Raw genomic sequence first — 72,089 nt, 5'->3', positions numbered from 1 at the left:
TGTGTGGCTTTTAGGGTACTCTGGTTACCCCAACCTGTCATGGCTATTGACCCCAGTGAGGAATCTCAGGACCAGGGCAGAGGAACGCTACAATGAGGCCCATGGATGGACTAGGAGGGTGATCGAACGCACCTTCGGCCTCCTTAAGGCCAGGTTCAGGTGCCTCCATATGACAGGTGGTTCCCTATTCTACTGACCAAGGAAGGTGTGCCAGATCATCATCGCCTGCTCGATGCTTCACAATCTTGCTTTGCGACGCCGCCAGGTGCCTTTTCTGCAGGAGGATGGTCCAGATGACGGTGTTGTGGCAGCTGTGGAGCCTGTGGAAAGTGATGAGGAGGAAGCAGAGAAAGAAGACATTGATAACAGGGACTCTGTCATACAGCAATATTTCCAGTGACACACAGGTGAGAACAATTTTTTTACTATTACATTCACTTTCACACTTCTACCTCTATCCTGTCTGTCAATTTGAAGAAGTATCTGCTAACTGAGTGATACATTTCCATTACAGTTTCACAGGTGTGGTTACCGACGTGTGTCATCTGCTTGCATCCTTCATGGACTTGTGATGTGTGACATAGGTATGGTGACATTGCTATTGAGAACGGATTTTGTCACTGTCATAGTTAATACACATTTTCAAAATCACAGGCTGACTCCAGATTGTTTTGTGGTTCAAGGGTGTTTATTGAAGTGCTAATTATTGGAGGGGTGGCAAAATGGTCATGGCTGATGGTGGAGGAATGTCCATGGCAGAGTCCAGTCTATTAGTCTCACAGGTGCATTGCCCATATGGGCATAGGAAGTGGAGCTGGGGCAGTTCCAATATGGACAGAGTTACAAAGTGGGACAGTGGGAGGACAATCAGTGTTGTCTCATTTCCTGGCAGGGGTCTTGCCATCTTGCTCTGTCCTGTTCCTGGAACTCAGGGACCGCTTTTGGGGTGGTTCTCCGTCTGCAGGGGGTGGGGTGCTGGTGTGGTGGTCCTGTGGCAGGGCGTCCTGTCCACTAGCGCCGGCGGAGGTGGTGGGCAGTTCATCATCCATGCTAGTGTCAGGGGCCCCTTCGAGTGCCACGGTGTCCCTCATGGTCTTTTGGATGTCCTTCAGCACCCCTACAATGGTGCCCAGGGCGGAGCTGATGGTTCTGAGCTCCTCCCTGAACCCCCAAATACTTTTCGTCTTGCATGCGCTGGGTCTCCTGAAACTTGGCCAGGACCGTTGCCATCGTCTCCTGGGAGTGGTGGTATGCTCTCATGATGGAGGAGAGGGCTTCATGGAGAGTGGGTTCCTTTGGCCTGTCCACCCCCTGTCGCACGGCAGTCCTCCCAGTTCCCCTGTGTTCCTGTGCCTCCGTCCCTTGGACCGTGTTCCCACTACCACTGCCTCCAGGTCCCTGTTGTTGTTGGGGTGGTGGGTTATCCTGGGTTCCCTGTAGTGGTGGACACACAGCTGACTGACGTGTCCTGGGCACGGAGGTATGGGCCCGCTGGGTGGGTTCTGTGCTGGTGTTACCAGAGGGTGGAAGGTCAGTGTTGGGCTGTGCCTGTGCGAGGGGAACTGACTGTCCCGAGGCCCACAATGGTCTGGGCTGGTCATCTGAATCCAGTGGGCCAGAGCTGCTGTCATCACTGTGGGCCTCTTCTGGTGGTGGAGTGGAGAAGTCTGGACCCTCCTGTCTGGTGACGTTAGGTAGTGGTCCTGCAGGGATATAAAAGCATGATTATTGCATCTGTGTGTGTCATGGTGTGCAATGGGTGGGTGTGCGTGTACCCCAGTGCTTGCATTCCTGTGTGGGGGCTTGTGTGATGATGGTTCGGGGGTGTTATGGGTATGTGCAGTGGGCATGCTTTAGTGATGGGTGTCTATGCTTAGTTGTGTCATGCAGGGTTTGGTGTTGGGACGGGTGGTTTGTGTTATAAGTACATTAGTGAAGAGTTGGAATGATAGGGGAGGGGGTGAGGGTGGGTGTGTGCGATAGCATGCAGGTAGGGTGGGGGATATGATAGTTAAGATTAGACTTACCAGTGTCCATTCCTCCACCGACTCCTCCGAGGCCCTCAGGATGCATAATGGTCAAGACCTGGTCCTCCCATGTTGTTAGTTGTGGGGGAGGAGGTGGGGGTCCGCCGCCAGTCTGCTGAATCGCGATGTTGTGCCTTTAGACCACTGAACGCACCTTCCCCCGTAGGTCGTTCCACCTCTTCCTGATGTCCTCCCGATTTCTTGGGTGCTGTCCCACTGCATTTACCCTGTCGACGATTCTTCGTCATAGCTCCATCTTCCTGGCTATAGAGGTGTGCTGCACCTGTGATCCAAATAGCTGTGGCTCTACCCTTACGATTTCCTCCACCATGACCCTGAGCTCCTCCTCGGAAAACCTGGGGTGTCTTTGGCGTGCCATGGGGTGGTGTAGGTGATGTGTGGGGTGGTGTATGTGGTGATGAGTGTGGTGATGTGCAGTGGTGTGTGGAATTTTGTGCGTGGATGTTGTGTGGGTGTGCCTCTGTGTGGTGGTGTTCTCTATTGCTGTGCTCTCTCTCTGTCGCCTTCGTCTCTGATTTTTGGTCGTAGGGGTTTGTGGATGATGTGGGTGTGTGTTTTATATTGTGTTGGGTGTGTGGGAGTGTTGTTTGTATGTGTCTCAGGTGTGTGTATTTGGAATTGTCCAATTTGGCGGTGTTTTGGAGATGTGTGTGTATTTTGAGCGCGGCGGTGTGTACGCCAATGGAATACCACGGTTGAAAGACCGCTGCGTGGATTTGTGGGTCGTAATAGCATGGGCTTGTTTCTGTTGGCTTGACGGTGGAGGTTTTGTTTTCGCCAGTTTATCACTGACCTTTGGTGTGGCGGACTTGTGTGGGTGTCTGAATTTCGGCGGATTCCGAGATGTGGGTCATAATAGCCGTGGCGGATTTCCGCGGCCGCGGCGGTGTATTGGTGGTCTTCTGCACGACGGTAAGCAGCTTTTACCGCCAATGTTGTAATGACCCCCTAAAAGCCTGGGCAGCAGGTTTATACAATTGAGTGCATATACTAGAGTACATATCTCTAAGAACAGTATCAGTTATCACAACAGTACAGACATCTAGTGGGTAGAGAAACAGCATATTTTGGGAAATACGCCATAGCTAGAAAACAGGGAATGAGTGAGTGAACGGGAAAAACCCTCACCTACTTATTAATGGGGAAATAGGTAGTGCACTCACACAGTACAGCTGCAAACTGAGAAGAACGACACCTTAATGAGTTGCAAAGATATATTTCAAGCGTTGGAGAGCTGCTATCAAAAATTGTACCTCACACACAACACATAACAGAGATGCAAGAAAAGAACACCTAGAAGAAATTGCACTGGAGTGGTTGGACAACAGCTGTTGTAAATGGCCCCTTCTGCAGGTTCAGCCTAGATTTGTTTGTCTTTTAAATCCACTTTTTGCTGAATTCATTTTTGTTGGCTCTTGGGCTCTGGGCACTTTATCACTGCTAACCAGTGCTAAAGTACATGTGCTATCTGCTTAAAACATGGTAACTTTGGCTTATTCACAATTGGCCCATTTAATTTACATGTAAGTCCCTAGGAAAGTGCATTATAGGTGCTCAGGGCCTGTAAATTAAATGCTACCAGTGGACCTGCAGTGCTGATTGTGGCACCCATCACAGTAGCACTTTAAACATGTCTAAGGCCTGCTACTGCAGAGCCTGTACATGCAGTTCTCAACTGCCATATCGACCTTGCAAGTGCAACTACTTGCAAGACCCAAACCTTCCTTTTTATTTCATGTAAGTCAACTCCAAGGTAGGCCCTAGGTAGCCCAAGGCAGAGTGCAGTGTATTTATATTGTTGGATATGTACTTTTAAGTTTAACATGTCCAGATAGTGAACAACTCTAAAATTAATTTTTCACTATTGCAAGGACCATCTCTCCCATAGGCTATCATTGGGGTTGCCTTACAGCATCTTTTTAAGTATAATTTCCAATTGGTATAAAATGGAAGTATGGAGCTTGGTGTCTCTAGACTCACAATTTAAAAATACATTCTTTGGCAAAGGCGATTTTTAAAATGCAGGTCTGAAAAGGCCACTTTTAGAAAGTTGGCGTTTTCTTACTTTAACCATTCTGTGCATTAGCCTGTATCTGAATATACGTCTAGGTTTAGGTAACAGCTACATTTGTGCGTTCTCTCCAGATGTGTGACAGGAGATACATCTTCATTCATCTGCATGCAGATAGGCATCCTGGGCAGGGAGATGGAGAGGCAGTTCACACATCTGAATAGGCTGTGTCGTGCCCTCTCACAAAGGGCTGATTACCCCCTCCTGGTAGTCTGGAACCAAGGCTGGGTTGAAAGGGATCCTTGTGCACTTCAGAGAATTCTTTTGAAGTCACCCCTACATCTAAGGCTTTTTGGGTATAGCTACTGAGCCTCTGACACCATATACTCAGAAAACCTCTGGACTGAAGACATTCTACCAGGAAGGACTGCTGTGCTGCCAGGAGGGAAAGCCACTTTGGTGTTTGCTTTGCTATGTTGGCTTGCTGTCTGCTGTTACTTGCCTGTGAGTGAGAGGACTGGACTAAACTCTCTAAACGTGCAATCTAAAGTTTCTCTAAGTGCCTGACTGAGCTTGCTTCCTGTTTCTAAAGTCTCAGGGATATCAAAGACTTCACCTGCATCTTGCTACCAGCACCTAGGCTCCTCTGCTGTGAGTCCTGCTCTGCCAAGTGGTGCCAAACCCAGTCCTGGGCCCTTGGACGTCAGTGTGGTACTGCAACACAAGAACCTATGCAACAACACTGATGTGTCACTTGAAACAGACTTATTCCGCTGCAGAAACAAAGCTTTGCCTCTGCCTGCACCGAAGCTGTGGACACTGCTCGCCGACTGTGCCTACACAACGAAGCCAACTTACAACCCAGCCCTGGCTTGTTCAACCCAGCACTGATGCATTGGAACTGGTACCCATCACTTCTGGATATCGACGCATCAACGACAATGCCCAATCAGTAAATGAAGCATTGCCTGCAAGCGCAACGCATCCCTTCCTTGGATCAATGCATCGTCACCGTGCATCAATGCAATCAAGTTACTGTCAGCAAGTTTGCATGACTCCTATACCCGGCCCGCACTCTATCATTGTCAAACTGAACTTTCGGATTTGTCCCAGTCCAGCGCGACCAGATGGCCTCCATTGTAGCTATTAACTTCGAAGCACTGCATTTTTTAATTCAATCTTTAAAAATTCATAACTTGACTTGCGTATGTTGGAACAAGACTCTCTTTTACTGGAGCAATTAATATTCTCTATTCAATCCAGGTTTGTGCCCTATAGATCAACAGGAATTAATCTTCGTACAATTTTTCAACCCTGAACCAGATGACTTCCAGCCTGAAGGCAGTGATTGCCTTGTTGGATGCCGAAAAGGCATTTGAATCCTTGGAGTGGTGGTTTCTGCTCAAGGAACTGCACAAACTCGCTATGCCTGTGGAGTTCATCAAACTGATACAGCTACTTTACTCACAGCCTGTGGCTCAGATCAGAGTGAATGACTTGACCTCAGACAACTTACCTATAGGGAGAGGTACAAGACAGGTTTGTCCCTGGTCACCATTGCTATTTATCCTGGCCATGGATCCACTGAAGAGGCTTCTGCAAGAAAAATTTATAAATATGGATAATAACTTCCATACTGGTCGACTGTTACTTTAAATGTATAGCGATGATACATTGCTATTCATGAGAGAACCTGCTTATAATTTCCCTCCCTTAATATGAGAGATCATTAGTTCTGGACAATACTCTAGTTAATCCGTTAACTGGGTAAAGACTGAACTCTTCACACTCAAAGACTGCACGATTAAATCTGATCTGGAACTTCCTGTCCAGCAGGCTCAGATGTCAGTGAAATATCTGGGGATTATACTTCATAGAGATAAGAATCAGTGATATAGTTGAACAATGGCCCAGTGATTCACATACTGCCAGCTCAGGTAGAGAGTTCAGTTAAACTCTAAAGATGATTGTCCTCCCTAAACTACTTTATTTATTCATTATTATGCCTAATCCACTCACTAAGAGTTTTTTTCTCTACCTTGAAAAGCTTATTCATAAAATGTATTTGGAAGATAAAATCACACATCACACACTCCACCACATTACCTAGCACACCCTCACCAACACACATCACACAACACCCATGGCACCACAAAGGCACCCCCGTTTCACTGAGGAGGAGTTAAGGGTCATGGTAGAGGAACAGCTGTTTGGAGCACAGGTACAGCAGGTATCCATTGCCAGGAAGATGGATCTATGGCAGAGAATTGTGGACAGGAATAACACCATGGGACAGCACCCAAGAACAAGGGACGACATCAGAAAGAGGTGGAACGACCTACGGGGGGAAGGTGTGTTCCGTAGCAGCAGGGTACCAGCTCACCATACAGAGGAGTGGGGGTGGACCCCCACCTTCTCCCCCACAGCTCACAGCATGGGAGGAGCAATTCTTGGCAATACCGTATCCTGAAGGACTCGCTGGAGTAGCCAGAGGACTGGACACTGGTAAGTCAACATTTACAAATCATCAGCCCCCCTAAAACCTGCATGCCCTCTCACACCCACACCCTCACTCCCATCACTCCACTCCAATCCACACGCTGCACCTACACATCTCACTAACCCCAATGTAAAGCCCTGCATGCCATACCAATGCATGGGCACTCCTCCCAGCCCTGCATGGACACCCATAACTAAAGCATGCACAGCATAGGGAAACTAACAATCCCACAATATATCACAATACACAAGCAAAAGCTGGCAGGGCAACACCAACCACAGAAGGGAAGCTAGGGATGTACAAATGTCATACACTTGAAGCATAATACATCACTTATATCCCCACAGGTACCCCAGCCAATGTCAGTGGATAGGAGCTGCCACCACTATCCAGTCCCCCAACAGAAGAGGCCCCCAGTGATGACAGTAACTCTGGACTTCTGGATCTGGAGGACCTACCTGGCCTATCAGGGACCACTGGACATCCGGTCACCCAAGCACAATCACAGGCTACCACAGAGCATCCCCCATCAGGATCCAATACCACAGCACCCACCCAGCACACCCAAACCTCTGTCCCCAGGACACATCAATCAGCAGTGTGCCCACCTGTATAGGGACCCCGGGCCACACCTCACACCCAAGACAATCAGGGACCTGGGGTCAGTGCCAGTGGGCACACCGTTCAGGGGACAGGGGCACACGCTAACAGAAACACTGGGAGGACTGCTGTGCACAAGGGGGAGGACTAGACCAGGGAACCGACTCTCTAGGAGGCACTCTCGGTGATCCTGGGAGCCTACCAACATTCCCAGGAAATGATGGGCCAGATCCTAGACAATGTGCAGGAAAACAGGCAGCTGCTGGAGGGACAGTATCAGAGGATCAGGGAGGACTTGCAGGCCATTAACACCACCCTGATCTCCATAGCAGGGGTGCTGGCAGACATGGCCAACATCATGAGGGAGGCAACAGCACACCAGCGGGCCCCTCCCACTAGCCAGTCCATTGACCAGCCCCCCACTTCCGCTGCCGCTAGTGGGCAGGACGCCACACCACAGGACCCAGAGGCCACCAGCACCCGCCCCCTTCAGAAGGTGAACCACTCCTCAAACATTCCCTGTGACCCAGAGAGAAGCTAGAGACACTTGTCAAGACCACTGCCAGGAAATGAGACTCTCCTGATTGTCCCCCTTGTGTCCCACTCAGTCACCTTGTCCACTGAACTGTCATTGCTCATCTTCCTATGGCCCCTTGGACACTACACTTGTGCTACTAACAGACTGGAACTATACCCTGGACTTTCCTCCATCATCACCCGATTCCATTGCACTTTCCCCTCAATTTCTTAGCACTACAATTAACACTCTTAGAAAAAACTCAACTACTAGTATTTCATGTCTTGAAAATATGTATTGATGGAAACAGCCACATCCATTGCCAATGAACTGTACATAGTGAGAGCATAGAAAGAATGACCTGTAGCTGGCTGTAGTGATCACATCAGGACATTGTTGTCATATCACCAACATCTGTAAAATGATAATCCATAGGTGACAGTAAGTAGAGGTAAAAAGTGGGTGATGCCATCATGCCACAGCCACACAGAACACAACAATAGGCATAGAAATGTTAAGTTGCACTGTCTCACCTGTGTGTCATTGGAAGTACTGACGGATAACTGATGTTCCTTTGTTCACATTCTCTGCCTCCTCATCTCACTATACACAGGGTCCACTGCTGCCACAGGGGCATCTCCAGTCTCCTCCTCCTGCAGAAAAGGTACATGGTGTCCAAGGGCCAGACTGTGCAACATGCAGCAAGTCACTACTATCTGGCAGACCTTCTTGGGTGAGTAGCACAGGGATCCACCTGTCATATAGAGGTACCTGAACCTGGCCCTCAGGAGGCCGAAGGTCCTCTCAATGATCCTTCTGGTTCGCCGATGTGCCTCATTATAACGTTCTTCAGCCCTTGTCCTGGCATTCCTCACAGGGGTCAGCAGCCACAATAGGTTTGGGTAGCCAGAGTCACCTGCAGGTATTGAGGGACAACATTTAGCCACACACTATCCTATTAGGTTAACATCAGAGGCATACACTAACATACACCGGGTGGGGACCAAGGCTCACCTATAAGCCACACCATGTTCTTCTGTAGTTGGCCCATCACATTCGGGATACTGCTATTCCTCAGTACAAGGGCATCATTCACCGACCCAGGATATTTAGCATTGACGTGGGAGATGTACTGGTCCACCAGGCACACCATCTGCACATTAATGGAGTGGAAACTTTTACGATTCCTGTACACCTGTTCATTCTGGCAGTAGGGGGGACAAACGCAATATGCGTCCCGTAAATCGCACCAATAATAATGGGGATATGTCCCATTGCATTGAATCCAGCCTTCACTGTGGCCAAATCTTCCACCTGGGGGAAAGCAATGTAGCCGCACATGCGTTTTACCGGGGCAGACAAGTCTCTTGCCAGCACGATTGAGAACATTGGCTGTGACATTCCTGCTGCCAAGCCCACTGTCACTTGGAAATAACCAGTTGCCAGGAAATGGAGCACTGAGAGAACTTGCACAAGAGGGGGGATCCCAGTTTGATGATGGATAGCTGATAACAGCTCAGGCTCCAACTGGGCACACAGCTCTGGGATTATGGCCCTGTCCAGTTTATAGGTGAGTATAATGTGCCTGTCCTCGAGTGTAGCTAAATCAACCAGGGGTCTGTACATGAGGATATATCTCCATCTCCTATTTATCTGCAGCAGTAGGTTTCTAAGGGACACAAGAGTGAGTAGGCTGTCACAATTTGAACAACAAAACCACAACAACAGTCCACATCGTGCAATTACGTATTGGGACAGTGTAAATATGTATTTGCTTACTTAACCTGTGACGCAACAATTATCGATAGGCCTGTTCACCCCCCCTGAAATGGCAACCGCCTGTCCTGTGTGGAAGGACAGGTGGAAATGAAGTAATTCCGCCGACGTTGGGTGTCGTGGTGGTAGGTGGTCCTGAACTGCTGTGTAATTCCTCATTGGATAATATTGGGCCCCATGGAGTATAGTGGCAAATGGGGATATACGCCGGCGGTGATGGTGTACACCGCCGTAGATGTGACCGCCATTTTCTAAATCATTCCTCACTTGTTTCCTGACCTTCAACAGGAGAAGACCTACACTGCATGTGCTGCTTTGACCTGTGTCTGGAATCTACCATGGCCTGTGTGACCGGAGAAAGGGCCCCAGCCTTCACTTTGAAGGAGTTGGAGGGACTGGTGGATGGGGCCCTACCCCAGTACGGACTGCTGTATGGGCCTCCAGACCAACAGGTGAGTACAGTATGAGCACGATGCATGTGGCATGGATGCATGGAGATGTGTGTGAGGGCACTGTGTAAGGGGGATTATCTGTTGGTGGTGTACATGTTGTGCGCTGGCCAATGTGTGTGCCATTGGTGATGGAAACAAGTATGGTAGGCCATGTGTGTGACAGGCTGGACTGTTAGTTTAATGGTGTTCTCCTGTCTGTATTGTCTCTGCAGGTCAGCGCCCATCAAAAGAAGGGAATATGGCATGCCTTCGCCAAGGAGGTACGGACCCTGTGGGTCTATGGCAGATGGAGCACCCACTGTTGGACATCGTGGGAGGACCTGAGATGCTGGGCACGGAAGACTGCGGAGGCCCAGCTGGGGATGGCCTCCCAACAAGGAAGGGGTGCCCGTCGAACCCTCCACATCCCTCCCAGTCACGCCCACACCCACACCTGCATGCACTACATCTACATCAAGCAGGACACACACCTCACTAGCAGACACCTCCACAACAACCATGCACACGTCCCCTGTGTCCTCTCCCACCGTGTCTGTCCCCCTCCTATGGGTCACAAACGCAAGCATTCACACACCCAACAGCCACCCACGTCACTTCAGCATACAGCCCATCCACCTGCACCCAAGTCCAGCAGACATACACCTCCAACAGCCACTCCCTCATCTTCCACTCCCATTACTCCTCCTTCCTCCCGCCCCAACGTCCCTAAAAAGCTTTTCCTTTTCCAAATTGACCTCTTCTCTACCCTCCCCCCCATCCTGCATGTATGGGCAGGGTACCAAGGACACAGCACAGCACCTCAGCCAAACAGTCCACGGGGACAGTGGTAGCACCACCTACTCGTGGTGGTAAGGATACCAGACCTACAACACAAAAGGGGAAGGAGCCAGCACCACCAGGGAAGAAGGGTAAGGGGCCTTCACCACCATGGAAGAGTGTGAAGAGTCCTGCACCACCAGGGAAGAGTGTGAAGAGTCCTGTACTGCCAGGGAAGAGTGTGAAGGTGCCTGCACCAGCTGTGAAGAAGGGGAAGGGGCCTGCACCAACTGTGAAGAAGGAGAAGGAGCCTGCATCACCAGGCAGAGAGGGGAAGGGCCCATCTACCCCTGCCAGGAAGGGTAAGGGATCCACAAACCACAGACAGGAGGAGATGAGGCACTCTATGCCAGCAGAAGCTGTCAGACTAACATCGCCACCACCACAAAGCTGTCATGGGGCCCTTACCGCCAGCTGTGGAAGTGCAGCCATCAGGGAGTGCAGGTGCTGCCCAGGAGGCTCCTCCAACAACCACCACAATGCAGCTATCGGACAGTGCAGGGGCTGCCCAGCAGGATCCTCCAACCACCACCATAATGCAGCCATCGGACAGTGCAGTGGCTGCCCAGGAGGCTCCTCCAACCACCACCAAAATGCAGCCATCAGACAGTGCAGGGGCTGCCCAGGAGGCTCCTCCAACTACCACTACAGTGCAGCTGTCACCACCAGCAGACGCCATGTAGACCACACTCCAGGGGCTGCTGTGTGAGTTGGCCCCATCCAGAACCAGCAGGCAAGTCACCCACCTGAGAGACTGTGGCCTTGCACTCTCCAGAACAAAGCAATGGGCATGTTGCCCCCTCCAGAACCAGTGGGCAAGTCACCTACTTGAGAGACTGTGGCTTTGCACTCCCCAGGGCAAAGCAATGGGCATGTTGCCCCCTCCAGAACCAGTGGGCCAGTCACCCACCTGTGAGACTGAGGCCTTGAACTCCCCATGACAAACCAATGGGCATGTTGCCCCCTCCAGAACAAGTGGGCGAGACACCTACTTGAGAAACTGTGGCCTTGCACTCCCCAGGACAAAGCAATGGGCATGTTGCACCCTCCAGAACCAGTGGGGACGTTTCCATATTCGCCTGAGGTGCCCCTCGTCTCCCTGAGGTGCGTTTCCAGTTGCAAAATGATGCCCCTGCAGTGTTCTCACCGGCTGTGTCAGGAAACAGGTTGGGCCTTATGTGCCCTCATGACTTTGGAATATTGATTTGTATATATATGGTTTGTGTGGTGGATTTTGCTATGCTGGTACATTGTCGTTACTCCAGCATTGTGTTTTGTGTTTTATGACGTGTGTCGTGTGCCATTGTTTTACGTGTGCAGCTGGTTGTTTGTATGGTGTGTGTGTGTCGGGTGTGTGTTGGGCGTGTGTGTGTCACTGTAGTTTTCCTCCAACCCTCACTTATGTGCTATGCGGCTGTACTCACCGTTGTCGTCTTCGTCAGCGTTGGTGTTCGAGGTGGAGCATGATGTAGAAGATCATCGGGAAGACTTGCAGTTCGGGTTTCCTGGTGGCGTGGTTCTTCCCTGTGTCTCCAATAGTGAGTCCTCTCACTTCTGAGCTCTGTATCCACCAGGCTTTTGTTGGCATTGGTACCACCCCGAAATGTTGGCGGTTTCCTGTGTCTTAATATGGTGGGCGGTACATTTTCTCCTGCCTGGCTGTAGGTGGCTACTGCCGTGGTGACTGTTGTTTCTGCCGTCACGGTTGGTGTGGTACATTGGGTGTCTATGGGAGTTATCACCGCCATGGTCATAATTTGGCGGTACTTACTGCCAGCCTTTTGGCGGTATTACTGCCACTTTATCACTCACTGCCAGGGTCGTAATGAGGGCCTTTGTATCCATTACGTTAATTTATATACACCAGACTCAAACACACAGTGCACTGACAGATACCCAAGTGTCCAAAAGAATCCAGGGACTTCACTTAATATGTCTCATTCATCAATAGAATCTACGGACTGTGATTCTATATTGAGTGTTCTGAGCTTAGGGAATGCTGATCCACATGGGGAAACATCACTAACAACGCAGTCAATGCAACGCTATGCATTGACCGTGCTGCCATTACCACGCTTATGCGTTTACTACGCATGTTTTTAGCACGCATGCCTTTACCACACAGATGGGTGGTCCGGGCTGAACAGGAAGGAGCAGCGACCAGAGGAGAGAGAGGCAAGTGGGTCTGGGTCTGGTGGGGGAGGTTGGGGTAGTTTTCAGTACACGGTAGGCTTTTGGGTTTAGGGTGGGGTGGGGGTAGTTTTTAGGACAGGGTGGGGTAATGTTTAGGAGAGGACAGGGTAGCTTTTTGGGTTTAGGGTGGGGGCGGGGTTGTTTTTAGAACAGGGCAGTATAGAGTTCAGGGTTTAGGGCAGGGTTGGGGTCAGGGTAGTTTTTAGGACGGGGTAGGTTTTAGGACAAGGAAGGTTTTAGGGTGGGGACAGGGGTCGAGGTAGTTTTTAGGAAAGGGTGTGGTAGGTTTTAGGATAGGGCAGTTTTTAGGGTTTAGGGCAAAGGCAGGGGGTCAGTGTAGTTTTTATGACAGGGTGGAGTAGGTTTTAAGATGCAGGGTGGGGGCAGGGGTCAGGGTAACTTCCAGGACAGTCTGGGATAGTTTTTAGGGTGGGGTTGGGGTAGTTTTAAGGACAGGGCAGGGTAGGTTTTAGGACAGGGCAGAATAGATTTTAGAGTTTTGGGTGGGGGTTGGAGTCGGATAATGTTTAGGACAGGAAAGGGTAGGTTTTAGGGTTTAGGGAGGGGGGTCAGGGTAGTTTTTAGGACAGGACAGGGTAGGTTTTAGGAGAGGACAGGGTTGTTTTTAGAGTTTAGGGTGAAGATGGGGGGGTAGTGGTAAGTTTTTAGGACAGGGTAGGGTGAGTTTTAGGGTTCAGAGTGGGGGTGGATGGTCGGGGTAATTTTTAGGACAGGGTGGGGTAGGTTTTAGGACAAGGTAGATTTTAGGGTTTATGGTGGGGTGGGGGTAGTTTCTAGGGCAGGGTGGGGTAGGATTTAGGGCAGGGAAGGTTTTAGGGTTTAGGGTGGGGACATGGGTTGAGGTCGTTTTTAGGACAGGGCATGGTAGGTTTTAGGACAGGGCAGCTTTTAGGGTTTAAGGTGAAGGCAGGGGGTCAGGATAGTTTTTAAAACAGTAGAACAGGGTGGGGTAGGTTTTAAGATTCAGGGTGGGGGCTGTGGTCAGGGTAGCTTCTAGGACATGGTGGGTTAGATTTTAGGACAGGGTGGGTTTTAGGGCAGGAGCTGGTGGGTAGTGACGTTTTTAGGGTAGGGTGGGGTAGGTTTTAGGACACAGCACACTAGTTTTTATGGTTTAGGGCGGGGTAGGGTTACTTTTTAGGACAGTGCGGGTAGGTTTTAGAGTTCATGGTGGGGGGGTCAGGATACTTTTTAGGACAGTGAGGGGTAGTGTTTAGGACAGGTGGGGGTCGGGTAGTTTTAAGACAGTGCGGGGTAGCTTTTAGGGTTTAGGATGGGGAAGGTGTAGTTTTTTAGGACAGGGAAGGGTAAGATTTAGACTTTAGGTCAGGGCGGGGGGCTTGGGATAGCTTGTAGGACAAGATGGGGGAGGTTTTAGGAGAGGGTAGATTTTAGGGTTAAGGGCAGGGTCTCGGGGTCGTTTTTAGAAGAGGGTGGGGTAGTTTTTAGGACAGGGTAGGTTTTAGGCTTTAAGGTGGCGGTTGGGTAGTTTATAGGTCAGGGCAGGTAGGTTTTAGGACAGGGCAGGGTAGCTTTAAGGGTTTAGGGCAGGGGTCGGGTAGTTTTTTTGCCAGGGTGCAATACCGGGGTGGGGTAGGTTTTAAGTTTCAGGGCGGGGGATGGGGTAGTTTTTAGGATAGGGTAGGTTTTACTGTTTAGGGCGGGGGTCAGGGTAGTTTTTAGGACAGGGTATCGTACATTTTAGGGTGCAGGGTAGTTTTTAGTACAGGGTGAAATAGATTTTAGGATAGGGTATGTTTTCAGGTTTAGGGCTGGGTGGGGGGTCGGGGTAGTTTTAAGGGGGGGTTTAGGGCTCAGGGCAGGGTTTGGGAGGGTGGAGTATGGTGTCGGGGGCAGGGCGGGAGAGAATTTACCACGCATGTCCCTTTACCAAGCATGCTTTTACAATGAAATTTATTGTAAAGGCATGCGTGGTAAAGATGCGGTTGTTGTAGAAACCGCGTTGAAAAGGAATGCGTGATATACGTAAACGTTGGTATATCATACATCCAACCACATGCACTAGAATGGTGTGGCGTGCAGGTCTGGTTATAACTATTACAGTTGAGCAGTGAACATATTGCTGCACACAGACCAAACTGGTTTAGATGAACCGCAGACATAAGCTACTGCATTTACAACATGCATACTCTCCACCAGATAAACAAGCACACATAGATAATACCAGATCGCACCACTGCGTTGGATGTCATCAAGGTTATGCGTCTTTTTGATATATTTGTCACCACAACTTTTTTGGCATGAAGTCTTTACAGTGGTGATAGAAACAATTGGAAGTAGACTACAAATGCAGCCACTGATATTATTGATTGGATATGTTATAAATATTCCATTTGGAACAGCGATAGCCAATCTACTAGTCAATAGAAGGATTCCCATGAACTGATGTGGGAAAAGCATCCTGTGCAAAACAAATTGGCTCACGGACTTAACGTTATGCAATGGCATTTGTGAGAAATTTTCCACTTCCAACTACCAGACCCAGAAATAGTTGGGCCCCGTTACGGGTGTAGTTAGCCAAAATGGAAGATGACGGTGACGCACAGTCTATAGATACGCCATGGTGAGTAGATAACATATCAATCTTTATTGTTTTACACTGATCAGTTTGAAAGTGGTGATACCCTATTTATCAACTAAATGCTAACCAAAGACATGTCATTGGATTAATGTTTACGAACTCTTTAGTGTATATACGTTTCTCGTTTTCAACTATTCTGGACATTGTGAGTTGGTCCGGCTGAAGCGGTCTCATGATTAATCCGTAAATGGAGGAAAATGAAATCTCTCCCTTTTGTTTTCATTTGGTCATATCCTCGTATTGTGCTTGGTATGCTATGATATGTGTATTTCTAAATAAACTTTTAAATAAAAAAAATAATAAAACATACGATGAGTATTATTATTCATGATAATAATGTGGTTGTTATTTTCACATTAAACACTGTTCCACCAAGTCGCATTAATGATAAACACTATTGAAATAGTAAAAAAGAGTAATCCAAGTAAAATCTCAAGAAATTGGACTTTGGGGGACAGTTGACCACAGGGAGGTCTGCCGCCCCTTTGATATTGGAATGATGGCACAGTCCAGGGATTGCCATCTTGTTTGGGCTATATGAGAGTCCTTGTTGGTCGCCCAAGAGTTATAAATAGGCTGTTTTGGCCTACTGGCCACCATTTTAGAACCAGATGACCTGGTGACTCGTGGCAGGGTGTCTTAGCTGTAATCTTTTTGCAGTTCTTCGTTTATCTTTTGATATTTGTGTTTATTGTGTGGACTGTAGTGCTAGTTTAATAGAGACTGTAGGGTGACAGATGCACGGGCTAAGGTGGTTGAGGCGATGAGGTTCCTCTGTGAGTCAGGAAACCTTGATTTATGGGCTTGGTCACTGCCTCGAAAAACATAAGCTCTGTCAGTGGCAGAAGGAAAGGTGAGCGAGAGGGGCCGCTTCGCAACACATTACGCAGCATTGCGAGGCGGGAGAAGGGCTTTGGGAGCAGAGCAGGTTTGACAGCAAAGCCCACTCGCAGCATCTCATACTTCAAAATGGGACCAGGGCAGCGAAGTGTGGTAGTTGAACTGAGAGTGTGGGGCAGGAGGACCATCTGGGGTGGAGGGAGCACATAATGGAGGCAGCGAGGCAGCGACCCGACCGCGCGGTATGCGCATGTACTGGACCGCTTCCAGAGGCTATGAGAAAGCACAGGTGGCCATTGTGGAGCCACGTGTTGGCTGTATGCCAGATGAGAAGAAAGGAACAAGTAAGGTGGGCTAAGAAGCAAATATGGAGGGCCGCAAGGTTATGGGGCTGTAATAAACAGAAAGAAGGGGGCTGCAATGTAGGGGGAGGCATATTTGCTTCAGGAACCCTAGCTGGATTGTAGCCACAAATTTCAGTGGAGCAGGATGGAAGAAGAAGAGGGTGAGGGGCGGGTAGGTGGAGTGCCTAGTTGCGAGGTGGGACAACAGTGTGCAGGCAAAGAGGGTGACAGTTGGTACTCAGGGGGGCACACGTGAAGGAGCCGAGCAGGGTAGATGGTTGTGAGTTCTTTAAGGAGGAGGTGGATGAGGCTCAAAGGGCACATGGAGTAAGTTCACCAGTCCTGCTGTTTTTTGTAGGTCCCGGAGAGCAGCAGGTTCACGGACATGGGGGAGCTTGGTGTGGCTCACATGCCCAGAGGAGACGCAATAACAGGGCCCAAGGGCGTTCACCAGGACTCGGCTGGGAACCACTCCACTGCCGGCAGAAGAAGGTTCAGTGCCCCCTTGTTGTTGCGACCAGTGGGAAGACCTAGGGTTGCCTCTGGCTCTTGCGGCAAGATGAACAGATGGGTGGCGTCGGCTGAGAGGTATGGTGAGGTTGGTACATCCCTCCTGACACAGTCAGGCTATATGGGAACATGACCAGTGGTGAGTGCAGGCCCAAGCTGGGAAAGGGTGGAAGGCCCTCTGGGTGAAACAATGGTGGATTACGATAACGGCAGTCAGCCTGGATAAAGGCAAGGAGCAGGATGATGAAGCTCCCGAAAGGGCTGTGGAAGGACAAGTGGCGGGGACTCTGCTAAGGTGTTCATGCCTAGTGTGTTTCAGAATAGTGGTGAGGCACAGAAGAATTCAGAGTTGGAGACACGGATGTCACTGTTGAAGTGGCAAGCATTTGTATGGGCACCAACCTTGGAGCCAGGTAAGAGCCAGGTAGCTGGCCTGGGTCCGGTGATGGTGACCACCGGTGAGGCAGCAAGCACCTCAAAGGGCACCAACCTTGGAGCCAGGTGAGGGCCAGATAGCCAGCATGGGTCCACAGCTGAGACATGGCAGAGTACAGTGTGGGAGGCACAGAGGCCACTGGCGAGGCGGCAAGCATATGTACGGGCACCGACCTTGGAGCCAGATAAAGGCCAGGTAGCCAGCGTGGGTTCAGTGAGGGTGTCCACAGATGTGGACACAGGGGGTGCAAAATGGGAGCTGAGAGAATGGCTGCGGCAGTGTTGCTGTGTCAAGAGGAACAGATGACAAAGTGCATTGTGAAGTCAGCCTTTTGGCTGCTACCAGGCATCCAAAGGATTTTCAACTCTTGTGCATCCATTTCGAGTGCCAGTGGCACATGAGCAGGGCCTTGCCTTTGAGATGCTCAATGTCATTTGCGTTGGTGGAATGTTTCAGTTCATACCTGCAGTGGCTTTTCTCGTGGAGCACAGGCCAGGAGCTGGTGACACACTGCTTGGATGATTTTTTCTTTGGGGGTACGCCCTGCTCTGCGGACTGCCAGTGGATGCTGGTAAGTTTTCAAGAGTTCATGGGTGACTTGGATATTCCTTCAGCACCAGAAAAGACAGTGGGGCCATGTTAGGTGTTGTCCTTCTTGTGGATGGACATTGATTCTCAACGGATGAGAGTGAGCTTGCTGCATGAAACAACAGGGATAATGCAGGCATTGTTGGGGGCATGCTGGCAAAAGAAAGGTGAGGGGGATTAAGGTGTTGCTGAGGCAACAAGACTTTGCATGCAGAGTGGTCAGGGTAGGGAGAGCATTTTGTAGGAGACTGGGTTGAACTTTTCGGGTTTTTCTTTGCCACACCATAACGTGGGACTCTCAGCAGGAATGAATGAGGATCTCAGGTTGTGGAGTTCTTTTTAATTTCTTTAATGAGATTCCATTGGATATGCAGGATGATCTGGATTGGGATATGCAGATATTCTCAGATGTGGTGGGAGGTTTGGGTTTTTGACTTGCATTGCCAGGGATGTTGGTGTATGGTAGGCTGGCCAGCGAAGTAGAAAGTGGGGGGTAAGAGCATTGCATTCTTGGTATTTTCTCAGGGTACGGCATGTTCTGGGATAGATTCCATGGAGTGGCCAAGGGGGCAGACAGATGCAAGAAGCCCAGGTTGTAGGAGTTGTGGACAGTAGGAACCACAGGATGGGTGCAATTGCTGGTAGTGTCTTTTGCTGAGTTGATGCAGAGAGCATAGAGCCAGCCCTGGGTAGAATACTTGGCATCCGGGGCACAGTGCAGGGCTGTAGGGTGGCATAGGATGACGGACATGGTTCAGTTTAGTTGGGAGTTGACAGAGAAGAGTCTGTCTCAAGAGGCTATTGGGGGGAATCTTGTGGGTATCGCCTTTATGGGAAAATTGAGAGGTTTACCTCCTGTCAGTGTTGTAATTGGGGCTGTGGATGCTTAAGGGTTGATCAAGACAACAGGGACATTTGGAGACACTTAGGGGGGCTCTAATGTGACAGTTATTTTGCAGGGTTCCTCAAAGTTTGCCAGAATTTTTGCCGAGGGGCTGGTGAGGCATGCTTGTTTTCCACCATTAGGTCATGTTTGTTATGTGGGGCATTACGTATACCAGACTTGTTGGGGTGCAGAGGTGGGGAAGTGTGCGGTGGGAGGATGTCACGAGAGAGGAGGACAGGTTGGTGATATTGCTGTGTAGCTCTAAAACTGATCAGAGAGAAAAGGGTAGGAATGTGGTTCTTCAGGCTTTACCGGCACCCAACCAATGCTAGCGGCACAGCGCGACCTGCAGGAACACGGTGTGAGATGCTAAGTGGCATATTTTTTTAGCAAAGAGCACAAGGCACATGTTACAGCTTTCCAGTGCTGCTCAGTTTTGTGAAAATGCATAGGGCTTTAGGGGTCCTACCAATTAAGTTTGAAACCCTACTTTTCCATATTGGTGAAGGAACTGAGGCTGGCAATAAGGGCTGAGCATGTGAGCTCATGATTGGGCTGGGGCGATGGACATCAGACTGCTTGCAGAGGTAATTGCATACTTCTGGGTTGGAAGGTGGAGCTGCAGGTCATGCTGTGTGAATATTTAACTGCTATTTTCTGTTTCAGGTTTTGTTCCTGGCCGAGCAACGATGATGTGGCTATTTGGGTGGCGAGCCACTCATTTTATCAAGTGGGGAGAGCAGTGCAGAGGGCATTTGGTGCTAATCTGGGTTTTGACTGTGGATTGTTTCCTTTCACCTGGCAAGGAAAAGAGAATATGAGGTGGCGTGAGTTGCTTCAGTGTTTTAATGGCATGATGGCAGTGGAAAGATGCCCGGACATTTTGATTCTCAATTTGGGGAGAGACAACCTTGTTCTACAGAAAGGTTAGTGCTGTTGATGGCTTGAAGAAGGACGTATTGGAGATATAAGCTCAGTGGTCAAGTTGCTTTGTACCATGGATGATGTTTATCCAGAAGAGTAATTGGAGGGGGGGCAAATTGGAGGGGCGCAAGAAATCCTCAGTGATTGATAGGGTGTGCGGGAAGGTCAATAGGGAGATGGGTAGGTTTGTAGGAAAGTTGGTTTCTGGTGCTTTATTTACTCAGATATTTGGTATGAAAGTAATGAGTTTTACAGGGGAGATGGTGGGCTTCTATCAAGGATTGGCATATAATTCTACTTGTTGGAGCTGAGAGAGGTGTTGGTGAAGACTTTAGGCATTCAGAGATCGAGGGGACTGCTAGGTGTGAGTAGGAGCAGAAAAAGTCAGCAGGCAGGCTTTTTCTGGGTGGTGGTGGCCTGGAAAGTTTTGAATAAGTTAACAGAAGTTTGCTTGGCATCGCCATTGGTGAACCATGTGGAAAGGGAGGATGTGAACAACCTCTCACCTGGACTAGGCAGGAAGTTCAAGGTTTAGTATAAGAGGTTTAGTTGCTTAGATGTTAAAATATGCAGTCATAAGTTGTAGGGTAAAGTTATGGTTGCAAACTGTTGAAATGCAGTCCAATGGGAAGGAGGTGGTTGCCTGGTGGTGTATGTGGGTGGGACAGTAGGGGTTTGGGTAGGGATTTAGGACAGTCATTTGATGTATAGCAAGGCTTTAGTATTGTAAGGCGGATTGCCCAGGAAAATATTGTAATGTGCTACTGTTTCAATAAAGCAGACTTTTGGACACAATTGAAGTGATCAGAGGTCTGTGCTGTGACCCTCTCTCTCAGTGGGGCTTTGAGGAACAGCCAACCACTGGGATGTCTGCCTCACCCCACACACACACACTCGGGGATATTGAGAGGGTGGTGAAGCCCAGTGACTGCCATCTAATTGGGCTATAGGAAAATATTGTAGTGTGCACCTGTTTCAATAAAGTGCCCTTTTTTACGCAATGCAAGTGGTCAGAAGTCTGTGCTGTGCCCCTCTCTCCTAATGTTTCACTCCATTTTTAGAGGATTGTCTGGGTATTGCAATGTCTTTGAAGATCTTGTGACTGTTTAGCAAAAGGGAAGTAAACATGAACTTAATTTGTTAGGGCATACTTGCGCTTTTCAACAAGTTTTAAATATTAGATGACTCTAGGTACTTTGCAGGAATAACTTAAATGCATCTACTAACATCTCTCTGTTAGTAAGCAAATTAATTTAATGTTGTTTAAATACATTCAGAAGCACGACGACTAAGGCACCAGTTGGCAGATAAACAAAGCATTGGATTTATAGGAGTAATTTAGTGCCAGAGCTGCAGGCACTTTTAAGCACTAATTTGCAATTAACGAATTGCTCTCTGCTAAAACAAAATTATGGTGTTTTCTGATGAATCGTTTAAGAGGTTATTTATGTTGAAAGTACATAGGATAAACTAAGAAATATAGGCCAGGAGATAACATTGAGGTTTAGCCTTTCCAAGACAACTAAAATCACAGTGCTTTTAACCAAGCAAAGCATTAAAAACGTAATTAGTTTCATATGAGATTTGTAACATGAGGGTTTTTGTGCAGGAAAATATGTGGGAAGGCATTTGTTATCCTATTATTATCCTACACCAGTGCTCAATGTACTTGTAAATTAAATAGTGACACCCGGTAAGTGGACGCTCTGCTAATGGGACAGGTACCATAGTGCAATTATCTTCTCTGCTTCACCTCTAAATCCATGGTCAAACTACCCATGTGGAGAATTGCATAAAATAAAATATCAGTAAATAGTGTTGGATGTAAATGTGTGAGTCAAGCTGAACCACTAGTAATTACTCTGGGTGCATTCTAAATCATCATTCTGGCTCATATCAGCATTACGGATAGGGTTGTACTGTATGGAAATTAGAGGTGGGTGATAAACTCCGCTCTGCCAATGAAGTTTGAAGAGTTTTGGTCACTCAGTGTTACGCATGAGTTCTTTCTCGAGCGTGGCCTGCCAATGGTAAGTTGGCAAAGAGAATTTGCGCCCTCCTAGCTAGATTTGCAGGTGTTAGAAAGGCACCTGGTGAGATTTTCCCACTCAGTGCTCCACTTGGGGGGGAGGAGTTCAGCAAAAACTCCACCACCACTGCGCAGTGGAGTTTACCAGACTAGCAGTGCCCACCCACCACCTTTAAAGAATTAAAGGCTGACTACCAAGGGCACTGTCCTAATGTGCGGAAGGGATGCAAGATGATCTGAACTGGAGAGTGTATGTAGGTTTCTTGAAGAGGGTGTTTAGACTGCTGTTTCTCTAGATAAAACATAAAACCCCAAATTCAACCAGTTCTTAATGGAAATTATACTGGCACATCAAAAAAAGTGAAAAGTCTACCAGCAGTCCAGCCCGCTTCAGGAGTGCTGGGAGAGTCAATCAAGCCGGCCTACACATACATGAAACCTGATGTGTAAATCCTATTCTGTTTGACAAAGGTAAACAGTGTGCACAAAATATAATCCAAATGAAAATAATACTGATAAGAAGAACCAGAGCATAATCTGAGTGCTTTCTAGCATGTATCTCCCACAAAGTCCTGCGTCGAATACCTGCCTCGTCCACCTCCATTCTACCGCTACTGTTAGCAGTCATGCCTGGAGCAGGAAACTTAGGAAATAAAATTTAAAAACATAGAAATTCACTTAAAAAAACAAAAGTTACAGGGTTATCTTTAGGTTCTCGATTTACTTCTACAAAAACATAAAAATTCACTGGTTATAGTTATAGTTATCTCAAGTAACTATAACTCATGCCCTAACTCGTGCCCACGTCGTGCACAGTTTTTTGGTCAACAAGTTTACTGCAAATATTACATATATATATTATCAATGATGTTATCAAAGATGTCATGAGTGCAGTAATTTGTGGGGTAATTAGCAGTGCATGGTGAGGCAATTTAAAAAAATGCTTTTTAGCTCTGTAGGTACTCCTTTGTGCCCCCAGCTACCCTGGCCCTTTCTGTTTTTTATTATGTTTTTTCTGAAACCGAGTCCCAACATGGCTGCCAAACACTTCCTTGTTGAAGTGTTGGCAGCCAATTAGATCTCAGCATGGCATGAGATCAGGAGCGTTTTGCAAAGCCTTCGTGTCCCTTTATGTATGAATTTTGATTTTGACTAATTTCTCAAAAACTACTGAGTGGATTTATACCAAATAACAAAAAAGACTTTTATGGACCACAAGAACCTATATATTTATAAGTGTATATACAGGCCCAGCCTATTAGTTTTAGACTCTAACTCCTGCCCTAGCCCAGTCGTTTTACACACTGTTCATCTTCCCCCATATAACCTGGTAACTCCGTAATGCTCCGATTCGCTGGGCATACAGCTTTTTTTCGCAAGTATTGCCTCCATCCTTGCCTCCCAAATCGCACACGTGGGGGGTGTTGGGGATTTTCACACCTGAAGAATCAGTGATTTAGCTATCGAGGTGCCCACAAATACTATTTGTCTAGTGATAATAGACAGATCTGTGTTTTGTGTGATACCCTATAGTGCTGCTAATGGACTAGGAGCTAGGTCGTGCAGTATCATGACACTTATCCTATGGAAGATCTTATCCCAATACCCTGCCAAATGCTTGCATGAGAAGCACATATGGAGCCAATCCCCCAGTATCGTTTGAGAATGCGGGCACATCCCCGATGCCTCTGGGTACATTTCCTTTATCCTGGCGGGGGTATAATATAGCATCCATTTAGATTCGCCCCTCTAAGTGCTTTTTGTGACACTGCGTTATGCTTTTGCCATTGTTGTATTCCTATTTTACTCCCGGTAATATCTTCGATTCTGACCAATAGTTGGGATATCGCCTTCATTAGGCACCCTCCCTGGAGTAATTTATACCATCTACCAATGCCTAATTGGTTACTGTAAAAGGCCTGAAAGATATCTTAATTGGAGCCATCTATTACTTTTTACACTGATTGCAAAAAATGCTGATTTTAGCAGTAGAAGAATTTTGAACTCTCTGAAATATAATTTTTCTCCATTACGCACTGGGTCCATGGTTTGATACGATCTCCTATAAAAAGTCCTCTAGGTTACTAAAAACTGGATCTTCCCACCTTTGAACATTTCTTTCACTTATTTCTGGACCTGTCATTCATGAATCACCAAGTCTTAATGATGGTTGAATCTTAAAAAACATATATTTTGCCAGTATTAAAGATAAACTAGTCTGTAGCTTTAGTGGTACCTTATATCTTACCCTTTTTGGGAGGAGGGGATAATTAAGAAATCGTGGAAGCTGCATATTCATTTCTGCCAACATTTGATTGAGAGAAAAATTAAGATTTGGCTTTAGCACCGCTCTTGACTCCCAATCCAGAATAGTGACTTCATAATAAGTTTGAGCATTGGGAAGTGCCAGTCCCCCATCTTCCGCTGGAGAAGTTAGCTTCTCTAACGATAGCCGAGGCTCCTTATGATTCCATATGAATTGTCTAATTAATGAATCCAGCTCTTGAAAAATCTTTTTCGGTATTCTCCAAACTATGCTGGAGAGCACAAATAGCAACAAAGAGAGAATCATCATTTTGACCAGTGCCGTCCATCCTATAATCGTCATGGTTGATTCCTGCCATTTCAATAATAATCCCTGAATCTTTTTCAGAACCCACATGAAGTTCAACTGAAATACGTCTGCCGGATTTTTAGACACATATATCCCTAGGTACCTGATGAGGCTAGCGGATGAAGATACCACCCAAATCTCTTTTGGCAATACTGATATTTCCTCATTATACAAAAGAGCTTCTGATTTGAACCAATTGAGTTTATGACCTGGTAGATCCGAAAAAGCCTTGATCTTTAATAAAGCTTTATTGATATTTTGTAAATCTGCACGGAGGTATAAAATCATATCATCTGCAAATAATTTCACTTTAGGCGCTTAGGGGAGCGGAGCCTGCATTATTGGTCCTGCCGAATTGCAGCAGCCAGTGGTTCGATAAAGAGCGCAAACAGCAATGGGGATAGAGGACAACCCTGCCGCGTGCCTCGTGATATCTATACCACTCTTGCTTTTTGGGTGTTTACTGAAACCTTGGCTTGGGCCCCTACATATAGCCTTAGCAACGTCTGTATAAATTTCCCTGGGAAACCGAACTTGCCCAGGACCATAAACAATGCTTCCCATTAACTAGATCAAATGCTTTTTCCGCATCAAGCATTATATTCTCTGCTGAATAATGATTATGAGAAAAATAGTCCATTGCCTGTATCAAAAACTTGGTATTGGTGGACAATAGCCTTCCCGTGAGAAACCCACATTGATCTTCATGGATCAGTCCTTGCACCACCTGGGCCGTCCAGACCACGAGTATCTTGGTAAATAATTTATAATCCTGATTTAGGAGGCTGATCGGACGATATGAGCCCGGGCATTCCGGTGGTTTATCTGTTTTGGCAAAGCTAACCACTATAGCCCTGGAAAATTCTGAAGTGACCTCAGCTCCTGCTATTATTTCATTAAATAGATCAACTAATATTTTGGCAATTTAAGCCTCTAGTATTTTATAAACCTCCACAGGAAGTCCACCTTCTCCTGGCGCTTTTCCATTTGGAGCGCCCCTTATTACCTCTACTACTTCATTAAGAGTGATGGCGGACACTGATATAGTTTGTGCCCTGGGTCTAAGCTTGAGAGTATCACTGAATCTAAATACTGTTTAATCCGTAAACGATTCGCTTCCATTGTCTCTGTGTACAGCTTGCGATAGTGCGAGAGAAATACCTTTTCCATCTCTTTAGGCTTACTAACCTTTCTGCCCAGCTCTTCATCAAATATTGTTTTTATTACATTAGAGTTGGATCTCCTTTTAACTGACCAGGCCAGAAACCTGCCTGCATGCTTGCTTTCTTCGTATTGCTTCTGGAAGCTTGTATATCTATTAAGAATCTCGCAGGATAGCTAGAAGTCCCTTAGTTTGACCTGAGCTACTTTCAATGTTATTTCCATCTCTGGACTGGGTGATAATTGATTTCTTTTTAATGCACACTCTAGTTCCCACTGAAGCAAATTGCTTTGATCACGCACTAATTTCCCTAGGTCAGCCTTTAAGGAAATTGCCTCTCCGCGTATATAAGCTTTAGTGGTGCCCCAAATGCTAAAAAGAGAGGCTGTATTCTCATGAACCGCTAGAAATTCTGTAACTGAAGCTTTGAGCTTTGCTACCCAACCTTCCTCTGCTAAGAGGGATCTATCCAATCGCCACTGCGGTCGGCACTGCGGATTTCCTAACTCACTAATATTAACCCATGAAACAGAATGATCTGAAAATGAATTTGCAAGTATTCCTGACCCCTGCCACTGCAGTGCAGATGAGATTGGAATATAATCAATTCTTGATGCCGATTTAAACCTTTTTGAGTAGCATGTAAATTCTTTCCCCTGGGGATGGTCCGCTCGCCACACGTCTACTAAGGCTAAATCTGAGATCGGTCTGAGAAGCATTTGAGAGGCTCTTGGTTTATTTTGCACTTTATTTCTGCGTGTTGTGTCCCATTTGATGTTGGGAATTATATTAAAATCCCCTCCAATTATGAAATAGCCTGACAGAGAAGAAAAATATATATACAAAGCCTGCATTGACGTCACGTCATCCTCTATTGGGTCATAAAAACGTACAAAGTGGATCTCGTTTATTGCCAACATAGCTGTAACTACTATTCATCTTGCCTGTGGAACTCTAAAAACTCTCTCTATTCTCCCTACTAATTTTCTTAAAAACAAAACAGCCACACCTCATACCATACCGCTGCGTTAGATGAGGCAAAGTAGGAATGGGCGATATACGCAGGGAGTTTAGGTGGCTTGCTATTAGCCTTCCAGTGGGTTTCCTGTAGAAGGATGACTTGCACTTGGGATGTTTCAAGCCAATTAAGGGCCCCTTGAAGTTTAACCTTATTATTTGCTCCGTTTAGATTGCACGAAGCTACTCTTAACTTGTAGTCTATCTCTCCTTCATAAGCCACCCCTTCGTCACACTGGCCGATTGTATTTCAACAATATGTTTGATTATGCTTAATTGCACTTCCCTCTTAAATCTCATGCTGAAATAGAGGATATACCTGCCTGACCTTCATCTACATTTTTGCCCTGACACCTACCTTGTGCCCCCCCCATTCCCTCCTCATCAAGGGCCTCACCCGTCCTGGCCCCTTCCTCCTTCTCCCTTAGTCTACCTGTGCCCGCCCCCCATTCACCATAGCCCTGTCTCCGCACCCCGAAAGAGAGTGCACTGACATGGCACTTCTGAAGCTTGACCTCATACGATCAACAAGACCGACGGTCGGAGGAATCCATGGAGAGAAACACTTAATGCATAAACTAAAAAAAAAAAAATTATCCATAAGACATCCAATTTCTTTCCTGCTCTTCCCTCCTCCTCCTCCCACTTGCCCCTACTTGCTACTTGTCTTGTTGCGTCTTCTCCCCCCTTTTACATTGTCTCCTCTCTCCATCCACCCCCCTTCTCCTGTACTAATCACAATATCATTGCTTTAAAGTACCTAGAAAGTTCTTTGCATCCTGTACACGCTGAAAGAAGTGTGCTTGTCCTTTATGAAGCACTTTGAGTTTGGATAATTGTACAATACCAGCCGGAGCTCCCAGCCCTTTAAATCGTCTATCAGTCCAACAAGGAGCCGAGGTGACTGACATATCTGAAAACACATGAAAGCTGAAGGCATCTCCAAATTTAAAAATTTTCTTTTTGATTGCCTGTGAAAAAATCTGCTCCTTAATCCTATAGTCGGTAAAATTAACTAGTATAGTACGCTGATATTTTAAGTTTGCAGAGCGTGTTAATGGTACACTATGTGCTCTCATTATTGAAAGATCCACTGCAGTTTTTGCAGATTCTGGAAGAATGCAGTCACTGATGAGATCGGAGATCACCTTGGTTACGGATGAGGCTGCCTCCATCTCTTCTGGTACTCCTACGAACCTAAGGTTTGAGCGCCAAGATCTGTTTTCCATATCAAAATTGGAGATCTTCTAATTCTGATTGGATCTGGGGTATTGTTGATTCCACCTGACATCCTGTGTCCTCTAAATCCGAGACTTTCTGTTCTACTTGCGTTAATCTTGTAGAGACATGGCTTAAATTAGTATTTAGTTGGCTAAACTGGTCTTTGGTCTCTTTATGAGCCACCTCTTGAGATAGCTTTATTGCTCGCAGCTCCGCTAATACCTGCCTCATCCATTCCTCCGTTGAGAAGATGCCCGGCACCTTGCATGTTGAACTGTGATTTATAGGCCTGGGGCTAGGGGCACGAGGAAATGCACCAACATATTTGTTAGTGCTGGCAATCGGTGATATCAAGTCAAACATAGCTGGAGAGGAGCTCTCTACTACAGGATCTAGCGTCATATTATGGATTGTAACATCCTCTGTAGCCCTGGTCTGTCTGTCGATATTACTTCCTCTCGATCTTCTTCTTTATCCTCTCCCCTTTCTGGGGCTTTCAGTGTCACCTTTGCGTTGTTACCAGAGGTTGAGAAAAGGGGGTAAGTTGACATCTCCTTATGTTGCAGCCTTGAGATGGGTTGTTAGAAGCGGCAATGACTGATAGAGAGACTGTCAAGGGGGGATGCGCTGATTCCTTTGCTGATTGTGCTGGCCTTGATGCTGATGGCTCATTATCTTCTACTGAACCGGGTGTTGATAGCGCAGATAGCACAGATAATGCTGGTGAAAGAGGAGGTACATGCTGCAGTGATCCCCGTGCCCCATTAAAAGTAGTCGGCACCCCCCGAAGGCATATGCTCAGAGCTATATCTCTGTCTACCCGCAGCAGGAGTCAGAGTCTTGGTTTTAGGGCCCTTAAAATATTTGCCCATTGTCCGTACCTTGCCGCATGTGTCTCGAGTCATCCGTTTCATTAAAAAAAAAAAAAAAAGAGTCAAGGGTGGTCATTCCAACCTCGGCGGAAAAGGCACTTACCGCATGCAGAAGACCGCCATAACACCGCCGCGGTAAACCGCCACGGTCATTCTGACCCACAACAGGCAAACCGCCAAAATACAGACATCCACAAAAGTCCGCCACACCAAAGGGCAGCGAGAAACTGGCGATGACCAAACCTCCACCGTCACGCCAACAGAAATACGCCCACACTATCACGACACACGAATCCACGCGGCGGTCTTTCAACCGCGGTATTCCATTGGCGGTACACACCGCCGCGCTCAAAATACACACACTCTTACAAAACACAGCCACATTGGACAATTCGAAATACACACACCTGATACACATACACACACCACTCCCACACACGCAATACAATATAAAACACACACCCACATCACCCACAAACCCCTACTCCTAGAGATTCGTGAACACGCACAGAGATAAGAGACCCAAGCACACAGACGCGCAATTCACTGTCACCCAGCTATACTACCACGCACGTCAAACTACACACCAATACACATCACCACACTTAGCACCACACAATCCACCCCACACATCACCCAAACCACCCCATGGCACCGCAAGACACCCCAGGTTTTCTGACGCTGAACTCAGGGTCATGGTGGAGGAAATTGTACGGGTAGAGCCACAGCTCTTCGGGACACAGGTGCAGCACACCACCATTGCCAGGAAGATGGAGCTATGGAGCAGAATAGTGTACAGGGTCAACGCTGTGGGACAGCACCCAAGAAATCAGGACGACATCAGGAAGCGGTGGAACGACCTACGGGGGAAGGTGCATTCCATGGTATCCAGGCACAACATCGCGGTGCAGCGGACTGGCGGCGGACCCCCACCTCCTCCCCCAGAATTTACAACATGGGAGGAGCAGGTCTTGGCGATCCTGCATCCTGAGGGCCTCGCAGGAGTAGGCGGAGGAATGGACTCTGGTAAGTCATATCTTAATTACTACATCCCCCCAACCCCACCAGCATGCCAACTCATACCCCCACCCTCACCCCCACCCCCATCACACGTACTCCTTGCAAATTTCTCACCCTCACAACCCACCCATCCCAACACCAAGCCCTGCATGTGACCACTAAGCATGGACACCCATCACCTAAGCATGCCCACTGCACATACCCATCCCCCCCAACCACCCTCACAAAAGCCCCCACACAGGAATACAAGCACAGGGGTACACGGGCACCCACCCATTGCACGCTATGGCACACACAGAAGCAATAATCATACTATTATACCCCTGCAGGACCCGAATGCCACGTCACCGCGCAGGAGGGTCCACAAATGTCCACTCCACCCCCAGAAGAGGCCCACAGTGAGGACAGCACCTCTGTCTCCCTGGATCTAGATGACCAGCCCGGCCCATCGGGGACCTCTGGACAGTCGGTTCCCCCAGACAGTCACAGGCCACAGCAAACCTTCCCCCCTCTGGGAACACCAGCACAGCACCCACCCAGTGGGCCCATATCTCTGTCCCCAGGACACGTCAATCAGCGGTGTGTCCACCACTACAGGGCACCCAGGTTAACCCACCACCCCAACAACAACAGGGACCTGGGGGCAGTGGTAGTGGGCACACGGTCCAGGGGACAGAGGCACAGGGAAACCGGGGAACTGGGAGGGCTGCTGTGTGATGGGGGGGGACAGTCCCAGGGAACCCACCCTCCACGAGGCCCTCTCCTCCATCATGGGAGCATACCACCACTCCCAGGAGACGATGGCAACGGTCCTGGCCAGGTTTCAGGAGATCCAGCTTCTGCAGGAGCAACAGTATATGGGGTTCAGGGAAGAACTCAGAAACATCAGTACCGCCATGGGCACCATCGTAGTGGCTCTGAATGAGCTAGTCACCACATTGCGGGACACTGTTGCACCACAAAGGGCCCCTGACACTAGCATGGACCAAGAACTGCCTACCACCTCCGCCGGCGCTAGTGGACAGGAGGCCCCGACACAAGACCAACAGGCCACCAGAACCCCACCCCCTGCAGAAGGTGAACCACCCCGCAAGCGGGCCCTGAGATCCAGGAAGAAGACAGAGTAAGATGCCAAGACCCCCGCCAGCAAAGGACACCTCCCTGATTGTCATCCAACTGTCCCACATTGACACCCTGTCCATTCTTACACTGCCCCTGCTCCACTTTCCACAGGCATCTGGACAATGCACCTGTGATACTGATAGTCTGGACTCTGCCATGGACAATCCTCCACCATCACACCTCAACGATTTGCAACCACCCACCAATTTAGAGCACTGTAATAAACACACTTATTGCATAAAAGAATCTGGAGTCTGGCTGTGATTATGTACAAATGTATTAGACATTACCGTGCCAAATGGCATATTCACATTGTGATGACAACATACCAATGTCACACAGCTGTAGTCCATGGGGAAATAAAGCAGATGTCATGCAGTGGGGCCCACATCTCTGAAATTGAAAGGGAAAGTCACAACTCAGTTACCATACACTGGGGGAAAAGGACAGACAATAGAGAGGTAGTAGGGGTTAAGTATATGTAATATGCCGGTGTGGATTCTTACCTGTGTGTCATTGAAAATACTGCTGTATTACAGTGTTCCTGTTCTCTATGTCGTCCTCTTCGCCTTCCTCGTCTTCACTCTCCACAGGCTCCACAGCTGCTACAACACCACCATCTGGACCATCCTCCTGCAGAAAAGGTACCTGGCGTCGCAAAGCCAGGTTGTGAAGCATACAGCAGGCCACGATGATCTGGCACACCTTCTTTGGTGAGTACATTAGGGATCCACCAGTCATATGGAGGCACCTAAACCTGGCCTTCAGGAGGCCGAAGGTCCGCTCGATCCTCCTAGTTCTCCCATGGGCCTCATTGTAGCGTTCCTCTGCCCTTGTCCTGGGATTCCTCACTGGGGTCAGTAGCCATGACAGGTTGGGGTAACCAGAGTCTCCTAATAGCCACACACGGTGCCTCTGGAGTTGACCCATCACGTAAGGGATGCTGCTATTCTGCAGGATGTACGCGTCATGCACTGACCCAGGGAACTTGGCATTAACATGGGAGATGTACTGGTCAGCCAAACACACCATCTGGACATTCATGGAATGATAACTTTTCCTGTTCCTGTACACCTGTTCACTCCTGCTGGGGGGGACCAAAGCAACATGTGTCCCATCAATGGCACCAATGATGCTGGGGATATGTCCAAGGGAATAGAAATCAGCCTTCACTGTAGACAAAATCCCCCATCTCAGGGAAGACGATGTAGCTCCGCATATGTTTCAGCAGGGCAGACAACACTCTGGACAACACCTTGGAAAACATGGGCTGGGACATCCCTGATGATATGGCCACTGTTGTTTGAAATGACCCACTTGCAAGGAAATGGAGTACTGACAGCACCTGCACTAGAGGGGGGATCCCTGTGGGTTGGCGGATTGGTGACATCAGGTCTGGCTCCAACTGGGTACACAGTTCCTGTATAGTGGCTCGGTCAAGCCTGTATGTCAGTATGACATGTCTTTCCTCCATTGTCGACAGGTCCACCAGCGGTCTGTACACAGGAAGATTTCTCCATCTCCTCGCATGTCCCAGTGGACGGTGCCTATGAAGGACAACAGCGAGCACAGAGCCAATCAACCCACAGGTACATAACCACAGCTTGCACATAACACGATTCCAAATGCATTGAATGGCTTGTATGAGTGTCGATGCAAGGCCTAGGTATGTGTGACACAGTAGAAAATAAGGGATGTGGGCCCTTGAAATGGCGGCTGCCTGACCTATGAAGTGCGACAATGGGATGTGAGGTCAATGCGCTGGCGTGGGACACCGTGGCGGTAGGCGCTCGAAGACCGCGGCGCAAAGCTGCATTGGTTAACATTGAACCCTATGGGTCTCAGGAGCCAATGACGATGTGCGCCGGCGGTCGCGGTACGCACCGCCGCGGTATTCACCGCCGCGGGCGTGACCGCCATTTTCTATCAGCTTAATCACTCGATACCTGATCTTCCACAGGAGAGGACCTACACTGCAAGTGCAAGTGCTGCTGTGACCACGGTCTGGAAGAGACAATGGCTCATGCGACTGGGGAAAGGGCCCCTGCCTTCACTGCTCAGGAGTTGGAGAAACTCGTGGATGGGGTCCTCCCCCAGTATGCGCTACTCTACGGTCCTCCAGACCAACAGGTAAGTACACTGGGACCATGCTTTGTGGGCAATGGCTGTGTTGAGTCGGGTGGATGAAAGATGGTTGGGAGGGGAGCGATTGAGGCATGCATCAAACGACAGATGAGAGCATGTGCCACATTGCAAGGGTGGGGATGGGGGGGCCACTCACATCGAGCATGCAGAAGGTGATGATTATTCTTCTCTCCCTGTACATGTCACATAGGTCAGCGCCCACCAGAAAATCGGTATTTGGCGTGCCGTCGCCAAGGACGTCCGGACCCTGGGGGTCCACCAGAGACGGGGCACCCACTGCAGGAAGAGATGGGAGGACATCCGACGCTGGAGCAGGAAGACGGCGGAGGCTCAGCTGGGGATGGCCTCCCAACGTGGAAGGGGTGCCAGTCGTACTTTGACCCCCCTGATGTCCCGGATCCTGGCGGTGGCCTACCACGAGTTGGATGGGCGCGTGAGGACATCACAGCAGACACAAGGGGGTGAGTACACTCAAATCCTGGTTACTTTGCGCGCAGTGGAGGTGTCTGGGTGGGGGAGGAGGGCTGTGGGTATCCCTAGGCCAGTGCGATATCTGTAGGCTAGGCCCCTCCGTAAGGCATGGCCCTGTGCCCCCGCCCCCCACCTCTGTAGGGTGCCAAGTACAGCTATTCATTGCCCTGTGTCATGTATGTGAGCAGAGGTCACCCATAGGCTTGTAGGCCATGTCCCACGGATTGCGTAGTCGACCTCAAGTGCGCGGCGTAGTGCAGGGGGCTTCTGTGTCTGTCCTGTCCGCCAACGGTGTCGCCAATGCATGCACTCAACATTTCTTTCTTTTTCCCCACCCCCCTTTTTTGTTGTCTTCCTGTTCATTTGTGCATTAGCATCATCAGGCGGAGGAGAAGTGGCATCGGAGCACGAGGGAGCTGCATCTCACATGGCCATGGCGGGCCATGCAACTGAATCGGATTTCACCAGTGAGACGGAGGGCGAGAGGAGCTCCACAGCGGGGACTCGTGCGGATGTCAGTGACAGCGACTCGTCCTCTGAAGGGAGCTCCCTTGTGGTGGCGGCAACATCCGTGCCCCCGCTACAACAGGTATAGCCGCCACCCAGCGCACCAGCACCGCCCTCCCAGCAGCCCCTCAGCGTTTGCCCCGTGCCCGCTCACCCAGGAAGGTGGGCATCTCCTTCGCCCCAGGCACCTCAGGCCGTGCCCCAGTCACCCCTGCTGCCCTCAGTGAGGAGGTCATTGACCTCCTGCGGACGCTCATTGTTGGGCAGTCTACCCTTTTGAATGCCATCCAGGGTGTAGAAAGGGAGGTGCACCAGAGTAATGCATACCTGGAGGGCATTCATTCGGGTCAGGCTGCCCATCAGCGATTGTTCAACACTCTGGCCTCAGCACTGATGGCAGCAATTGTCCCTGTCTCTAGCCTCCCCCCTCAAACTTCCTCCACCCAGACCCAATCCCCTGTACCTCTGCCTATCTCAGACACACCATCAGACCAGCCTGCACACACCTCAACACCCAAGGGAAGCTCATCCAGACATAAGCACCACACATCACACAAGCATTCACTCAAGCAACATCCACATGCAGACATACCAACACCCACTGCCTCCACTGTGTCCCCCTCCTCCTCGTCTCCCTCCTCCCTCCCTGTCACGTCTACACTCACACCTGCATGCACAACATCTTCAGCCACTACGTCCATCACCAGCAAACCCACCAGAACCCCCGCACACGTGCAGTCACCACCCCCACTACCATTCACACGTACCCTGTGTCCTCTCCCAGTGTGACTGTCACCCCCTCTTCCAAGCTACACAAACGCAGGCAGCCACCCACCCAACAGCCATCCACCTCACGACAGCCTCCAGCACAAGCACCTGCACCCAAAGACAGCAGACTTCAAACTCCTACAACCACAACCTCCTCCTCCACTCCCATACCTACTACACCTACTCGTCCCTCTCTTCCTAAACTTATTTTCCTTTCCAAACTTGACCTCTTCCCAACAACTCCCCCACCCCGTCCATCTAAAAAGACTCCAGTCAGCACCTCAGCCACCACAACAGCGGGCCCTCTGAAGACAGTCTGCCATGGACTGTGGAGTCCCCCACCCTCAAGGGCAGACGGCTCAGTAGGGAGCCAAGGCACGGGCAGCCCACCGCCGAAAAAACATGCCAAAATTGTCAGTGCCCGGCGCGAGGGGCCTAAAACACCTGGGACAAAAATCCCTAGCATGGCTCCGGCAGGGAGTGTGGTGCCAGCTGGCATACCGCCAAAGGTGGGGAAGGGCCACAGGCGACCAGGGAAGGCTGGGAAGGGCAGCACGCCCGACAAGACCGCCAGCAGCCCAGCTGAGCAGGAGGGCCCCGCATGCCCCATCCCAGGTGGGCAGGAGGACACCAACAGGCCCGGGACTGCAGCCCAGGAGGGCCCCACCAGGCCGATCCCAGGTGGGCAGGAAGGCGCAGCCAGCCACAGGTCAGGTGGCGAATGACCTCCACGCCATGGGCTGATCCGCTGAACTGGGCACTCATCCGAATCACTGCTCCGCTGGGCACCGCCGTCTCAAGCACTGCTGAACTGGGACCTTCATCTCAAGCACTGCTCCGCTGGGCACCGCCGTCTCAAGAACCGCTGAACTGGGCCCTTCATCTCAAGCACCGCTGAACTGGGCCCTTCATCTCAAGCACTGCTCCGCTGGGCACCGCCGTCTCAAGAACCGCTGAACTGGGCCCTTCATCTCAAGCACCTCTCCGCTGGGCACCGCCGTCTCAAGAACCGCTGAACTGGGCCCTTCATCTCAAGCACCGCTCCGCTGGGCACCGCCGTCTCAAGCACCGCTGAACTGGGCCCTTCATCTCAAGCACCGCTCCGCTGGGCACCGCCGTCTCAAGCACCGCTGAACTGGGCCCTTCATCTCAAGCACCGCTCCGCTGGGCACCGCCGTCTCAAGAACCGCTGAACTGGGCTCTTCATCTCAAGCACTGCTCCGCTGGGCACCGCCGTCTCAAGAACCGCTGAACTGGGCCCTTCATCTCAAGCACCGCTCCGCTGGGCACCGCCGTCTCAAGCACTGCTGAACTGGGCCCTTCATCTCAAGCACCGCTCCGCTGGGCACTGCTGTCTCAAGAACCGCTGAACTGGGCCCTTCATCTCAAGCACCGCTCGGCTGGGCCCTTCATCTCAAGCACCGCTCCGCTGGGCACTGCCGTCTCAGGCACCGCCGTCTCAGGCACCGCTCCGCTGGGCCCTTCATCTCAAGCACCGCTCCGCTGGGCACCGCCGTCTCAAGCACCGCTGAACTGGGCCCTTCATCTCAAGCACCGCTGGCCCATTGGCGGAAGGGGCAGGCCCGCATCTGTGTCATGCAGGGCTGCACGAAGCACTCTGAGCACTAGTCCCCCTCCAGTACCAGTGGAGACTGATATTGACTTGAGAGACTGTGGCTTTGCACTCCCCAGGATGGCACAGTGGGCAAGCCACCCACTGTAGAGACTTGAGAGACTGTGGCTTTGCACTCCCAGGATGGCACAGTGGGCAAGCCACCCACTGTAGAGACTTGAGAGACTGTGGCTTTGCACTCCCCAGGATGGTCCAGTGGGCAAGCCACCCACTGTAGAGACTTGAGAGACTGTGGCTTTGCACTCCCCAGGATGGCACAGTGGGAAAGCCACCCACTGTAGAGACTTGAGAGACTGTGGCTTTGCACTCCCCAGGATGGCACAGTGGGCAAGCCACCCACTGTAGAGACTTGAGAGACTGTGGCTTTACACTCCCCAGGATGGCACAGTGGGCAAGCCACCCACTGTAGAGACTTGAGAGACTGTGGCTTTGCACTCCTCAGGATGGCACAGTGGCCATGGAGGCCCCTCGTGGATCTGGCGTCGTGGACTCATCTGGCTGAAGTGCCCCCCCTTCCCTTCCCCCTGAGATGCCTGTAGTTTTGCTATCTGATGCCCCTGCAGTGATCTCACCGTTGGAGTCAGGTATCCTGTGTGGGCTTTGCCCATGTGATTTTGGCCCAGTGGCCCACGAACAATGGCTGATACACAATACTGGACAATTTATGTATATAAAGTTATAGATGTGTGATATATTTTATACTCAGTCATACAATATATTTCTAAGTTTATAATCATTTACTTTTGTCTTTGCATTCTTCCGGGGGGTTTGGGAGGTAACTGTGATGTGTTGCTATGCATTGATGTGTGTGTTGTAGTGGGTGAGGGTGGCTGTGTCGCATATGTGTGTCCCGGAAATGTTTTGCCTCCCCCACCCCTGTGTCGTAGGTGCAGTACTCACCGTTGTCTTCTGCGTCGGCGTTCGTGCTCCTGGTAGAGGAGCAGGAAGACAATAGCTGGGAGGGTGGAGTTCGGGTTCCATGCTGTCCAGATTCCTCGTGGAGTGTATGGAGGTGAGCGTTTTCCGTTTGAAATGTCTGTTTCCGCCGTTTTTTTATCGGCGGGGCTACCGCCCCGGAAAAGGTGGCGGATTGGTGGGTTGTGATAGGGTGGGCAGTACATTGTCTCACGCCTGTCTGTGGGCGGTGGCTGCCGCACTGTTTGTTTGTCCCGCCGTGGCGGGCGGTGTGTTAAAGTGGCGGTGTCTGTTGCCAGTTTCCGCCAGGATCGAAATTGCATTTTTTTTACCGCCAGCCTGTTTGCGGTTTTGCCGCCGCTTTAACACCGACCGCCAGGGTTGGAATGACCCCCAAGGTGCCAAAACTCAAAAGTCTCATTAAATCCCTTTAGCTATACCTCCAGGGATCTCTTGCTACCCACGGAGTCATAATAGTGAGGCAAAGAAGGCAAGAAGCCACATTTACATCTATCTCTACAATAGCTCCATGCCCTTGCTCATTCAGGTAAGTCCATCTGGAGCACCAATCATGATTTCCAGTGGCAACTATACTATATGTTGAATGTGCCTTATTTAAAAAAGAAAAAGGAGAGTTAATCAATCCATGAGTGAGTGAGAGTCCATAAGAATCACACCTTAGTGTACTTATTTAGGCAGCCCATTGTTAATATACTCTACAATAAGTCAATTTCTGGTGGTACACCTATAGAACCCCACCCTCACAACCCTGCCGCCTCATTACTTGTCTGGGATCCTCGTAGGGCGTTGCGCTGCATATATTCAGGCTCAGGCTCAAGAAGGCTCAAGAAGAGGGGGGGTCACAGACCCTAATCCTGCAGTCCTGTAGTCGATGCTGGACAGACCCCACCAGATTGCTGCTGCTCGCGCCTTGATCACTGCTGGCTGATCTGTGTGCCGGAAAATGAAAAAAAAAAACTCTGCTGGTTCGTTAGCCTTATTAAGATCCAGCTGGACATGGCTCTGCGCTCGAGCCATTTCACAACTCGGTGGCTGCTAATTGGTGGCCGAGCGGTTCTTCAAGATGAGCTGAGACTTGCCAAAATGGTTTCTTTCATAGGGGAGGCAAGACCGTTCGTTTGTTTTCAGTGGGCTGCAGCGCGTTCAGGGGCGCTCTGCTCCGCCATCCATCTTTTCTGGTCTACGAGGCTCTAGACCTGGAGCATGACGGAAGCTCTCATGGGACCCAAGCTGCTTTACCAAACTGCATCAGGGTCCATCCGTATATTCGGCCGCATCTCTGGCTTCAGTAGATATCATTATAGTTCTTTCAAGTATCTAAAACTCGTGCCCCAAAGTAACTATAACTTGTGCCCTTTCCATGGAAAGCCTGTCTTCCAAAAGTGCATCATTGAGGTATCAGACCTTTGGGGGTGAGTGGGTATCTGTGATGGAGAGGACATGCATGGTCACTGACTAGTATGGGCTTGATCCTGGGGTATTTTGCCATAGGAACTAGGGATTTATCTGTTGGTATGCAATCATTTTGCGTGAAGGTATGGTGTGTGGGAGTGTAGAAACTGTAGTCACTACCACTGGAGTTGAGCAGTTGTCAATTAGGTTGTTCTTCTAGAAGAGTCTCATCTGTTTGTGAGAGCTGCTGCCATAGAATTTGAGGGAAGAGATCCGATTTAGGACACCATCCATTATGAGGTTAAAGTCCCCTCTAAGATGATCCCAGTGTTGTTGGGGATTTCTGAGAGGCACTTATCCACGTCCTGCCAGAAGGCAACTGAGTTGTCATTAGGGGCATAGAAATTCACTATAGCAAACTCTCTGTTATTCTTTAATATTCTTTATATATATATATATTGTTCAATGGAATTTTTGGAATAAATAAAGGCCAGTAATCTGCATGGAGTGCCAGAGTTTGAATTTCTTATGGAGCGGATATATATATATATATATATATATATATATATATATATATATACATACATACATACATACATACATATACATATATATTTATTGTGGTTTTATACAACATGTTAACAAAACATTTCACTGAGGTCATTATCTCATCGGAGGATTCAACAAAGTTGGATGTAGGACACATGGGGTGTTTTGTATCATGAGTGTTGCAGCAATCCAAGTGGGGTATCCGATTGCCCATTGTCTATACCATAGTAATCCAACCACTGGGTCCGTACCTTGAAGAATTTCCATGGGCACTCTCGGGCTTTGTATGTAACTTTTTTGGCACCCATGTAAAGAACCATTCCCACTCTTCATTCACCTGGAGTAGGTGCCTCCGGGTTACCCCAGTGTTTGGCTACATCTCTTTTGGCCACTATGTGACCTAGATTATCGAAAAGTAAGTAATTTGGGCCGGGTTATATCTACATCCGTGGGGATACCCAACAACACAAATTTAGGGTTAAAAGGTAATTGTTCCCTCATTATTATATTGAGCTCCTCTATCCCTGAGGACCAGTATACTTGTATAACTTGACATTCCCACAGTTTGTGCACAAATGAGTCTCTGCTGGTGTTACAACACAGACAGAGAGGGTATTCTGGTCTTCTGCATTGGAGCAGGCAAGCCCTATGTCCTATGGAGGATCTTAAATTGAATTAGTCTCAGCTGCGTTCATGAATCTGCCCCTACCTGCAACCACAATGGCGAATGATCCGACAGGCCTCTGGCAAGGTATGCTGCTTTCGCTCTGTTGCTCACCTCTCCTGCTGAGGCCAGAATATAGTCCAGTCTGGAGAATATCTTATGCGTACCTAAAAAGGGAGGACAACCAGCCCATCCAAGGCCTCGTGGCGCTTTGGCACCCTCTCGCCTTAACTCTCAGTCCTTTCCCGCAGCAGTGCACTTCCTTTTCAGCAGTGGGGGGGCAGAAGAGCAAAAGGAGGATGAGAGGAGGGCCTCTTTGCTGATTATGATGTCTGGGGTCCAGCCGAGGGAGGCCCGGGGCTCCCAGAGTCCTGTGTCCCTCCTCCCAGGTGTTGGTGGCTTGTTTGAATCTCTCTGGGTCCAGCGTCCAGTTATTGCCCCTGACCTCTGCTCCGTAGATTTGCGGGATGCACCAGCGACCTCCTCACTTCTCGAATTTCTAGTCCTCTTCACCTGGACACTGTGCCTCCTTCTTCTTCACAAAACAGGGGGGCCTCAGCTTTGGTTGAAATGGTCCCAGGGCCTGTCTGTGCCGATTCTATGTTACTGCCAGGGGGATGAATAGGGACCTTCTCCTTTCTGTGCATTGAATCATGCTCGAGCGACAGCTTCGATCAGGGCCCAGATCTGCCCTGCCCCCGCTCCGCGGCCCAGCTCCTCATGGCAGGCAAGCCATCACTCTATCCCGGCCACCTCCCACCTGCACTATTGCTCTTCCTCTCACCTCGGTTTCAGGACCATAGCAGGACACCTCACTGACCCGCAACAGGGCGTGAGGGCGCACTGCTCAGGAGGCCGTCAGTTGCAGAGGCCAGCCAACTCCACACTATTGAGTTGATGGATGGTCAGCCGCTGCTCGAGGATGGCGGCTGATGCGGCACATTCGGACCAGGCCGGCTAGAGCTTGAGCAGCTGCGCCGCTGCCCGGATCCCCCACAAACAATTTCCCCAACCTGGTTTTATTTTAGAGCTTCGAGGTGGAGCTCTTTATTGAGCATCATTCCTTGCTCCATCTTGACTACACCACCCCATTCTTTAATATTCTTGTGATTACCCATTGTCCCTGATGATCATGTAGATGGGAAAAGACACACATCTGGACTTTTTTTGCGAGTAAAGTGATGACTCCTTTTTTTTTATTTATAGCAGGGGAAATTAGGGTGTCGGTGATTCAGGGACAGTAAAAGTTAGCATTCTTAATGGATGCAATATGGGTCTCTTGTAGGAGAATAATGTCTCCTTTGAGTTGTTACAGTACTCAGTGATTTTCTTTTGTTTTACTGGTTGAGAGAGTTCTTTTGTGTTCTATGGAAGGATTCTGATGTCAAGCATCAGGTGTTGGAAGGGACGAGTGAGTGTCGAAGAGATGATGTTGAGTGCAAAGGAATGAGTATATGGGGCCCATTGTGGAGGGAGTATGTGTTTTGGTGCAAACAATCTGGGAGTTAATTTGTTTGCGCTGTTGGAGCGGATGTTGGCGGCGGTGGTGAGTCGTTGTTTGATATGTGTGAACAGAGTCGGTTTCATCGGTGGACCCCAGGTGGGGCACGTGCATGGCCATGAGGGACATGGAGGAGAGGGTAGTACAGCCGGATTGCTTGGTGGAGAAGCTTAAAGGCAAGTGTATCTATTACTGGAGTGCGTGGAATCTATTTCTACCCTGTGATGGAGTATGGGTTGGCACTTAGTGGGAGGTGGAACTATGGGCTTATAGAGGTACTTTGGAGAGATCCTTAGGTGACCCTGATCAATGGGGTACGTGCTGGTGTGGGATGGGGCTGGACTGGGGTGAGAAGTGGTGGGGGAGAGGTAGAGAGAAAACAGAGTAAGGGAGAGAGAAACAGAAACAAAACATAACCCAATACCCTTTCACATCCTTCACTCACCCTTTGAAAGGCTGGCAAGCTATCTTTCCCCACCCAAACTACATGCGAAGAGAGATAAGCCACAGAAAGACCAGGCCTAAACTGTGGCAGGAGCACTCCATCCTAGTGGTAGATTTGTCATGTTCCTAGGAGGTACGTATCTTTGGATGCTCCCTCTGTAGGCCATGTTCGAACAGCCTTGTTGAGGAGTAAACCAATGCAGTATCAATGAAAGGGAACAGTAAGAGTATGCATAGTAGAAGATTGTCACAAAGCTTGATGCCGTACAAGGGGAGAAGATGGATGCCATAGTTTTTTTGAATGTGTACAAGTGTGTGTACAAATGAGTATAAAAGACTGAGGTTACTTCTACGCGAAAGCCCGCATAGGATCTAGCAGTGAGGAAGTAAAATGTAATGTTGTGAAACATATGGAGGTGCCCAGGAAGTTATGAAGTGTCAACGGACAATTTCAAACAGAATCAAACAATGTAATCAATACAGTAAAAATTATTAGAATGTGTACAAAGTCTAACTAGTTGTGTTGAAGCAAAGGTGAACCAAATCGTATCACTGTAAAAGCAACAATGGAAATCGGGGCATCATATTGTCCTAATATAACCAATCAACAAGTGTGTTAGTATAATGGTGAAGGATATCTACATACAGACAGATACAGGAACACAATAGGGACCTAGGATAAGACCAGAGTAATGATCAAATCGAAGGTCAGAGATAAAGAGGTTCATGTGGACATTTCTGTTTGGTTAGCAGTGTTCAGAAAAGCTTGAAGGTCAGCAGGAAACCAAAAGATCATTGTTTTCATCTTGAAGAGAATACAAAGCTTTGGTGGTCTGCAATGGAGAAGGGGGTGTTGTGTTCTCCCAGGCTTTGGCATAGTGCCAGGAAGCCCTTTCTTGTGGCCACAGTTTCCTAAGGATAGTCTTGGGCAGTTCTAATGCACAATCCGATCTATTTGACTTGTTATGTTTTCCTCGTGGGCAAGGATTGCTTCGGTGTGGATGTGCGGTCTAACTAGGTGAAGTGTTGGACTGTTTGACAGAGGGAATCCTGTGCTCCTGATCGATTTATCATTCTTTATCGAATTTGAGGCCCAAAGTAAGTAGTAACCAGGACTCTAGGAACTGAACACAAGAGTTGGCACCTTTTTAGTGTTCCATGGAAGGAAAAAAATAAGGAGATTTCCTCTCTGATTATGGTCTTTGAAATCAGAGAGTTATCTTGCCATCATCTTCATTGAGTGGTATGAGTGATCCAAGTAATTTATTGTTGAGGTATTGGAGTCTTCCAAGGAGCTAAGGGCCAGATGTATGAAAAGTTTTTGCACTCGCAAACGGTGTGAATCGCAAAAATCGGCCTTTTGCGAGTGCGAATGCAGACCACCTGCGATGCACGAAAGGCATTTGCAGACCAAAAAGAAGAAATCACAATTTTTGCGATTTTTTGCATTGCGAGCTGGTTTTGAGAGTCGCATTTTGTGATTCGGTATTTCCAGTAGGAAATTGCGAGGCGCAAAATGCGATTCGCAAAATCCAAGTCGCAATTCGATGCACCAAAAAATCGCAAATTGCGATTTTTCGCAGAATGGCATTTTGCACATGCAAAATACCACTAAGTGAAACCGGGTGGTAACCAGGTGCAACCTTTTTAAAGAGGCCCAGAATGCCTCAGACTCTTTTCCACAATGGCTGCACTCTACGTCATGGCGAGGAGGATGAGGATCTTGGCAGGCATTTTCAGAGTGCGCATTACACTTTTTGACCTGACAGAGGAGGAAATATAAGAGAGGTATAGGTTGAACTCAGCCATGATACTTGACCTGATAGCTGAGCTACAGCTCATACTGCAGCGTGCAACACATAGGAGTAATAGCATACCCACCCATGTGCAGGTACTATGCTCCCTACACCTACTCGCCTCAGGGAGCTATCAAGGGGTCATAGCAGCAGCTAGAGGGGTCTCACAGAGTACCCTCTCCAGATTTTTTTATTCTTTCTTCAACGCCATGCTGAGCAAACTACAACAGTACATCAGATTCCCCCACAAGAAATACAGCAGACAAAAATAGAGTTTTACCAGATAGCACAGTTCCCCCACGTCCTAGGTGCCATAGATGGCACACATGTGGCAATATGTCCACCATCAGCCACAGAGTATGTGTACCGAAACCGTAAATACCAACCTTCAATGAATATTCAGGTGATATGCAATGCCTCCTATATCATAACAGATCTCGTGGCCAGGTACCCCGGGAGCACACATGATTCGTACATCTTTCGCCATAGCAGCATTCACACAAGACTGTTAGCTGGGGAGTTTGGTGAGGGATATCTACTAGGTATTTTCCCTCTGTACACTGGCGCATTTATGCTGTTGTGACATCAGATGGCTCACTTACTCATCATACCCTCTGTTCCTTCCAGGAGACAGTACCTACGCAGTGCGCACCTACATGATGAAGCCCTACCTCAATACTACAACACCAGCTGAACGGAGATACAATGCAGCACACAGGGCAACCCCCAACGTGGTGGAGCGCACATTTGGACTGCTGAAGAGTCGCTTCCAGTGCCTCCACAAAAGTGGAGGGGCACTACAGTACAGTCCAGAGACTACATGTAGAATAGTGGCTACTTGCGCAATCTTGCTCAATATAGCTACAACCAGGGGCATACCTGTAGAAATCAGTGACACTGAATCAGATGAGGATGACAATCCCATACCACCTCTACAGCCAGCAGACAGGACCAGTGCAGCAGAGGGAAGGCAGAGGCATGCCGACATCACACACAACCATTTCAGGCGTGAGTATGAATGACACAAATCCACTGACAACTGTACCTGTAGTGATATAAATTTATTACCTTACGTCAGGTAATGTATGAGTGAGTAATAAATGAAACAAGTGATGTGACAAATGCAAAACAACTAATGACCAGAGTAATGCACTTTTTCCTCATAGTGGCAACAGCAGTCTAATGGCAGCAAGAGTCATTTTTTTCTCCCACGCACACCACTCGGGTGCCCAGTTACGTCACTGGCACCTCTATTGTCACCTTCAGTGGCAGTGATGTGCCTGGCACTGCGCTGTCTGGTGTCTGCTGCTGGTACGGCAACACTGCTGAGGCTGGAACTGTCCTCAGTGTTCCCCAGTGCTACCTCACTTGGAGTGGCTGATCTTTGTCCCATTATGTGTTCTATCACATTCGTGATCTGAACAAGTCCCTGGACAACGTCCCTGCTGCTAAGTGCAGCCTCCACTTGCGCAGCCACTGCGTGACGGGCGATCAATGTAGTGGAATTTGCCATCCTGTTAGAGGACCTGCAGTAGCTGCCAAACATTGTCCGGAATCTGTGCTCCTGTCTGCGCCAGCTAACCCTCTCATGGTGCAGCTCCTGGCAGAGGTCACGGACAGCACTTGTAAGATCCCTGGTGTCCTCTGAAGCCTGCACCTGTCGCTCACGCAGCTGTACAATATTGCCATTGAGTGCATCCAGTTGGCGATGCATGCCCATCATGTTGTGGTTGTGTTTGCGCAGGTTTCGGTCTAAACTAAGGATCCGCTTATTTTGCAGACGCTGCTGCTGCAACATAGCGACTTCAAGGCCCCCGAATAAGGAGGGACCCTCACCTGCCTCATGATGTTGTGCCCGGGACTCCGTCGCAATCCTGCGTGGTGCTGTGCCCACCAGAATCTGGCTGCGTCTGTCTGGTGCTGATGGTGTGCTTGGCCCTTCCTGCTGCTCATCAGAGTCATTGCTGAGCTCTGGCAGTGGCAATGCCCTGGGCCTGCGTTGGACAGTCGACATGTGGAGGGACCCACTGGTGTTTGAATCTGAGGGCTGATGGGTGTCTGTCTCTCCTACACATGCAGATGGTGTGGCTGCTGGGCCTGGCCCACCTGCAACAACAAAATGCAGCATGTCAGTTCTGTATGTTACATTATCTGTCAGACAATGGCAATAAAGGTACAGGTACCTCTCTACACAGTGATGTGTGTGTTGTGTTACTTTGGGTGTCACTATACTTAATTACATTGTTGTGCTACTTTCAGTTTTAGGTTGTGGACTGCCACTCCCATAATGCATTGTTGTGCTGCTTCTAAGATATGGACTGGACCACTTCACACACTGCTTCACATTACATGCTAGTTCCTAAGGGGCTTTTGTGCATATACATATACAATATAGCGCCTTCCTTGGCTGGTACTCGGTGTGCCGGAGGTGTCGATGTCTTTGACCCCAGTCACAGCTTCACGGAGGAGTGTGGACTCCACTAGGTCCTCCAATGGTGTTTATGGTGCTTCTGCTGGTGGTCCGCCACCTGTACCCCTGGCCTCCGCAAGTCTCCTTGCCACCCTCTCCTTTGGGAGCGCAGGTCGTACCACCTTTTTTTGATCTCTTCGATGGAGCGCTGTGCCACTCCAATGGTGCAGATTTTGGACTGTATGTCCAGCCATAATCTCCTCTTGTCACTCTCAGGCACCTGGAGTGAGCTTTTTCCGAACAGGCGGTCATGGCTCCTCACCACCTCCTCAGTTAGAACCTCAAGCTCCTGTTTGCTGAATTTCAGCTTGCGCTTCCTTTCAGCCTTCTCCTGTGCTTGGCCTGGGGTGTCCATCCTGGCTCAGGTGTTCTTGCTCCTTCTGAGTGCTGCTCTGTGTGGCTGGGCTGCTCTCTCTCAGGATGCTGGTTTGGGTGTGGCACCTGAAACTGCCTGGGATGACACATTTCCTGCTGGTGATGTCATCAGGCTCCTCCAGGTGTGCATTCTCGAACTTTCTCGCATTTTGCAATTTTTTACCGAATCGCAAAAACCGCAATTTGCGATAATGCAAATTGCGATTTGGTAAATGGGCCTCGCAAACCACAAATTGCGATTTTTAGGAAATCTTTATTTCCGATTCGCAATTTTGTTACATGGCCAATTGCGACTCGGAAATAGCGATTACTTAAAAATCGCTATTTGCGAGTCGCAAGCTTCAGTTTTCATACATATGGCTCTAAGGGGGTGATTTTAACCTTGGCGGACGGCGGAGGCCGTCCGCCAAGGTACCGCCGTGAAATGACCGCACCGCGGTCAAAAGACCGCGGCGGCCATTTAAACATTTCCGCTGGGCCGGCGGGCGCTCTCCGAAAGAGCGCCCGCCGGCCCAGCAGAAATGCCCCTGCAACGAGGACGCCGGCTCAGAATTGAGCCGGCGTAGTTGCAGGGGTGCGGCGGGTGCAGTTGCACCCGTCGCGTATTTCAGTGTCTGCAAAGCAGACACTGAAATACTTTGCGGGCCCTCTTACAGGGGCCCCTGCAGTGCCCATGCCATTGGCATGGGCACTGCAGGGGCCCCCAGGGGCCCCGCGGCACCCCCTACCGCCATCCTGTTCATGGCGGGTTTCCCGCCATGAACAGGATGGCGGTAGGGGGTGTCTGAATCCCCATGGCGGCGGAGCGCGCTCCGCCGCCATGGAGGATTCAATGGGGCAGCGTTAAACCGGCGGGAGACCGCCGGTTTACCCTTTCTGACCGCGGCTGAACCGCCGTGGTCAGAATGCCCTCTGGAGCACCGCCAGCCTGTTGGCGGTGCTCCCGTGGTCGGTGACCCTGGCGGTCACCGGCCGCCAGGGTCAGAATGACCACCTAAATCTGGACTCAACCTCAGTGAGTCTGCTGTAGAGACCCTTCCTGTCATCGCACAGGGCTTGGATGTCTTGTCTTGTGGCATTGGTGCTTGAATTGGTCTCCTTGGTTAAGTAGTGAAGAGCAGCAGAGGCTGGATGATGATTTGAATGTTGGCTAACATATACCCTTTGAGCCTAATTGAGGAATCAGAAATTGGGGAGTCAAGTTTGGGTCACTTGTGACAGTTTTTATTGTCCTTATGCTCCTCATGATCTTTTGGCTCTCTTCCCTTGTGATCTGCCATGGTAGGACTTGGCTTATTGTGTAATGTACAGCACAGTTGCACTTATTGGACAGGGAGAATGCCAGGGGGTAGTCAAGGACCTGCTTCCTGATATCAGTATGTTTGTTTGGATGAGCACCTGGCAGGGTGATCGTTAGTCTGTTTGTAATATACAACACAGATGCACTTATTGAATTTATTGGACTTATTGGGAACACATGCACTTATTGGACACGTAGGGTGCCAGGGGGAAGTGAAGTGCCTGCTTGCCTGATTTCAGTTTGTCCTATGATCGTTAGGCAGGATGATCGTTAGTCTGTTTTCTCTGTATGGGTGAGAACTTGGCAGGATGATCGTAAGGCAGGATAATTGTTAGTCTGTTTTCCTTGTATGATCACTAGCTGGGGGAATCTTCTGTATGTTTCACATCAAAAAGGTTCTTGTGAGATATTGTCCAGAAACATTCAGTTGAGAAGTTAAGTGAGCATCAATTTATAGGAGATTCGTTTGAAGTAAGGATGCCATTTTGAGCTCGAGCACATTGGTATGGCAATGCAATAGGGTTATGCTGCAAGTCTCAAACAAAGGTCTTTAAAGTCGCAGGTGATAAACCATATAAAAAGTTGATAAACCTGCCTATGTGCAGATGGCCCCTATGAGTGGTCGATCGGTTGTTGACCTCAAAAGGCTAAATAGCGCTCAGTTATCAGTCCACCAAAGCATTTGTATAGGCCTCTAATAGCCCCACGTGGTTGATGTATTCCCAACGAAAGCGCAGAGAGAAATTAGAGGCAGATGCCAGGTGTGCAGTGCTGGGGCACAAGAAAGTAGCAGAAAAAGGCAGGAAGGCACGGGGATGGGAAGTGAGCCCAGCTAGTGGCATATGCAAAGGCCCACTACTTATCTGGTTGATGGAGTCTGCAGCTGGAGGTATGTAGTTGTAATGCAGGTCAGCAATTCTGTTGGAGCAGCAAGGGTGATGGCAACCCGTCAGATGTGGGAACACTGAACAGTAGAGAGTGTAGTATGCCCGGTGTTCCAGTTCTGGTCATGATGTGTCTGAGGAGTGAGCCGGTCATAGGGATGAGCTTGAAGATATGGCGGGTACCATTTTTGGTTGCAATGACAGCAGAGGCACCGGGTAATGACTTTTCTTACTGTACATGAGACTTTAAAAGCCTTAGAAATGGTTCTCCTAGCTTTGCAGGATTTACACTGTCAACAGGAGCAGCTTATATTCAAAACTACAGGTCAACAGGTTTATTTAGAAGTGGAGAAAAACAGTAATTTACTTGCACAAACATCACAGGAAAAACATACATATAATTTAATGTACCGATTTACAGACTTTGAGATTAGCCTATATACTTCTGACACAGATAGGATTAATGAAACTGTCGCGCTGCGATGGCCGCGGCAGCCGCGGCTGCAAGCTCGGGCCACCGCGGCGCGGCATTTGGTGAACACCGCGGCCTGCATTCACACCGCGGGGGAAGCCGCGGCTTGCAGGCGGGCCGCGGGGGAAGCCGTGAGTTCGGCCAGGGGTCGCGGCACTCACCGCGCCCCCTTCTTTCGTTTCTGCCGCAAGGGCAGACGCGGCAGGAGTTGAGACACCGAGTGGGTCTCAGACCTGCCGCGCATAGCGCATTTAGTGCGCTTTACACTTTAACATCAAAGAAACCTTCTTCTTCACCACTTACCGGTCACAACAGGCAAAAGCCGGATACCTGCACATGGTGGTGTTTTATGCATGCCTTTTCCCTTTCCCAGCATGCTGCTCACTTCCTCTCTTCCCAGCATGCATTGTTTCTCTCTGTTTGGACGCATGTTCTTTATTCACTGTTATACTATTTTCCCCAATCCAAGATGGTGGTGTTTCTACTTCCTGTTTCCTACTTCCTGTATAGGGATATATAAGGGGAATTCAGCTGCTTACTCATTGCGTTGCAACACTCCTTTGGTGGTAGTCACGCTCCGGCTGGTTTCCTCTTGTGGACCCAGTAATTCCTGACGTGTCTTCGTCTCCAGTTTTCCTATACTCTCAGATCTTCAGTTCTAACGCCCTTGTGTCCTCCTCCTGTTTCAGGGAGTTCCTGTTGGAGGTTTTTTACCCTTTTGGTTTTTTTCCTCTGGGACTCCTTCTGGAGGGCACGGACTGTAGTGGCTTGCTATTGTCAAACAGCACTGTGGCTACCGGAAGGGGTCGCCCCTACCTCGGCCAGAGCAGAACGTGCCAGAATCGGGGTCGTTCCCCAACCCTCATCAACTTCGACGGTAAGCCCAGTGAAAACCGTGACAGATTGCAACGCCAAAAAATCCAGTTGCAGTCCAGAACCATGGATAATCCAGTGGCAAATACAGAACCCACCAGCCAGACCCTGCTCATGACTATACAACAACAGGCTCAAGAACTCCAACAGCTACGTACTGAAAACACCGTCTATCGACAAGCCTTTGCATCCAGGACCACTGATGTCCCCTCAGTATCTGCCACTACACCTCATTTCTCCAGGGATCCTAACAAATTGAGAGAATTCCTGGATGCCTTGACGGTTTATTTTGCCTTTCGCCCCTCGCAATTTGTGCAAGCCAAAACCAAGGTGGGGTATTTGATTAGCACCTTATCGGGGCCAGCCTTTGCTTGGCCACTCCTTTAGTGACAAGAAATGACCCCTGCCTGTCTAATTATTCCACCTTTGTCACTACCTTTAAACAGATGTTTGAGCGCCCTGGACTCGAGTCTTCAGCAGAAGAAGCTCTTTGCGATATCCAACAAGGAAATCAAGATGTATTACAATACATCACCTGTTTCAGACAATTAGCAGCAGAAACATCCTGGGTGGAACGTACCTTGGTGACACTGTTCCGCAGAGGTCTCAGAGAGGACATTAAGGACGAACTGGTGCACTATGCTAGAATAGAGAACCTTAAAGGATTGATGGATCAGACTCTGACGATAGAATATCTCTTGAATGAACGAAGAATGGAGAAAAAGAAGAGTCGTTTGCCATCACACTCAGTGACATCTCGTACCTTCCCTCATCGTACCGAAGAAGTCCGTCCTGAACCTAAGGGGGCTACCGAGGAAGAGCCAATGCAAATTGATACGGCTCGAGGACCTTTGTCAGCTAGTGAAAGAGAACACAGACGAAGGAAAGGACTTTGTCTGTATTGTGGAGCAGCCGGTCACCTAATTCGCACCTGCCCCATTCGTCCAACCAAGCCTTTGGGAAACGCCAACTCCCTTCCTCAGTGAGAAGGGTGAGGACGGGATATCGTGAAATACCTTCCATTTGTTCTTCCAGGGAGGAAGGAACTGCTCTTTTTCTTTTACCAGTTATCCTTCACTTAACTCCCTGGCTTTATTGGATTGTGGAGCCAGTGGCATCTATTTAGATGAAGCATGGGCCAAAGAACGACAGATAGCACAAATACCTAAGGAAGTGCCAGAACAAGTACACACAGTGTATGGATCACTCTTGGCCTCAGGACCCGTACAATATACCACCCCTACTTTCTGTCTACAGTTTGGGAAACACCAAGAAAATCTTTAATTTGATTTAATTTCATCACCACACCACGTCATGATCCTGGGAATTCCATGGCTCATACGACATAACCCTTACATCAACTGGGAAACAAGAACTATTTCTTTATCCTCTCACTTTTGCCAACACCACTGATACCTAACAGGGGATTATTGGTCCCCAAAAGGTCTCTTAGCAGCACCCCCTAAGGTGAGATGCTCTATTAACGTCCTACAAGGAGTTCCCAGGCATTATCATGAATATGCCGACGTATTCCAGAAGCCAGAAAAACCTGAACTGCCACCCCATAGAGAATACGATTGCGCCATACCTTTAGAACCAGATACAGTGGTTCCTTTCGGGCGAATGTGCTCTCTAACAGAACCTGAGAAGCAGATTCTTAAGGAATACCTTGATGAGAACCTACAGAGCGGGTTGATTGCTCCCTCCTCTTCACCTGCAGGGGCTCCTCTCTTCTTTGTGCCTAAGAAGACGAAAGATTTGCGTCCCTGTATTGATTTCAGAGGATTAAACAAGATCACTATTAAGGATCGGTACCCGTCACCCCTCATTAAGGACATCCTAGAAGCAGTCAGAGGGGCAATGAGATTCACCAAGCTGGATCTCAGTGGAGCATACCATCTTTTAAGGATCAAAGAGGGTGATGAGTGGAAGACCGCTTTTAGAACGCCTTTTGGTCACTACGAATATCGAGTAATGCCATTCGGACTCACCAATGCCCCTTCCATTTTTCAAAGGTTCATGGATTCTATCTTTTCCGATCTTTTGCAACAAACAGTGGTGGTTTATCTTGACGACATTCTAATCTTTTCTGTTCACCCAGAGGAACACTCTAAGCATGTTCGCCAAGTTCTAGAGAGACTCCGACAACACCATTTATTCTGCAAACCTGAAAAGTGCGAGTTTGATCAGACAGAAGTAAAATACTTGGGATATTGCATCAACCAAACTGGAGTCGCCATGGATTCAGACAAGGTGCAAACTATATTGAATTGGCCATCTCCTTCTTCCATCAAGGAGACTCAGTGTTTTTTGGGATTAGCCAATTTCTATCGACAATTTATAGCAGACTTTGCCCAGAGAACCAGCTACATTACTCAAACCCTTAAAAAAGACCATCTAAAGAAGGGCTTTTGTTGGACACAAGACGCAGAGTTAGCCTTTCAAGACTTAAAGAAAGCCTTTATTCAAGCCCCCATTCTACGACACCCAGACACCAGCAAACAATTCATTGTTGTCGCAGACGCATCCAAAAGAGCCATTGGGGCTGCTTTACTGCAAAAACAAGACGATGATGATTTAGAACACCCTGTATTCTACTTGTCCCACATTTTATCCGATTCAGAACAGAACTATTCCGTGCTAGAACGTGAATTACTCGCCTTAAAGACCGCATGCACAGAATGGAGACACTTTCTAATGGGCTCGAAAGAACCCTTTGAAGCCCGGACAGACCACAGAAATCTACAGTGCTTAAGAAACTTTCAGTGTCAGAATAGCTGGCAGGCTCAATGGGCTTTCTTTTTCAGCCAATATGACTTTTATATCACATACATCCCTGGTTCTCAGAACATCCTGGCGGATGCCTTGTCCCGACGTTACCCTGAGTGCAGCGATTCTCCTGTACAGAACCTATTTGACAATAACAAGATCATTGGTTTAGTACAGACTTTTCTAGACCAAGTCAAGTCTGAATATGCCCGTCTAGAAGATACAGAGCTGAATAAGTTGGTTCCGCAACTTCATATAGATCAAGCGTATTATTATCATGATAAGGCCCTGTTCTTACCCACTAAACTAGTACAGACTGAAGCCTTACGTATGTGCCATGATTCCCCCATCGCAGGTCATCGAGGAATGAAAGCTACCCAAGAACTTCTGCTTCGCTCTTTCTGGTGGCCAACTCTCAAGACAGATACTGAAGATTATGTATCATCCTGTCCTATATGTGCTCAAGCCAAGACACCCCGTACTAAACCAGTAGGATTACTCCGCCCACTATCAGTTCCCCCAGGTCCATGGCACACTATCTCCACAGATTTCATGTGCTCATTATCCTCTTCAATGGGAAATCATCTAATAATGGTAACCGTGGACTCCTTCACTAAGATGGCTCACTTCACGGCCTTAAGAAAATTACCAACGGCAAAAGAATTAGGTCAAATCTTTACACAATAAATCTTTCGACTTCATGGATTACCTCAGGTCATTATATTGGATAGGGGTCCTCAATATATCTCCCGATTCTGGAAACAATTCTGTAAGACCTTGGGAATCGAAGTGGCCTTATCATCAGGGTTCCATCCTCAAACTAACGGACAGACGGAACGACTCAATCAAGGCCTCGAACAATATTTACGTAGCTTCTGCAATGCTACGCAGAGTAATTGGGCTACCTATTTACCACTTGCAGAATTCTCCTACAACAACTCAATACACAGCGCCTCAAAAGTCTCCCCTTTCTATGGCTCCTACGGTTTCCATCCTAAGGCCTTTCCAACTCCCCTGAAAGACACTTCCAAACTTCCTGCCATCTCCTCCTATGTTCGACAGTTACGGGGTGTCCAGCGTGTTATCCATTCCAACCTTGTGGCCACTAAGTCAAGCATGAAAAAGATGGCTGGTAAGAGACGTTGTGATGCTCCTCACTATCAGGTCCATGATAAAGTTTGGCTCTCCTCTAGATTCCTGCCTCTCCGACTTACTCAGAACAAATTCAAACCCCGTTATTATGGTCCCTTCCTGATTCTCAAAAAGATTAACCCAGTGTCTGTGCGTCTTGGCCTGCCCCAGACTTGGAAGATACACCCTGTATTCCATATCTCTCAACTTAAACCTTACCTTCCTGATCCTTTTCACAGACATTTCTCCTGTCCTCCCCCTCTGTTGATTGACAACGTGCCCGAGTACGAGGTCCAGGAAATCTGTGACTCTCGGTTTTTCCATGGCCGCCTCCAATATCTTATTCATTGGAAAGGCTACCCTATGAGTGAGTGTTCCTGGGAAGATGCCCCTTCAGTTCATGCCCCTCTTTTGGTCCGTCGCTTTTTTCGGCTTTTCCCTCACAAACCTGGGGCCTCGGGGGGAGACCTACTGTCGCGCCGCAACGGCCGCGGCAGCCGCGGCCGCAAGCTCAGGCCGCCGCTGTGCGGCATTTGGTGAACACCGCGGCCTGCATGCACGCCGCGGGGGAAGCCGCGGCTTGCAGGCGGGCCGCGGGGGAAGCCGCGAGTTCGGCCAGTGGTCTCGGCACTTGCCGCGCCCCCTTCTTTCGATTCTGCCGCAAGGGCAGACGCGGCAGGAGTTGAGACCCCGAGTGGGTCTCAGACCTGTCGCGCATATCGCATTTAGTGCGTTTTACACTTTAACATCAAAGAAACCTTCTTCTTCACCACTTACCGGTCACAACAGGCAAAAGCCGGAAACCTGCACATGGTGGTGTTTTTATGCATGCCTTTTCCCTTTCCCAGCATGCTGCTCACTTCCTCTCTTCCCAGCATGCATTGTTTCTCTCTGTTTGGACGCATGTTCTTTATTCACTGTTATACTCTTTTCCCCAATCCAAGATGGTGGTGTTTCTACTTCCTGTTTCCTACTTCCTGTATAGAGGTATATAAGGGGAATTCAGCTGCTTACTCATTGCATTGCAACACTCCTTTGGTGGTAATCACGCTCCGGCTGGTTTCCTCTTGTGGACCCAGTAATTCCTGACCTGTCTTCGTCTCCAGTTTTCCTGTACTCTCGGATCTTCAGTTCTAACGCCCTTGTGTCCTCCTTCTGTTTCAGGGAGTTCCTGTTGGAGGTTTTTTACCCTTTTGGGTTTTTTCTTCTGGGACTCCTTCTGGAGGGCACGGACTGTAGTGGCTTGCTATTGTCAAACAGCACTGTGGCTACCGGAAGGAGTCGCCCCTACCTCGGCCAGAGCAGAACCTGCCGGAATCGAGGTCGTTCCCCAACCCTCATCAACTTCGACGGTAAGCCCAGTGAAAACCGTGACAGAAACAGTCTTTAACTATTATCATTGGATTTATCATGGAGCACTCCTGGGTAATCTGGAGGGAACAGAAAGCTTCTTGGTTTATATTGCAATTGCCAGACTTAATGGAGAGTCTCAAATTCAACTTTCCCTCCCCATCTCTGAATTTGAAATTGCTGAAATTTTAAGCTCAGTGCCTAATTGTAAGGCATTTGGCAAAGATGGTTTCCTGTTGAATGGTATTTAGCACTTTGTGTCATATAAATCGGAATCATATTTAAAAGTATCTTGCAGACAGATATTACACCCCAAGCTTTCAGGTCATGTCCTGGTTAGCAAATTATTTGCATAATCAGTTACTGTCTTTCTCCAAGAAGGTGATATACCATTATCAGTGGATGATACCTTGCTTCCAATACCACCTAGCTAGCTGAAGTATTATGTTTGTTCCACACTATAAAACTACTAGCAGTATTTGTGATATATCATGCTGAAAAGGCCTTCAACCTAGTGAGCTGGAATTTTGTTTTTGCGGTATTAAAAGAATTTAACTTTCCATCCTAGCTCTCAGGGTTATTGCTCTCTATGCATCAGGGTTAGTATCATTATCAAGAAAGCTCAGTTTAGTAACATGTTGGTGACAATGATACCTACTAGCATATTATTTACGGAGTCCTTAGTAACATTTATTTGAGCTTAGATTCAACCAGTAACACATCATATTACGCCTATAAAAATACACACAATTTAGCTTTCTTTCTAAAAGCTCATCTGGCAACAATCAGAGTTTTACTGATTTTGAGCTCTATTAGATGAACCATAATACCTTCAAGATCATGCTGTTCTTACACAACTTGTCTAATATTCAAACTAACTTGAGTCTCAAATAGACAGATCAACCCAAAAGATAACTTGTGTATAATTTCCAGATCTTTTTAGCTGTTAGACGTGGCATCTTTTGGTGTGGTTTCCACTGACTTTTTGCTTTCTGACCCCCTGTTTTGACTGTGTGCTGAACTTTGTTTTTGCTGGCTTTAGGTCTCTGTGCACTTTTTCACTGCAGACCAGTGCTAAAGTGCATGTGTTCTGTGTCTAAAACATGGCAATCTCCATGATTGGCATATTTGATTCACTGATAGCTCTAGATATGCACAGGGCCTGTAAATCAAATGCTACTATTTCGCCTGCAGCACTGATTGTGCCACCTACTACCATAGCCTTTCAAACATGTCTCAGGCCTGCCACATCAGTGTCAATGTGTATGATTTAAACTGCCCTTTCGACCTCGCAAGTGTACCCACTTGCCAGGCCCAAACCTTGCCCTTTATTACATGTAAGTCACCCCTAAGGTAGGCCCTAGTTAGCCCTAAGGGTAGGGTGCGGTGTAGTTAGAAAGCTGGACATGTACCTTTTAGTTTGACATGCTCAGATAGTGATAAACTTTTACATTTGTTTCTCACTATTGCAAGGACTATCTCTACCATAGGCTAGCATTGGGGTTGCCTTAAAACATCTTTTAAGTGTAATTTTCAATTGGTTAATAACAGAAATATTTGTGAAGGTGGTTTTAAAATTGCATGTCTGAAAATCACACTTTTAGAAAGTTGGATTTTCTTACTTTAATCATTCTGTGCCTTAGCCTGTGTCTGAATACATGTCTGGGTTTAGATGACAGCTGTATTTATGCATTCTCTCCAGACAGCTGCAAACAGGAAGGGCTGGGTATGACAGGAGATACATCAGCATTCATCTGCATACTGCTAGCCGAACTGGGCAGGGAGAGGGAGATGTATTTCACACTTACAGGTGAGTTTGGTGCTGCAGCACAAGAACTGACGCAATGACACCAACGCATCACTTGGAACCAACGCATTCCACTGCAAAAATTCAGCTTTGTTGCTCTCTGCACTGAAGACACAGATGCCGCACACCTACTGCGCAACGCAATAACCCTGACTTATAACACAGTTGACGCATCAACAACGGATCAAAAACAGTACTCATCACTTCTGGACATGGACTCATCAACAACAGTGCCTAATCAGGAAACAACACATTGCCTGCAAGCATGGTGCATCCCCTCTTCTGGATCAATGCATCATCACTGATCATTGACGCAACAAAGGTACTGTCAGCGGGTCTGTGTGACTCTTGTACCCAGCCTGTGCTCCATCCTGGTCAGACTGCACTTTTGGATTTGCCCCCGTCCAGTGCAACCAGATTGCCCCGGTTGGAGCTATTGTCTTCTATGCAGTGCATTTTGATTTAATCTGAAAATACATGACTCATGTATGTCGAATTTTTGTCATTTTGGTCTTGTATGACTCAGATAAATGTTGGACATTTTTCTAAACTGGTTTGGACCCCTTTTATGGTGTTTTCATGGTGTTACTGTGTGTGTGCACAATGACTTTACACAATTGCCTCTTTCGTTTAGCCTCATTGCTCTGTGCCAAGCTACCAGAGGGTAAGCACAGGTAAACCTTTAGTGTGTATCTTTCTTGTCCTGACTAGGATTGAGGTCCCTCCTTGGACAGAGTGCAAACCTCTGCCAACTAGAGACACTGGCATATTTGTTTAAACCAAATTACACCCCATTAATATAAAAAAAATGGTTAAGTTCACAGTTGCTGGCATACGTTACCTTTGCCCTATTGGGTGCACTGTAGTTATAGAAAAATATGTGCTCTATGTCATGTTTTCTTCAAGATCGTTTTTTTTTTAAGGTGGATGGTAAATTTCTGCTCATCTTAGTTTAAATGATTTGAAAATGTCTGTTGCCAAATACAGATTATACTTTACAGATCTTTTGTTAATATTATTGTGCTTCTTTCAATTCTATATTTTGCTCGATTGTGCTCCTTGAATGGAGATGCACTGTTTGACAATTTCCCGGCTAAAATCATGGCCCAATATCTTGATATTTCTGACCCTCACGTATTTTACCTATATCCCTCTTATCTCCCAGTTAACTCACGTTAAGAGCTTGACTTGTTTGAAAAAAAACAAGCATATTTTTCAATATTTTGAAATTCATGTTGTGCATGCTGATTTTTGTACGCTAGGACTGTTTTAGATGATTTAGTTGCTTGGTTATGCTTTTAGTTAGGATAGGGAATTCCCACACTAGCACTGATATAGGATATTATTAATTATGGTTTCATAACATACTGTTCAGCGTTTTCCATGCTAAATAGTGTGCACCTCAAGTAATTCAGTTTTCTTACATACAGCTCCGTGATCCATTCAGAACACTTTTGGGATTCAATATTATACATTCTAATGAATTTTTATTACCATCTCCATGGCACCAAAGGTAAAGACTGTTAGTTAGCTGACTGAAGTAAATGGCTACAGAAACAAAATATTATAAAATAATCACATAAGTGTGACCAGGTGGAAAAATCTTATGTGATTCATTTTATGATTTCCAATTGACATTGAATCTCCATCTTTATTTTCCACATATCCATTGCAGGAATCTCTAGAGAATGCAATTCTGTTGCATGTGGATCATTTCTTATTACCAGATTATCTCCCTAGTTTAAGTGCAAAATGTCATCTATGTGCCATTGCCCAGATCAGTAAGCGGGGAACTGGTTGCTCATTATTTATAATGTAGACATCTTTCTAATTATTTCTAGACACCTTTTTATTGCATGTATTATTTTACTCCATCTTCCTGTGCAAGTCACACGGCTTGATGTCTTTATGTATTGGGTCTTGCTGTGCGTAGAGCCAAGGTCAAGGATCGGGTCTCCGAATATGCATTTACTGTCGTTAGCGGCCCATTCTTTATATGCTTTTTATTGAAAATCAAATTGCCCACCCGATTACATGGCTTCTGAAAATAAAATGAGAATAGAGAACCTTGCACATTTTTTCCATTTTATAAACTATTTATTTAGAAAAGTTTGACAGAATTTGGAATTTGTATTATGAATTTATTGTGTGATTGTTGGAAATTATCATATGGTTTTTAAATTGTTCTTCTAACACAAAATAGGCAATTAGCACGAGATTTCTGAACTGGGCCAGTTATTAATTAATGCATGTCACAATTCATTTAGGTTTTTCCAGATTTACATAAATATTGTTATATGCATTTGTATATCTTTTTCGTAACAAATGAAAAAATAAAAATAGATTGGCATAATCTTAAATACTCATAAATACTCTAATCAGTCACACTTTGTGTAGGCCTTCCGCCCAGACACACACACATTCTCTCACACAAACACACATGCACACACACAAACACCCTCACCATCCACACCACAGTGTGACTCCTCCACGATACCCAGCCCACCTAAACACTGATTAGTCATCCCTCATTGTGCCTCATATGTCACCATTTGTTTTCAAATCATCCAATTGCAAACTTTCTCTTCCAGAGGTTTTTATCTGCATCTTTTCACTCTTCAATCAGTTTCTCCTCTCAGTTTCATACTCAGGCTGTATAAGCCAGGACTTTTTTTCTTTCCTTGTCTCGACTAAAAACTCCTGACTCTTCTTCTCCATCTAACCACTGCTCTGTATCACAACTCCCTTAGCTCAATAAAAACCCAGAGTAACTTGCATGAGGCAGAGTCACAAACTATCTTCCATAACCTGATCAAAGCACTACCAACTGGCAACCTGCCAAATCCATTCCACAGAGATTTCCTTTGTACCTCTATCCAATTTTACTTTCAGTTATGCTCATAAAAATCACCCCTCTCTAGTTGTTTCTGCAGCATTTAGCACTGTTAACCACCACACCAAGGTTACCAACCTTGCCTCCCTAGGCATCAACTGCATTGTGTTTGGGAGGTTCGCATCCTGTTTCTTCAACTGGCCCTCATCTCTATGTTTCCTCCTAATACTCTCTTAACATCCTACTAGTTGACATTTGCCACTGCTCTATCCCAAGGTCTCTCCTATTGTTTTTTTCCACCATTACAATTAGGGGCATAATTTCCTTCTTTGCGTTCTCCTGCCAACTTTATGATAATGATGCACAAATATTATTCCCTTTTTCTTCCTCACACCCCCTCAAAAGTCTCTGACTGCTTTAATGACACCAAGTACTGTATGGCCCTTTGCTTGCATATGCTCAACTCATCTAAAATAGAGGTTATTTCTCGACCTGCTTCCATTGCCTGCAGATGCTAATTACATCCAACTCTGGTAATGAACAAACTGTACTACTTCAACTTCCCAATGGTGGCACTCCTAGAGTACTCAATGCCCCTACATTGAACAAATCATTAATGTTGCTAAAAGAGCATTGTTCATTCCCCCTAGCAATACACCAACATCTCTCAATCAATAACAGTCAACCTTCGGTCCCAGTGCACTAGAAATTCACTCTGTGCTTATCTCTAATAACATCTTTGTAAAAGTCGATATGTTTCCCATTCAGTTTGTTTCATTTTGTATTGTTTATATAACAAGTAGCATGTCCTCAAGATACTGAAGGAGGCCCCCGCTTCCCCTTCGATTACGAGTTCAGTCAACTACGAGTTCTGACAGTGAATGACCCTAGCATCGAATGTTTTCTTCATGCTCATGCAGATGACAATATGGTATATTACAAACCACAGAGGGTAACCCTGCCAAACCCAAGAGGGGCTGGCTAGAAATTATTAAGAGACTACAATGCCCACTCTGGAACCAAGTCTAATAACATACATATATCCTATAATTTACATGCAGCATAATAAAATACTTATTTGAAAAACATCCTTTATTTATATACAAAAAATATATTACATATACACATAAGGGTACACCCCTAGCAAAAAACAAAATGAGAAGGACAAAAGAAAGTGCTGAAAGAACAAGTGCACATGATTAGAAAAGAAAGAGAACCATAAGCCTCACAACTATCCAATGGAAACAAAAATTAAAAAGACAAGCCTGTTGGTTCCATCTCTTCCACATTGAATCATTAAGATAAATACAAGAGTATTAAATCGCCATTCGAGTCCTTCCTTCATTATAAAAAAGAGAAAACACATGCAGGCTCAACCACCATCGTCGACGTTTCGACCCCCTCTGGCTCTTGGGCTAATTACGGACTCACATACGGGTCTTCATCAGGACTAAAACAATAGGGGACCACTAAAGTGGTCCAAAAAAAATAATGATCAATCTAATTGTCCTAGTCTTTTTGTAAAATATCATGCTGCTGCAAACCTATTTACACCAATACTTACACTTAGTTCAATCTCACTCTTGAAGCCACAATCTTCTTCAACATCACTTCAACTCGCCTCACATCTACAACATACAAAAACGTACTATATTAAATAACTCACTATACAACAAAATAATATTAAACAAACCAAATAACACTATACTCTTACCCGAGTAAACTAAAAATATGCTCCTTCCACCATGATTTCACCAAATCTCTTTAGAATAATCAATTAAAAAACAACAAAACACACATTTTAATCTCCATTCAACACAGACATCTTAATCACAATAACCTCACAATTCCCTATGTTCTATTAGAGAAATACATATAATGGATCATCCATATCTTACTTCATTGGTTAAATTATTCTATTCTTCTATTCTCCTAACGGCAAAGAGATAAAAAAAAACTAGTATATCCCCCCTAAAAAAGCCCATAAAGCCCATATACCTTTAGAAATGGCAGCAGTTAGTTTCACTTCATGTCCGATCTTCAAAAAGGCGGCAAATCTAATGCCGCGCTTTTAAAAACTCACAATGTGCTCTATACACCCCCTCTGACAAGCATGGAAAGTCTAACGCTGCGCTTATTCAACTTCCTTCATTCCGTGAGGCGAATGTGTGGAAAACATCGTTTTCATTGTTCCACTCTGGTCTGCACTCACAACGGGCTCTATTCGCCCCCTCTGGCGTCTGTGAGTATAGCAACAGTGCTTACATAATGACTCAGATTTAGCATGCGCCAGGACAAAAAAAATTATTGTATAACTTAAAACGTGAATTGGCATGCAAGAAATTTTGCCTGTTGTTATACTTTGATCCAAATCTCCATACAATCATGCCCACAGGGGCCCTCATAATTTACCAACACTAATATTATGGGGGTTATTACAACTTTGGAGGGGGTGTTAATCCGTCCCAAAAGTGACGGTAAAGTGACGGATATACCACCAGCTCTATTACGAGTCCATTATATCCTATGGAACTCGTAATACGGCTGGTGGTATATCTGTCACTTTACCGTCACTTTTGGGACAGATTAACACCTCCTCCAAAGTTGTAATAACCCCCAATATTTGGCCTGCTCTCATCTCACTCACACACCTGAGAACACGTATCAATAATAAAAAAATGATCGTATTTTAGAAAAAGTATTTTAGAAAACGGGGACAACAACACTATGGATTATGTTTATTGTGTCGTCCTTTCAACCAATCAACTATAAATCCGTAAAAAGGGCCTATAACTCTGTGCTCACCTAGTATTATTCATCCATCAAATATAGAAGTACAGAACAACATAACAACTCATTCCATGTGATAAAATTCAACACAGAACCATTATATATAGCAGTAGAACTATTTTAAACTCAATCCACCATGAAATCTATATCAAATATAGCTAACAGAAATTATCCATTCCAGTGCTAGAAACCTTTGCATAGAGAAGAGAAAGCACAATCTTAATCTATACAAGCCTAAAAATCATAAATCAAGATCCCAGCAAAATCACCAAGACAAATGTCAAACCCTTTTAACCATTTGATAAGCTAGCTGTCTGCCTAGCTATCTCTTCATATTCATTGAGACCTTGGGAGACAGAATCCAAGAGATGAATCCATTTACATTCTCGTAGGTTTAATATATTCGTCACATTGCCCCCTCGTTGGTTAACAGTGATCTTGTCAATCACCCCCCATCTTTGAGAGTCTATGATTCAATGCAGTAAAATGTTCAACCAAAGGTGCACCCTGCATTTTACATCTGATACAACTACAATGTTGTGAATCCTTACCTTCATTTTTTTTTAGTTTGCCCAACATATAACAGATCACATAGGCATTTAATCACATAAATAACATTCGTACTATTATAAATAGTATGTTATTTTAGTGTCACAGATACATGCTTGTACTTAAATATTTTCATCTCCAAACATTGTATACAGACTTTACATGACCCACATTTGAAATGACCCACAATTTTTGGTAGATTTAACATCAATAAGAGAGAGGGTTTAGGGGATCTGCTAACATAGAATTGACCACCCAATCTTTGATGTTCTTACCCCTCTTAAAGGCATGCATCGGGGGATCATATATTTCAAGTTCATCTGAGATCAAATTCCAATGTTTGTTAATTATCTTTTTAATTTCAGTACTTCTAGTACAGTATGTCCTGACACAGATCAACCTATTGCTGTCACTATCTGTATGTGTCCTCGGTTCAAGTAAGTGATCCCTATGGCAAAACCAGGTTCTCTTACATGACTTCCTGACTACACTCTTGGGATAACCTTGTGCTATAAGACGATTTAACAGATCCTCAGATTCTTCAAAATAATCTGGTTTGCGAGAACAATTCCTTCTGAGACAAAGGAATTGCCCATAAGGTAGATTATCTCTCAAATTGCAGGGGTGATGACTCGTATATTGTAAAAGGGAATTCCTCTTGCTCGGCTTCCTATATAGGGTAATATAAAGTCATTTGTCTTCCACCTTAATAATTACATCCAAAAAATCAATTTCAGAAGAACTAAAGTGTATGGTAAATTGAATATCTTCCAATCTTTCATTCAACCATTTATGGAATCTCAGCAGGTCCTCTTGGGTACCTGTCCAAATCATTATCACGTCATCAATATAAAGCTTCCATAGGGTGATTTGAGTAAAGTATGGTAAAGTTCTATCAAAGATGTACTGTTGTTCAAATTTGTCCACATACAAAATTGCTACATTCGGTGCAAAGGTTGCGCCCAAAGCGACACCTTTCGTCTGCATATAAAAATTACCCTGGAAATAAAAGAAATTCCTAGTCATATAGTTCTACTATAAACTCAGTGGGTACTTGAGATGGCTGTAACTTCCCATCCAATATTTCTTCAATCACCTGTAGGGCATGTCCCTGAGGGATATTCATGTATAATGAGACAATATCCATTGTCACTAAAATATGTGACAATGGATATTGTAGACATTATCACATATTACATTATACACATATTGATATAATGGATTCACCGGTGGGAAACAGATTTTGGTGACAATGGATATTGTCTCATTATACATGGGCATTGTAGTCTCTTAATAGATGACAATGTGGGGCATATTTAGACTTTTTGGTGCAGAACTGCACTAACGCAGTTTTGCATCAAAAGGTTTTGCACCAGTTGCACCATTCCTGAGCGCCAGCCAGGCGCCACGTTTACGGAATGGTGCAAGCCAGCACAAATGGTGGGCTAGTGTAAAAAAAAAAATGACGTTGGCTGGGTTGGGGGTGGCGTATGGGAGAAAGGAATTTTGCACCAATAATGACTAACCAGCCTAGCATCATTTTCTGACGCAAAACCATCGATACCTCATGACTCCTGTCTTAGAAAAGACAGGAGTCATGCCCACCACCCCAATGGCCAGCGCAGGGGGCCAGTGTCCCCTTGGCATGGCCATAGCACCCAGTGCCATGAAGGGAGGCCCATTTCAGGGCCCCCAATGACTCTTAAAAAAAAGAAATACTTTCATGTACTTACCTATACTTACCTGGGATGGGGTCCCCAATCCTCCGCTGTCCCTCTGGTGTGGGTGGGGCTGTCCCTGGGGCCTGGGGAGGGCACCAATGGGCTTATTCCACGGTGTTCCACCATAGACATAAGCCCCCAGGTCTCCTAACGCCTGCCCTGACCCAGGCATTAAATAATGATGCAAAGCAAGCTTTGCACCATTATTTGACCCCTCTTCCCCCAGTGCATGATTTTAGCACAGGGGGATAAATATGGCGCTAAGGCCATTGAGTCACTTTTTGCACTGGAACGCCTACCTTTCATTGACGTAAGGTAGGTTTCCACATCTGAAAAATGACTTTAACTCCATAACTTTGGCGCTAGATGGGTCTAGCACCAAAGTATAAATATGGAGTTAGTTTTGCACCAAATTTGCGTAAAAAAAATTACGCAAATTTGGTGCAAAACAAGTATAAATATGCCCGCTGTTACTTCCCCTTAGCCCTGCTTGACCACCCTGCACCACAATATATATGTAGCAGGTGTCCTATGTACACTGAATGGCACACGTTGATACATAACAGTAGTGAATGCACATGAGAAGCTGACAAGCGCTATACTTTCTTTTAAGATATGCAACAAAGCATTGAGGATGTAACTTTCTTCTTCTCTATTCGTTAAAAATGTCTTTCACTCTAAATTGTTATTTTATTATTCTATACTACATCGAATTTCCTACCACTCAAGGTACACAATAAAGGAATGAAATCTATTATAGTTTTTGTCCCAAAACGCTAACTATGACAGCCATGATATTAAGGCCCATATTTATACTTTTTTAGCGCTGCATTTGCATCATTTTTTTAACGCAAAAGCGGTGCAAAACTACAAAATATAATAGTGTATTTTGTAAGTTTGTGCCTTTTTGCGTAAAAAAAATGACACAAATGATGCACTAAAAAATATAAATATGGGACTAAGGGCCAGATGTATCATCACGGCCCTTTGCGATTCGGAAATAGCGATTTTTAAGAAATCACTATTTCCGACTCGCAAAGTGCCATGTATCACATTTGTGAATCAGTAATAGCGATTTCTTAAAAATCGCAAATGCTATTACCGATTCGCAAATTGCGATGCCGGCCCCATTCGCAGCTATGGGCCTGTTGGCCCATATCTGCTAATTTTTTGCATTTCCAAAATTGCGATTTCTGAACCAGAAATCGCAATTTTGGAAATGCAAAACCCTGGGGTGCTGGGGTGTAAGGCACCCTCTGCTGCACCCCAAAATATTTTTGGGGGACATGTAAGGTGCACACATGCCAAAAGGGCATGTGTGCGTTACATATACAATTTAAAAATGCATTTTAAATGCATTTTTAAATTTTGCACATGGTTTCCACCAAATTCAACTTGGTTGTAATTAGCGATTCCTAAATGCCAAAATTGCATTTAGGAATGGCTTCATACATGTGCTAAGAAATCGCAAATAAGGAATCCTTATTTGCGATTTCTAATTTAGAGACTCGCAATTTGCAACTCTATAAACAGGGTCGCAATTTTAAGGAATTGCTATTTTAACGATTCCTTAAAATTGCATTCAGAATGTATTTCTTACATTCTGAAATGGCATTTTGCATTCGCAAACGGGCATTCGCACCTATTGCGAATGCAAAATGCTTTCATACATCTGGCCCTAAATCTATTATCACTTCTTGCCTCTTTTAATACTTTTCCGTCAACATAGGAGAGTGTGTTTCTTTTTCTCCTCTTGACATATGATATAGTTTGTTCCACCATTTTTTCTCACAATTTATTTGCCTGCATTGGATATTTTCCCACCCAGTGAATCTGTTTTTACATTATTGATTGTGAGGTAGTACCGGTTTGCAGTGCTGCAGGTGTGTGTTTTACACTTCATCACCTCGTATGATAATTCTCTGTTATTCCTCATTATTTATCATTTCACTTGTATTAAACTGTTTTTCAGGCTAACCAGTCACATATGGTGAAACATGTGTTAGGTAACCCTTGTCCAGATCATCAAAAAGATGTCTTCTTTTGACCAAAATAATTGTGTACAGGTGAACCACAATCAGTGTACTGTAGCCGACACATTGTATTTTGTAATTTAGATTATTTGATGTCCATACTTGTTTATGTTTACATTGTATGTCTAATGTGGATAGAGCCTTACCCTTTCAAAACGTTTGGAGAAACCATCATAATACTGTCCTCAACAATTTGTTATTTAACAGGGGCTCAGCGACTTTAAGGTCCTTCTCCTTGTTTGCATGTTTAAAACCATTCCTGGTACATCTCTCTCTGATCCCCCTTAGTATACTGCATGGCACACTCTTTCTCTGTCTCCCCAGTCCTTACAACACACTCCCTGGATGTATACTTGTCACTGAGGCCCTCATTCCAACCCTGGCGGTCTATGACCGCCAGGGTGGAGGGCAACGGAAGCACCGCCATCAGGCTGGCGGTACTTCCAGGGCCATTCTGACCGCGGCGGTAAAGCCGCGGTCAGAAAAGGGGAACCGGCGGTTTCCCGCCGGTTTTCCCCATGCCCAGGGAATCCTCCATGGCGGCGCTGCATGCAGCGCCTCCATGGGGATTCCGACCCCCTTCCTGCCAGCCTGTTTCTGGCGGTTTACACCGCCAGAAACAGAATGGCGGGAACGGGTGTCGTGGGGCCCCTGGGGGCCCCTGCACTGTCCATGCCACTGGCATGGGCAGTAAAGGGGCCCCCTAACAGGGCCCCATTGATATTTTCACTGTCTGCTTTGCAGACAGTGAAATTCGCGACAGGTGCTACTGCACCCATAGCACCCCTGCAACTCCGCCGGCTCCATTCGGAGCCGGCTTCATTGTTGCAGGGTCTTTCCCGCTGGGCCGGCGGGCGCCCTTTTGGCGGTCACCCACCGGCCCAGCGGGAAAGTCGAAATGACCCCCGCGGTCTTTTGACCGCGGTGCAGTCTTTCAACGGGGTTACTTTGGCGGGCGGCCTCCGCCGCCCGCCAAAGTTAGAATAACCCCCTGAATCTCTTCCAAACATCACACATGCTGTATTGACACTGATTCCAAGCTTTGAGAACATGGTCACTTGTATGTCTCCTGCCCCTCCTTTCCCATTATAATATGATATCTACACCCATACAAACCCTGGTCCATGAAAGCGTTTACATACATGCATATATCATTTATGTCATGCTCATGCTATAAATGTACTGTATCATTTAGGATAAAGGTTCACTTCTCAAAATTGAGTATCATGAGCTCATTTGTAAATAACAGAAAAGCAAACAGTTGTTTTATTGCTACTATGTAAAGCTGTTTCCTTCGATGGAAGCAAACATTTCAGTTAATCAAAATGAAAGTACAAATACTTACGCTCTTAGTGAAGGAGTTGTACCGAGCTGCATTAAATGCCAACCTGCAATGTACTATCAAAATGTAATGATGCATATAAGGCCTCTTTGAAAATTTCCCCTAGTTCCTCAGGAGATCTGCAGCAGCTGTCTCTCCGAGTGGCTTAGGCACAACTTAGAATAATTTTTACCCATGTATGATTGGTAATAAACAGGGAATCTAGGACCCTTAATGGCAATGCACATCTAGGAAATAGAAAGTAGTCTAGGAAGCAACAAAAATTCGAAGTGGCATTTGGTTTAGAGAACCTAGATTTGGGTAGAAGGATTATGGCAGGACAGTGTCCTCATCCTGTTGGAAATTGGTGTTTAGAGTAAGTAAAAGCAGTTTACCCAGTAAAACGAACATCCTAACTGGAAGGATCTTCAGATCTGGATTCCCTATAATCATGGCCCACTTTTGCCAATTCTTATGGCTGATGTAATACCCATAAGAAAACAAAACAAACTTCCAGAAAAAAAAAACAGTACAAAGAAGATGCCCCATAATGGTTCTCTGAGATCCGCTTAGAAGATCAGTGGGATGTCACGTTAATGAAAAGGAGAACACATCACTAGTATTAGGAATTTATACCATTAGTGAAGCTGAACCACCAAAATCTTATGTTGAACATTGACAACTAGAACACTAATAATGCCTTGAGGAAGCGATCTCACACAAGAAAATGGAGGAAGATTTTTATTCAGAACCCCTTTCTGAAGACATTTTTGTACCCTACAGTTTCACCCTCTGGGGTTATCGTGTGATGTGCATGCTTGCATTTCTCTTGAAGTGCTCTGAGTAGGGATTGACAAGTAGATCCTTTTCCAATAACTTAGGGGGTCATTATGAACATCGCGGTAAACACCGTTCTCCACCATGGCGATGCTGAACAGAATCCTGCCATTGGCGGTGAACAGAAACCCGCCATATAAAGATGCAAAAATCTGAATCCGTCAAAAAATTCCCAGCCACCAGTCACCGCCAGGACCTTGTTGGTGAAAATGCAGGACATCCCACCCTGCCACCACTGAGCACACAAACTCCCAGCCCTCCAAATAATGATGCACATATCACAGCAGCAGTCAGTGGAAGTCGAACGATCATTGGCGGTACAGACCGCCACGGCCAGCAATGGGACCCAACAGTAAGAATTGCACACATTGGCAAGTATGAAACCCACACACCGGACACACATCCATAACACTATAAAACACTCACAGACACACCCCACAATCCTTTGCATCGCCAATAGGACAACTGAGGTTGAGAACTCCACAAGCAGACACTGAACACCACAACAGACGAATCACACACCCAACCACACAACAGCACCTTCACCTAGATCCACACAACACACCACTCACAACGCACACCATGGCACCCCCCAAGCTCCCATGCTTCACAGAAAGGGAGCTAAGGACCCTGGTGGACGAGATACTGAAGGTCAAGCCACAATTATTCGGGGCACAGGTCCTGCACACCCCATCGCCAGGAAGACAGAGTTATGGCAGACCATTGTCAACAAGGTCAATGCAGTGGGACACCATTGACGCAAGAGGGACGACACCCGCAAGAGATGGAACGACCTGCGCGGGAAGGTGAGGTCCAGGGCATCTCTGTACAACATTGGAGTCCAGAAGACTGGGGGAGTACCTCTACCAACATCACTGACTACACTGACTGGGAGGAAAAGGTACTGGCCATCCTGCACCCTTAGGGACTCACTGGACTCACTGGAGGAATGGACTCGGGTAAGTCGTCTACAATTACCCATATCCATCATACCTGTAATGCATGCATCACCTCACCCCTCCAACATCCACCAGGACCACTACAACACCCAGGCCACATTCACAACATCCAGTCACCCTGCATGCCCACAATTCCACCAACAGGCCCACACAGCTCCCCCTGTGCACAGCCACCTACCTCTGCAGGTAATCACAAAGGCATTACACCACCCACAATGCACCTCCACATCCTAAGCAAAATGCAATAGCAACCTTACAAAGACATCCTGCATGGCCCAAATGTGGAAAACCTGCACAAAACAGCCCAGCCCTGTGCACCCCATCCGATTATGCAATATTCCCCCAACAGCCACCACCACCTATGCCACCCTGACGGACAGGACAAGGAGTGGCAGTGCCCCACATGGAGACAGAGACACCACCCAGGACACTGGAGCGAGAACCCTGGACAGTGAGGAATCCCCTGGCCCCTCAAACAGTCCTGTACTGTCACCATCCAGCAGCCCCACCCAGGACACCACTGACACCCCTACCACACACCCATCAACATCAGGCCAGTGCAACCGGACCCACACCTGTGTATCCAGGCCACAGACTGGAAGAACACAAGGACAGAGGCCACAGTCACCACCTACCAACAGGCAAGAAGATGATGGCCCCAGTACAAGTGGTACCATCAGACCTGTGCAGGGAACACAGGCAAAGGGGGCTAGGCCCAGTGGGAGGGCATCAGAGGCCCAGAGGGGAGGCCACAGGATGGATGCTGCAGCCCAGGACGTGATCTCTGAGGTCCCGGGAGCATACCACCATACCCAGGACAGATTGGCCCAGACTGTGGCCATCCTGGAGCAGAGTCAAAGGCTGCAGAGAGCCCAACAGCAAGAGACCATGGAGCAGTGGAAACTGCACAATACCACCATGGCCACCATAGCAGGTGCGCTGCTGTACCTTGTCCCAACCCAGCCTGAGACCCCCACAGACCAGGAAGCCCCTACTACAGGCCAAGATACAGACCTGCCAACAACAGCAGCAGCAGCAACTGGACTTGTGCCACCAACTGAGGGCACACAGGAGACCTGCACCTCAACCCGTACAGGCCAACACCAGGCACCCAAATGGTCCCCCAGGCCCAGATATGGCACTGGAACACCTGCCACGACCAAGGCCCCCTCTAAGAAGAGACTCTGACAAGAACTGTCCTCCAAGTGTGCCACTGAACCACCATCCACACCATGCAATAACAACCCCCAAAACTGTAAATAACAGATGGACATATCACCACTGCCAACAAGTGCTGAGACCATGTAGCCAATCTGGACATCCACCAGTAGCCCACTCCCATCACTTTAAAGACACACCAAATAAAACACCTGTTCACCATTGTAAATGTCCCCTGTCATTATGTTGAAACAAATAGAAGTGTGAATGCAATTGTCATTGAAATAATTTATTCATATCTTAATTGCAGGAATGGCACCCCACACATAACATGGGGTTGTGCCTACAAAAATGTCAAACAAGTTGTCCATAATGTCACATGTCCCATGAAAACCTGGTCACAGTGACAATGTCTATAGACCCAACACTCCCATAGAGGATAAGGCATACTGACAGTATGCTGCACAGACAGCAACAGCATCAAATAGTACCACATAGTTACTGGAAGTACAGTTGGATCAGTTGGTTCC

Source organism: Pleurodeles waltl, chromosome 4_2 (assembly GCF_031143425.1).
Source record: "Pleurodeles waltl isolate 20211129_DDA chromosome 4_2, aPleWal1.hap1.20221129, whole genome shotgun sequence".
Lineage (NCBI taxonomy): Eukaryota > Metazoa > Chordata > Amphibia > Caudata > Salamandridae > Pleurodeles > Pleurodeles waltl.
The sequence above is the reverse complement of the archived record's forward strand: the minus strand, read 5'-3'. Positions refer to the sequence as shown.